The sequence below is a fragment of the Chionomys nivalis genome, assembly GCF_950005125.1.
Source record: "Chionomys nivalis chromosome 23 unlocalized genomic scaffold, mChiNiv1.1 SUPER_23_unloc_1, whole genome shotgun sequence".
In the NCBI taxonomy this organism is placed as follows: domain Eukaryota; kingdom Metazoa; phylum Chordata; class Mammalia; order Rodentia; family Cricetidae; genus Chionomys; species Chionomys nivalis.
The window spans coordinates 540,793-612,881 of NW_026646869.1; the positions used below are offsets into that span (position 1 = coordinate 540,793).

A 72,089-nucleotide genomic window follows, 5' to 3' on the forward strand; every position below is an offset into this window, starting at 1 on the left:
TGAGTAAGTGCCATCTCCTCTCTGTTAAGTCTCCACTCCTGGGACAAATGGCTGGGGTGCCTATTTAACACATCAAAGAGATTCTGCCCCTATCTCTTACAGGGTCCTCCTGTCTTACATACCCCCCACCCCCTACTCTGAACACTGCAGGCCAGGAGGCTGGGCTGCTCTTCCCTAAATAACCCGACCATTCTGGTTACCTTTGGCTCCCTGGCTGATGAACCTGGTTCCCCTCCGTCCCTGTCCTTTCCCACCCCACCCCCATATCCTCACAGGGCTCAGGGTCCTGTCCGCTCAGGACTCCAGGGTGAGTCTGCCTCTGGCTGTGCTCTCCCACAGCCTACAATGAGCCTTCTCCTCCATCTCACCCAGGAGCAGCTGTGTCCTGTCCTCTCCTCTCCATTTCTTTCTGACACTCACTGCCCAACTCTGCCCCTCACGAGAGCTCACCTGTGCAGGGTAACAGCGCCGAGAGTGCCCTGGCCCTCTCCTCAGCTGTGGGCAGCAGCACAGACCAGCCACTCTGCAGCACAGCCTGGGCAGCGGACTGCACGGTGCTCAGAACCCCGGCACTGCTGGCCAGGGTCACCACAGTCTGCTTCAGGCTGTTCAGGAGCACACTGCCCAGACCTAAACCAAGGAATTCCGGGTCAACCTGGTGACTAATGGCAGCATGCAACTATAAAAAGGAAAAAAATAGTATTTAGAACACCCAAAAATAAATTTATTTTTCCAAACTCTAATAAAAGGCTGAATAAAACTTAATATGAAATGTTATTTTATAAACAAAATTAACTCTCGGTGAAAGTTAAATATCCCTTATCCAAAATGCTTAGGTGTTTCAGATTTTGAAATATTTTCACATATGAGGCCCCTTAAGAGAAATTCATTTATGCTTCATATGCACATTATCCATGTAGTCTGGAGGCAACTTTATACATTAATTTATACATTAATATTTTTCACAGGAAGCAGGTGGCACACGCTGAATTTCCCACTCACAGCACCATGCAGCACTGAAAACATTTAAAGCTGTGACTGTTTCAAGTTTTAGATTTGCAGATTAGGAAGGCTGAGTCTTGTCTGTTTTTTAATTACATTTAAAAATTTGAAGTACATCACCTGGGAAATATCATTGTAAGATGGCACAGCTCTTAAAGGCTAGGCTCACAACCAAAAACCACTTCTTACCCAGCTTTGCATACGTAACTGCAGAGTGGAAGATCAGCACAAAGGACGAAATGTAGAAGCGGCAACCACCAAGGCAACCCCAACAATCTGCACCCAACAGAAATGCCTGTGCCTAAGGGTAGTTTAAAACTAGACAGCCAAACTATAGAACATAAGGGAAGTCCTAAGGGTGCCAAAGGTTCTGGTTTCAAAAGACAGGGACCTTCCAATGAACAGAGTGCTCCCCCAAGCTCCTCACAACCGCCCGCTAAACCTGAGCTATCCCTAGAAGTCTGCCAACATGAGCACCTGAACCTGCTACCGCCTGTAAAACCCTACAACACAACAGAGGCAAATACAAAACTGTCTTCTCAGGTCTCTTTGCCAGCTTAAACCAAAGAGAGCCATTGTCAAACACTTGCTGATGGTGACCTCACTAGCAAAATGAACAAGGCATTTTATCTGCAACAAACTAACATGAGGGAAAATCTTTGTCAAACAAAAGCATGCCCCAAGACAGGGTAGCAACTGAGACAAGGAAAGGAAAGCGAGAGGCGTATGTAAAGTCTTCTCCAGTGACTATGCAGCAAATAAGCGCACTTCCCAGCAACCCTATGGACCAGAATTCAGTCCCTAGAACCTACATGGTAGGAGGAGAACAGACTTTCCCCAAGTTACCCTCTGAACTACACATGGATACACAAATAAGTAAGTGTAAATTAAAGTGTTTTATCAAGGTTGGGGCTGGAACCATTGCTCAGCAGTTAAGAGCAGTTAGTTACAAAGGACAGTTTCATTCCCCAGCACCCACATCGCAGGTTCCAGTGACCTGTAATTCCAACTCCAAGGAATCTGATGCCCTCTTCTGGACTACATGAACACCCCCACACACACACACACACACACAAATATACATAAACACAAGTAATAAAAATAAACCTTAAAAAAATAAGGAACAGAAGCTAGAAGACAAAAATATTGTGACTAAAGCAAAGGCTTCAAAACAGAACAAATTCTAGAAATGGAAAAAGCTACAAGAACTAAATTCTTAAGATAGAGTCATGCAGAGCCAGGCAAGCTCCCTTGTTCCCCTTCTGCCCTAAGTAATACTCATACTTTTTTGTTTGTATACACAGCAGCTCAGCTGCACTGGCACTGGGGAAATGTATTTGAGTCTGCATCTTGTAAAAATACTCCAAGTAAATAATGGTTAAATAAATGGGTAATTCAAAAACAGGGTCTATTGAGGTCAGGGAACAATTTCTGAACTGAAGAACTAAGTAAACCACTTAGAACAAGAAGATTAAGAGACGAACAGCAAAAGAGACAAAGACATTTAAAACTAGCAAAGAAGTCATGATGACAGGCAGGACAACAGAAGGAAGTCCAACAATCTATTAGGCATTCTCTAGTGGAGCAGATTAAAAGCAGAGAGCAATTTCAAATGTAATGAAACCTCCCCCTGGACAGAACAGCTGGGCAGCTACCAAAGAGAAACACGTGTTAGCTACAAAGATCAGGTGCAGCGATGGAAGACTTCTCGTCCAAACTGGGACCTCTTTTCAGCAGAACGTTCTCTAGGTGCCAATGAAAATGGAGATGACCTGGGGCCAGGGCCCTGCTCTGTAGCAAAGCACTTGCCTAGGATGTGTGATGCCCTAGGTTCTGTCTGAGATGGGGGTGGGGTGCTTTAACTTAAAAAGCTGAACCTTAATAAATTATCTTCAAAAACTAAAGTAGGCAAACTTTTTTTTTCAGACTTTACATCTCTCATGCCCTAAAGGGCAGAGAAAAAACAAAGCAACAACAACAACAAAAACTTTATGAAGAAGGAATCTGAGGAAAGGAGCTGAACCTAGAAGACAGCATATAAGCAATGATGAGAGAGTCAGCTGGGTGTTGGGGGAAACAAAAGAGTACATTTTGAGTATGGCCTCTTTAATAACGCTATTAGAGGAAAGGTAGAAAATAATTACAGTGTATCACCTACCCTAGCATACTTTGTTACTGTTTTAGAATGCATAAAATCAGACCACTTCCTAAAGTTAGCATTCTCATGCATATACATTCACACACACAAACACATATATACATAATTTAAAAACAAAAAATTTCAAAATCAGACTGTATCCTACAACTGTAATTGAAGATGCCCTCTTTAACCAAGCAGTGGTGGCACACGCCTTTAATCCCAGCACTAGGGAGGCAGAGGCAGACGGATCTCTGTGAGTCTGCGGCCAGCCTGCTCTACAAGAACTAGTTCCAGGACAGATAGGGCTGTTACACAGAGAAATTTGTCTCAAAACACAAAACAAGAAAGAAAATGCCCTCTTTCCAACTGAAACAAAATAAGAGTACTCCTTGGATCTACTATACCAGAAAGGCCAGTGTAGGATCACGCTACAGGAGGAAGAAGGGAGACAGGTAGAGGCAGGGTGATGTCCATAGCCATTCTTCACAGTCAGGGCACTGAGACAGGGAGCCCAGCTCACTGCACGCCATTTTCACAGTAGCTCTGGTCCCTCAGCTGGGATTTACCTCTCTCTCAGCACTCTCCCACAGTGCATTCCTCCACAAGACTCTACCCAGTGGATGTAGTGCATGTAAGACAGTGCATATAACAGCAATGCTCTTACCTGACTTCCAGGAGAAACAAAAGCAGATCAAGTATTTTAAGCCTTATAGACATTTCTCCATCAAAACCGTATTTTAAAATACTTTAAACGTTTCATTACCAGTTTGCCTAACGCGCTGAAACCCACGCTCTCAATACCCAGGAATGTGCTTAAGAATTAATCCCCGAGGCACTGATAATGGGGCAGGAAGGCACCTGAAGTCGCAGAAGATTCAGTGCTGCCACGGCCATGCACTCTTTCTCCTGTGGTGGGGGCCAGTCAGCGGTGCCGTCCATTCCCTCGCTTACTTGACGCAGTAGGAGATCCAGCTGCTCAAAAGTCATTGAGCAGATGTCCACCACAAAGGGGACACGAAGGCCAATGGACCACTCAGAACAAGATGACCACGCAAAGCTCTGTGCAAGAAAAGAATGAACCTAACATGAAATCTCTACGTTCATCGATGGTCTGTTCTACTGGAGAGACTGACCACAAAGCATGATGAAACGCCTGAGTTATAACTTATTTATCCCTCTATGTCCCCAGTTTCATGGCTGTCCAGCTCACATACTATTTCCAAATTCCTCTCCTGTTTCACTGTCCCATCTCATATCTACAATTAAACTGTGAAAAGCTTTTTCCAAACTGTTATCACCACAAGATTTCTCCTCCATACTAACGGATGGGAGCAAGCAGTCAACTCACTTACGCAGGGACCACAGTAGCTCTAAGTAGATGACGTAGGTGTGTATACACAACCTGCCTAAGAGCAAACTGACATAAACCATCAGTATACTGTCCTAACTGACATTTAGAGAACCGCTCACCCAGAAACAGTAAAGTGCATTCAGTCTGGGAGCTAGAGAGATGACTCAGAGGTTAAGAGTACTGGCTGTTCTTCCAGAGGTTCTGAGTTCAATTCCCAGTGACCACAAGGCAGCTTACAACCAACTGCAATGAAATCTGATGCCCTTTGCTGGCATGCAGGCATGCGTGCACACAGAATACTATATACATACATAAATAAATAAATCTTTTAAAAATGTATAGAGTTTGCAAGCAAACACAAAGCACTATTTAGAGGAAAATTTATAGTATCAAATGCTTAGAGACAAAAAAGGGCTAAACCCAATAATCCAGGATTCCATTTTAAATAAAAATGAACAGAGCTTGCCCAAAGCAAGTTGAAGTGAAAGACACTTTAAAAAGATGAAACAGCAAGACACTTAAAAACAAACAAAAAAAAATTAAGAGGTTAATAAATGAACTGAAAAATAATTATTTAAAAAGATCAACAAAATTAAACTTCAAGGTGGTGGCTGACAAACAAAAATCATACAAATTATTAGTAACCAAGTGGCTTGGACTCAAATAGAGAATTAAAAAATACAAAAAAAATAAAATAAAACCAAAAACCTTATAGGACAGCTGTAACAGAACGAAATGATTCCCGAGTGCCAGCACCAGAAAAACCTACCCATAAAACAGAAGCCATGAATGCTTATCTATTAACGAAATTGAATGTCTTGTGAAATTGCATTTATAGTTATATTTCTTAGCTCAGATGAATTCACAGACATTTAAAGGAGAAACAGCACTGTACACCATCTCTTTTAGGAAACACGAGGAACATGCCCCAACCCTTTCCATGATGCCAGCTTTACCCTGACAGAAATTAAGTAAGAAGAAAGTATGTAAGTAAATAACACTGATGACTGTGAACACACACACATAAATAATAAAATATTAGCAAGTAAACCTAGAAACATGAAAATGATCAAACATGAGCAACAGTTATGCCAGTAATGCAGAATTAGTCAAAATCTGAAAACCATTATTTTCCAAAAGGAAAACCACATCAACTTATATAATCTGAGAAGAAAAACAATTTCAACAAATCTCAGCATCCATAGAATACTTTTCAAAAAAGGAACAACCCTTCTACAAGAGCTAGTTCCAGGACAGGCTCCAAAAGCACAGAGAAACCCTGTCTCGAAAAACCAAAAAAAAAAAAAAAAAAAAAAAAAAAGAACAACCCATATCCAATAATGAAGAGCAAGACGTAGAAGGAGGGAGCATACACAATTTCTACAAACAGTGTTACAGAAGAAACCGCTGAAAGACCTACAGTAAAGTAATGAAGTCATATGCGGTTTGGAACAACTGCGGGACAGAGGACGACACACAAAAGCTGATATTTCTACAATCTAGCAGTGAACATTCGGAAAACAAAATTGTACAAAACCCCAACCTAACTATGCAGTGAGTACCTGGGCAGGCCCACAGGCAATTCCAACTATGTGTTTGGTGTCCAGTCCTGGTAGTGCAGTAGGCTCTGGCTTGGTCACACGCAAAGTGTCAAAGTGTTGGCACTGATCATTGCTCCCCCAGCTGTGTACCTCACTGTCTTCTGTCAGAGCAAGGCAATGGGTAGAGCCTGCAGCCACATCGATCACCTTCTTCCCTAGGGAAAAGATGGGCACAGTGACAGTGTCAAGCCTATGACTTTAGTTCTAAGGACAGCTATTCACAGAATGCATTCAGTATTGACTTCGTACAGGTAACACATTCATTTAACATGAGAATCGATTTACTTGATTTGACTAAGCTATTAAGTACATGTCATGTTTCATCAACTATGATTTGTTAAGAACATATCACACAAATACGCTTATACTGCAGTATGAAAAGTCTTTTTTCTGTTCCTTATTCAGCATTTTATTCAAAAAGAGTATGATTTTTTTAAGTTCATATCCCTAGTCTTACTCATATAGGATAAGACACACACACACACACACACCATCAAAAGACATGCCTCTGAAATTAACTAGGAAGATCACAAGATTAAGCCCAATCCCTTATTCATCTGGACTGTTCAAGAATTTCGGGTAGGATGAGAGATAATACTTAGAGTTCCTTTGGCTCCTTTAAGAGATAGGTTTCCTGAGGAAATGTTTCTAAACACACTTGGCCACCAAAACATTCTCATAATTAATGAATTTGTTGACTGACTGATTGCCAGGCAGGAGAGGGAATGCCACAGCACACAAATGGAGGTCAGAGGGTGAGTTTGTGGAGGATGGTTCTCTTCCTCTGCCTTTGTGTGGGTTCCAGGGATCACTAGACTTACACGGCAAGTGCCTTTACTAGCTGCACCACCTCACAAGTCCCACAAACTTAGACATGTAACTATGTTGGTGGGACAATAATGTTTTTAGTTATTAGATTGTTTGTCTCCAATCCCCCTAGATGTGGCAATGCAAAACATACTCTTCACTAAGAAACTTTTCTTAAAAGACTGCTCTTTTCTCAAAGTCACATGATTTAAAAATTTTTCTATTTAATTACTATTAGAAAAGCATTATGCCTTTACTTCTAAGTGACATAATCAACACAAAGTGTGTTTCAACATAATGTCAATAAAATCAGCTAAAAAATATTGTTATCTGGACTAGAGAGATGGCTCAACAATTAACAACACTGGCTGCTCTTCCAAAAGACCTAGTTTCAGTTTCCAGCATCCACAGGGTGGTTCACAACCACCTGAAATTTCACTTCTAGAAATTTCGACACCTTGGAGGGCACTGCATGCACATTATACACATACACACATTCAGGGCAAATGCCCACACACATAAAAAAAAAATTAAACTTTCCAAAAAAAAAATAAAATAACCCTGTTGCCTAATAAGTTCTGAACTACTGTAAGTTAACAGCAACAGTAATTTAAATATTACTATAGTAATGTATTAAATTACTTCTAGCAAATAACTGGCAAAGGATTATTTTCTGTTTTAATGGAGGAAAAGGAAAACAAAAGGCAAACTGAATTCTAGTAGAGCTGCATAGCAGGGTGAATCTGCTATTCTACAACTTATCTTAGAAGCGCACAGAAGACTCCTACCTAGAGACAAGGTATTAAAATGCTGTAAAACAAAACTGATGAGTAAAACGCTGACAAGTCTCACATAAAAATCCTATTTCCAAACCCTCTCAAAAAAGAAACAGAAACAAGAGAAAGGAAAATAAATTAGTGTAGGAATCACTAAACTAGACGCTGAAACAAAATGCAAGCCAAATCCTGCATTTCTGAAAAACGTTTATGGAGGACACGGCAGGCCACTCCCTTAGCAAATTTATAAACTGGTCCTTTAAGAAAGGCTGCCCCCCCCCAAACTAAATAAAAGACAACAGGGCCCACCAGACATACATGTACTGATCTCACCGTTCTCAACTCATCTGTATTTCACCAGTTCCCCCTTAGGACAGGAAGGAGAGCACCTAAATTACACAGGTCAAATATTATAGAAAAGAGAGGTTCTCCCTTTATAAAAAAAGTCCCTCCTAATATACTATCCTGAACAGTGATTTGGCTCCCAAAAATCATAAAACAGTCCCTCATATGATCTAAATGCCATGGTTTTAAAGGCCCCATCTCCAAACATGCCATTCCTAGCAAGAGTGCCTGAGACCATGTAGGGCTCTCCCAAGATGGTCCACGCACGTCTATGCTACAGTGAGCACACACTGCAGAAGGCTCTGGACTCACAACACACGGTTTTGTAGCCACACATGTACAGCTCACTCACCAAGGACAAGTTCAGACCAAACAAGAAGGAATCGAGCCTATTTGTGACCCTGCAGCACAATGAGTCTCAAACTAAATGAATTAAAAATTAATTTGATGAGAATAAGTTTAGGCCATTATTAGAACAGGTAAGCCATTTGGCATTATTTATCTCTCTCAAGATGTCAGTGAGCGTTTCTGATGACAGCCCATTGGCTAGATATCTATAAAGGCTTTAGTGTTACACGCGCAATCACCTTGCAAGCCTTCCAGGAGTTTGGGATAACGTACATGTTCTTCTGTTCCATGCCCAAGCCTCTGATTGTCACCTTTTCCCCACGAATAAACTTGGCCATCTTTTGTCAAAGCAATAGAAAACTGACTTCCACAGCGAACTTTGATGACATCTAAGTCTTGAAGTTTTTCAATCAACTTTGGGGTTTTGCAGCCATCACTTCCTCCTCTCCCCAACTTCCCATAGTCGCCATCTCCCCAAGACCACACTTGGCCTAGAAAATAGAAATACATTTAAGTAAAGACCACAGCACATCACAATGGAAGTTTCAAATGAATGAAAATAATATAAACCATGAACACATAATTCAGTCAATCCTACACAGGTTACTGACCAGATGTAATCTCACTTCTATTTCAGGTTGATGTATTAGCAACTGAAAACTGCAAACGAAGGCTCGAGAGCCGGCACAGTGGTGCACAACACTTGATGCTCCTGCAGAGCACACACGGCCATCCTCAACTCCAGTTCCAGGGGATCAGCCTGGTCTATGGAGCTAGCTCTGGGCCAGCCAGGGCTACACAGAGAAACCCCATCTCAGGAAACCAAAAATAAAAATAATAACAATTTCACAGAATGCAAAGTGTACACCGACTATGAAAGATTGGCTATAATGAAGCAAAACTAGCTAAAAGTTGGGGATATATTCATAATGAGACAATACAGAATGTCAAGTATTCTATTTAGCTGTAATTTTTAGTCAAAAAATAAGATAAAATACCCACTAGGAAAAGTGGGAGCCCCTAGTCAGCCATCTGCTTTCAAAAACCCAAATTCTGGGAAATTCCTGGGCCTCTGAGCCGAAGCCGCAGGCACCCTCACTGTGGTACTTCAGATGAGAAACGTTCCCCATAATCTTGGGCTTGAACCCCTGCTTTCCAAGGCTGCCATTGCTGTCTTGAGAAGGCTTAGGTGGCACAGCCTTACTGGAGGAAGGGCGTGCGCCACTGGGGGCAGATTCCAGTACAGAAAGCTTCACCTACTTCCAGTTTGTTCTCTCTGCTTTGTGCTAACATCCAAGATATGATCTTTGAGGTTCCTGCTCCAGATGCCTTGCTGCCTACTGCTATGCCTCCCAGTCACAATGTGATGTGGGATTTCCCTCTATATGCTGTGATTACCACTGGTTAATAAAGGAACTCATTTGGGCCTATAGCAGAGCTATAAGGGAACAGAACTGGGTGGGGAAAACTAAACTGAATGCTGCGGAAAAAGGGAGGAGGGAGAAAGAAGCCATGGAGCCTCCGCAGGAGAGAGATACACTAAAACTTTGCTGGCAGGCCACAACCTCATGGTGATGCATAGATTAATAGAGATGGGTTAAATTAAGATGTAAGAGTTAGTCAATAAGAAGCTAGAGTTAATGGGCCAAGCAGTGTTTTAAATAATAGTTTCTGTGTGATTATTTCAGTTCTGAGCAGCCAGGACAAACAAGCTGCCTTCCCCCAACAATAATAGACTTTCATCCTCTGGAAATGTAAGTCAAAATAAACTTCCATGCTGGGTGTTGGTGGTGCATGCCTTAAATCACAGCACTCGGGAGGCAGAGGCAAAGGGATCTCTGTGAGTTCAAGGCCAGCATGGTCTACAGAGCAAGTTCTAGGACAGCCATTACTCCACAGAGAAACCCTGTCTCGAAGAACCGAAAAATGTAATAAAATAGAGTAATAAACTTTTCCTACTACAAGTTACCTTGGTTACAGGGTTTTAAGACAGCAACAGAAAGTAACCAATACACTCACCAACCTAAAAGATGATAACAAGGAGGGCAGCCTCAGGAAGGCCATACAACTCCCTAACTCACTCACCCAGGTAACAGCCACCAACATCCCTAAGAAACTGCCCAGGGCAGTACAAGTTCTACATACCATTCTTGGTCACGGCCAGGGTTTGAGCATCCCCACTCCCACACGCAACATCGATGACCTTTAGTCCTTTAAGTCCAGCCACTAGCATTGGAATGGCCTCATCTTCACTGGAGCCTTGAGAGAGATACAACTGTCATTCTCCATCCCTCTCAGCAGAAGCAACCTCCCTCTACCCCATGGCTGTGCTCATGTACAGTAGACATACCATGGCCCAGGCGGCCATAGTTCCCACGGCCCCAGGTGTACAGCTCCCCCTCAGCAGTGATGGCTGCGCTGTAAGTACTCACACATGCTATGTGCACCACATGCTTCCCGGCCTGCTTTCCTGAGAAAGCCGAGATCACCTTGGGCTCCTCCAGGGGCCTGTGGGAAGGAAGGTAAGAAATGACACTGTAGGCATTTCTTAAGAGTTGAAAAAGCAAATAGGTGATCAGAGCATGAGGCTCTTTTGCCTTTCTATCTCAAACACAGAACATCACCACCTCCTAAGCTGGATCCAGCAACAGTATCTGTTGAAGACTCACAGAATGAACTATAGCAGCTCTAATCCTAATGTCTCCAACCACAGTTCATCATCAGCAAAGCAATAAACTGTTGACACACCCAACAACATGGCTATACTGTAAATATGACTGAAAGTGAAGGTCCAGACTCAGGTCTAGAAAAGACAAAACAATCGGAACAGAGAGCAAGGCAAATGTTGGCAGGGGCTAGAGTAGGAAATCAGGGAGTAACTGCAAAGATACCAAGACAAGCCTGGGACCAACAGTAACACCTTCTCTCTTGACTGTGGTGGTGGATACACTGCATGAATTTGTCAAAACTTACCCAAGCCGGGCGATGGTGGCGCACGCCTTTAATCCCAGCACTCGGGAGGCAGAGGCAGGCGGATCTCTGTGAGTTCGAGACCAGCCTGGTTTACAGAGCTAGTTCCAGGACAGGCTCCAAAGCCACAGAGAAACCCTGTCTTGAAAAACCAAAAAAAAAAAAAAACTTACCCAAAAGTCAATCTGGTATGTGTGCATGTATGCATGCATGCATGCATGTGTATTCGTGTGTGTGTGTGTGTGTGTGTGTGTGTGAGAGAGAGAGAGAGAGAGAGAGAGAGAGGAATGTAGACAGAAAGAAGTGAGCTAATCTTACTAATAAAGTAGAATTTTTTGATTTTACAGATTAAAAAGCTTGAGAAAATAAGGATAGCAAAATTTTCAGAATTAAAAATAAAAATCTAATTAACAAAACTTCTCATGTTTATAACCTACATTATGCATCCTATGATAAACAACACTTTTAAAGACATGCTTTGCTCACTCTGTGACTGCATACAAGAATGGGCACGGCTGGGGAAAGCCAATCACTACTGAGTACAGCCCTTTCTTCTTCAGCTCAAGCTGAAACTCTTCCCACAGTTTTCTCTGATTCCTGCCTTTTGCAATGATCATTTTTTTCCTTCCCTGAACTCCTAGACCAAGGGAAGTTATTCATTCTAATCTCAGGTAATCCTAATTTCCTTAGGAAATACATCAATAGTAGTATATTATAAATACCTCCAAGGAAACAGCTGTCCTTGGTACCTCTGTCGTCCCAGGCCAATCCTGCCATACAGTCTGCAAACAACAGCCCTTCCAAACTCCTTTTTCACTAGTTTTGCCTCATTTTTCCTCAATAACTTACACTGTACCTCTGGGATCATTTCTGAACTCTAAAATAACATGCCACACATATCCCTACTTTTCTTGAACACTGACATTCTTCCCAGAGAATATTCTAGGTAGTGATGTTTCCATTTCTGCCCCCACAGTATAAATAAATCAGAGACCTTCCAGTCTCTCCTCCGACTCATAGACAGTCAGGGTTGAGATGTTTCTAACTTGACCTGCTTGCTCCCCCTCATACTCTGACCTCATGAAGCAAGCTTGCCCCAGAGACAGCACAGCTACCGAGTGTAAAGATCTCCCCAACAGGCTCCACCTGTAACAGCACCATACAAGATCTGTGGGAATTGCCAGATCTCTCAATTTTTAGTCCTAAGCATTTACAATATCTATTTTTGTTCTACTTCGATTCCTCCATGGTAACTGAAAGCTTCCGCCCAGTAAGGTGAAATTGGTCTCTAAGAACATGTCATGGTTCTGCAGGTCCTACCAGCGGGAGACATGGCCCAGTGTGAATAACATGGCAATGTGGGGTTTCTTTAATTTAGAAAACAAGATGGAGGGTACAGTTGCTAGTCACTACTAAAGCTGGCAAAGAGAGCACCCTCCATTTGTGGCAATTCCCAAGGAATCAGTCATCAAGAATGGAAACATGCCAGGAAGTGGCCTACGCCTTTGATTTCAGCACTCGGGAGACAGAGGCAGAGGCAAGCAGATCTCTGAGTTCAAGGCCTGCCTGGTCTACACAGTCAGTTCCAGGACGGCCAGAGCTACATAACGAGACCCTGTTCTGAAGTAAAAGAAAAAGAAAAGAAAGAAAATGGACACATCGTGTTATGTCTCCCCCCTTATCCTAGAGGGCAGCGGGAAATCACTCCCGACATTTTCCATTCCATTGTGAATATGGATCCCCAGTGAGCATGGCAGTTTCTAAAACGGCTGTACGTACACAGTGTCTCCATGGCCCAGCCTTCCGCCATCCCCACAGCCCCAGGAGTACACCTCCCCTGTGGCAACCAAAGCCAGATAGTGGTGACCATCAGAATGGGCAGCAATTTTCACAATGTTTCTGGAGGCGAGCCCCTGGACCAGTTGTGGAGCCTAGAAAGGTAAAAATCAGAAAGAACAGGAGTCAATCTTGGTCATGGGCAATGCGAACAGAGCAACTCTCCCCATTCACACTCCACCTGACAGACTGGGACCTCTAGAGCTCCGAGTGGTGAGAATTCTCCACGTGGTCCATGGATGGCAAGTGCTGCTGTGAGAACGGACACACAGCTCAAGGGCTTCCCTTAAACGAGAGCACCCATGTCCAAGGGCACCATCAGAACCTCATCAGAACCCGTTCTTATTCTGTCGGCTGCCTCACACATGAGCACTGGTTTACAAAGCAACTGTGTTAACAATGGAATTACTGGGTGGCATTCTTGATCCCTGTTAACGCCCACCACAACTGGAACCATCTAACACGACTAAGACTATAATGTGCAATGCACAGACACCTGCAACCGGGACCACGGCACCATGTGGCATCTACAGCGGGCCCAGCACTGAAGGAGGCATGCAGCACACCACACTCAGCACCTACCAGCATGTCACTGTTGTAAGCCTGTGTGTACACACGGCCATTTCGGGACAGGATCAAGAAACGCTTTTCCGCACAGGCCACCTGCATTACCCCCAGACTGGCAAGGCCTTCACACTGGATTGGACCAATCACATTGGCATAGTATTTCCATCCCATTAACCCCCAACCTATGACCTCCTGCAATGATCCCTGAAAAAAAAAAAAAAAAAAAGAACACATATAAATGTTTCTTAGAGTAAGAGAATATGCAGGACTAATATTGAGATACTACGAAAGTGAAAAACAAAAAAGTAAATAGACTGATTAAAAACATCAAAATAACTCAGAATATCTCATATTAGCACAGTTAAATGGTAAGCTCCCAGTTTTGTTTATATTTCATTTCAAAAGTACCATTCAAAAGCTGGACTTTCAACATATTTTTCAATGATCAAACTATATCAGGTTATGTTTGTGTCAAAACAGGCAGAAAATCAAAACCCCAGGCATAAAGCTGGAAGCAAATGCCTTTACTGGTAGGGGTGAGAGAATGAAGCTACCTAGGAACAGCCTGAAGAGAAAGGAGCCCACGCTGAGTCACCTCACCATGTACTGCAAAGACACATATGCATGCATACTCAGGATAAACAGGAACACACAACAGAATCAGCTGCCACAATAGCATTTGGATAGCAAAATTCTGTCACTAACTCAGGAGTCCATTTTAAGGGGACTTATTAAGAAAAAGATCCATTGCCAGGCATGGTAGCACATGCATCCCTCACAGCATGTAAGAGACAAGGATAAACATGCTCTGTGAATCCAACGCCAGCCTGGTAAAGATGTCGAGTTCCAGGTCAGCCAGGGCTACATAGTGAGATGCTGTCTCAAAATAACAGTAATAATAACAATAGGAGGAACTGGAGGAAGAGGAAAGAGAATGAAGATGGATAGAGCTCAACATACAACATATTTATAAAACAGTCTTTAAAAATTAAGAAACCGTTTCTATTTACCAATACAGAAAGAATCCAGTCTATCTACTTGGTGAGAAGAAAAGCCAAAGAAAAAAAAATGATGAGGAAGCTAAAGAATCACGTAACATGCAACCACTGACGCGTTCATTCCAGAGAAAGTGAAAAGTTGCAGACCGGATAGCAAAGTGAGATCAAGCAGTGGGATGCTGGGCACATGGAAGTCAGGGGAAGAAACAAAATGCACTGCCACACACCATGCGGACTCGAACATGTGGCTGTGCTTCACAGTATGTTCTGTTGTCTCGGTTTTCGGTTGGTTTGATTTGGGTTTTTTGTTTTTTCAAGACAGGATATCTCTGTATTGCCCTGGCTGTCTTGGAAGTTGCTATGTAGAAGAGGTATGTCTCAAATTCAGAAATCCACCTGCCTCTGCCTCCTGAATGCTGGGATTAAAGGTGTGTACCGCCGCCACCACCACCCAGCTTATCCAACTTTTTGTTATTTTGGTTTTTTTTTTGTTTGTTTGTTTTTTCCTTTTAATGAGCTCTTGTTTGTATTCCAAATAAAAAGCTAAAGAAACTTAGATTGAAAGCCAGGATTACTCTGTATAATCTTGACAAGAATGATGTCATCCTAAATATTTGTTTTCTCCAGGACACAAAAAGTGGAACATTGTGATGGGCAGGCACACACCAAATTCTTGTCACACAGGCTGATCACTACCACCATTACCATTATTTAGACATTTTACATAAAATATGACTGCAATGTTATTACATTATAACCAGCACTATACACTAAGCACTTCGGTGATAGCATATGTGGTCAGAGTGAGCAGGGCCATGGGTTTGATTCCCAGCACTGAAATAAAAGAAGATCTCTGGCACTTCCCTCTCGATGGCAGGAAGCTTGTCGTCATCTCTAGGGCCCCTAATTCGGGCACGAGGCCCTGTGTACTTGTAGGAATGGATAAAATCCTGGATGAGCATGCTATTAGCATGAGCACAGTCATGTCAAGGACACAAATGCCTCAGATTCATGAGAATAAAAATGCCTTCCGAGGTCAGACTCAGGAAAATGGAAAAGCCTCCCCCAACCACAGAATCACTGTTGACAGTTATACTGGCTGGTTTTGTGTGTCAACTTGACACAAGCTAGAGACATCAGAGGAAGGCGCCTCAGTTGAGAAAATGCTTCCTTGAGATCCAATTGCAAGGCATATTTTCTTATTTAGAGAGCAATGATGCTATCCCTGGGCTGGTGGTCCTGGGTTCTATAAGAAGGTAGGCTGAGGAAGCCATGGGAGGCAAACCAGTAAGCAGCACCCTCCATGGCCTCTGCATCAGCTCCTGCCTCAGCAATCCTGGTCTGTTAGAGTTCCTGTCCTGACTCCCTTCAGTGATGAGCAGCGCGCTGATGTGTAAGTGGTCTATATATTGAGTTCCTAGACGTCCAGGGCTACACAGAGAAACTCTGTCTTGGAAAAAAAAGGAAGGAAGGAAGGAAGGGAGGGAGGGAGGGAGGGAGGGAGGGAGGGAGGGAGGGAGGGAGGGAAAGGAAGGAGGGAGGGAGGGAGGGAGGGAAAGAAGTAACCAACGAACAAATCTGGCACATACACAGAATGAAAATCGACAAGAGCTCCTAACCCTACCGCATGCAAAGAACACTAAGCTGGTTATGGCTCAGTGTTTGTGATGGTTAGTGTTAATTATCAACCTGGCAGAATCTGGAATGGCCTGGGAGGAGAGCCTCTTGCCGTGCCTGGAGGGGATTATCTGGGTAAGTGCTGTGGGAAGCCTCACCGTAACTGTGGGCAGTGGACTCTACATGGAAACAGCAAGCTGAGCACTGGTCAGCATTCGCTGCTCTGGCTCACGGGCGGCGACTGCAATGGGACCAGCTGCTCGAGCTCCTGCTGCCGTGCACACTCCAATCGTGAGCTAGAATAACCCACCCTTTCTCCTTTAGGTTGCTTGTGACAGATTTTTTGTTTGTTTCTTTACTCACACAACAAAAAAAGAAAATAAGACAGTGGTAAAGAACTTAAGGTCAAGTCATCTTCATTTCACAAGAAGAAGCCCTGCCCTCGCACATACCTTATGAGAGGTGGGAGAGCTGCACAGAGGAGGCATACCGGGTGTAGCCAGCCGGTCTAAATGGGCCATGACAACAACTGCAGTTTGCCGTAAATCAATGGCAAGTTCATTGTCTTGTGGAAGAGTAAGGTACCTCAGGAAGCTCTCATTGGGGCTCAGAGGGCCAGACAAAAGCTAGATTAAGAGAAAAACATACTCAGAAACAGAGGAAGAAAAATACCACCATCAACCTCTAATCACGCTTTTGGTATTTAGTTATGCATTTCCAATACAGCTTATATTTTAGCCATCAAACTACAATGCTGGTCATACAGCTACACTAAACATTTACACCCTTCTATACCTGGCATATAAAAACACACAGCACTGACTTTACAATCTATGTACTTTTTATACCACACATGTGTAGACACCACATGGACTGTTTATCAAGCCAAACTACCCTATCGGAACACTGCCCTCAAACCCTAACAAGAGGACTGAGAAAACAACTCTGTCCTCAGCACTGAAGACCTGAGTTCAATTCCCAGGACCCATGTAGAAATATCGAACATGGTGCTATGCACGTGTAATCCCTGAGCAAGGAAAGTTAAGAGAGGTTCACTGGCCAGTCTGAACTACCTGGGGAATTCTAGGCAAGTGAGAAACCCTGTCTCAAAAAAAATAGGTGGGTGACTCCTGAGGAACAAAACCCCAAACTGACATCTGGTATCCATACAAAGTGAAGATGGAGACAGACACACACAACCACACAGACACATACATGCTTTTTTAAAGTATTGGGGCACAGAGCAAGCTCGCTGAAACATAACACAGTACTTCAACATGCCTTTGGAAACTAAAAACAAAACACAACAAAACCCTTCATTTTGATATAAATATTGCCCACGTTAGAGAGAGATTTTGCTTAACTTTTCTAGAGCTTTGAGCATGTTAGAAGTATTCTAAGAGTCTTCAATAATCCTCACTCCACCCATTTGAAACACGAAGCTGCCTGGGCTAACATTAAATCTTTGATCCTCCTGCCTCAGCCTCCCAAGTAGCTAGGATCACAGGTCTTTACTACCTGGCCTGGCTGTCTAGTCTACTAAAGCCTTGTTTTATTTACAATTAACATCATATTTCTAATTCTTGCAAAAACAAAGTCTTATTATCACCTAAGATTGTTCACATGTAAATTAGGCCAAAGTGATAACAGAACACCTCACTTTACAGAAAAGATAAAGGCTCAACATGTATTTGTAAAGAACACAGTCCTCCGGTATTTGTTTACATAACACAAAACTGCCTAACACCGCATCTAAAATTCACTTCCCAAAACATTCAAGCAGCTGCTGGGAACACACAGGCATTAAACCAGACACACAGAGATCACCTCAGCTGACTCAGCAGAGAAGCCTGTAAGTCAGCATGGCAGGCAGTAGGCTGAAACCTGAAAGGCCAATGGATCCATGCCAAACCATATTTCTCTTCACAAGTACAAATCTGAAAGCCTTCTTTATATACTACCTTGTGAATACGGTGCATCTGATCTCCTATACCTGCCTCATCTCACCTGCTGCTATCACCAGTAAGCAAACAGACCTGAAAGGCATCTATTCCCATACAACTAGTTCTTCAATACAGACAGAATAAGAAAGGGCCACCTAAACACAAACCCCAGGTGACACTCACGTGCATATCCCCTTCTGCATGTGGCATGTCCTTACTGCAGATGATGCTCTGAAACCTCTGCAGCAGTGGCAGAAGAGGGGCACTGGTGCCTTGGGCAGACCGCTCATTGTCAGTTTCCTGTGCCCCACTGTCCCACAGCTGAAGCAACAACAGGATGGCAGACAACATTTGGCTGAAAAGGAAGGATATTTACTCTCTAAAAAAGTTACTGCTTGTCATACCACATCAAAACTAAACATATAATTAGAATTATAGGAGGACAATGATATGAGAAGATGATAAAATAATATCATGGAAATAATTCTTGGCAGTTAAATCACTGAGTCAATGCCAAGAATTTAGCAAAAGACATTTGCCATCTATTGATATGAAAATAGCTAAGACATTTGAGTAGTGCTTTCTACATGAAACTTCAAGAATCTTAAATCAATAAATGAAGAAAACCTATTTCAGAAAGATGAAAATAAACAGTTGTTTAGGGGAAACATCTTACAAAGGAGTCCTAGATGACTAGATAGATTAGCCTAAAAAGAAATAAAGATAGCAGAGCAGACTAGCAGAATAAACACGGGGCCCTCGCATGAAGGTCTAGCTATAGAACACCACAATTTGCTACATCCACAAATAAGTGGAATTCACATCACAGCAGGTGTCTAGACACACAATCATCTCCTTAGATGCCTTGAGCCTCAGACCACTCACCTAAGGGTACCTCTCTGGACAGCCAACTCCAGCAGGATGGCCAAAGCCAAGTGCTGGTCCTGTAAAGGAACTCCTCCTGGTCCCTTAGTCCCTGGTGTTCCATGAACATCCCTGGAATGACAGCAACAGGAAGGCTAGGCAACATCAGAAAAAGCAGCAAACTTAAAATTACCAGCAGGCTAATGACATTCAATCTCCCATAAAAAAGACAAGCACACACACATACACATACACACACACACACACACACACACACATACATACATGAGGGGAGGAAGGGAGGGAAGTAGGAAGGAAGGAAATGAGGGAGGAAGGGAGGGGGAAACATCTTTATGGGGAGGGTACTTTTTCCAGTATGAGGGATCAAATCTTGAGCTTTGGGCACACTGGGTATTGGGCTCTATCACTGAGCTCTACTTCCCAGACAGTAAAGGTGTTTTTAAAAGCATGATTTTAGATATTTAGTACATTAGAAGACAGACCCTATGTTTCTGAAGCATAAAGTAAGCTGTACCATTACACAAAAATGAGTAGAAAGGTCTTCAATGGGGATGGGCTATGGCTTTGTTAGTAGAGACCTTTCACTAGCATGCACAGGGCCCTGGATTCCAACCCAGAACTGCATAAACTGGACAGGATTATACATTATAGTCCTAGTACTTGAGGGAGGCGGTCAGAAGTTCAAAGTCATCCCTGACTACAGTAGTTTGAGGCCAGCCTGGGCTTCATGAGAACCTGTCTCAAGGGAAGGATAGAGGAATGGAGGGAGGGAGGGATGTGGGGGTTGGGGTGGGCACTTTTTCAATCTGAATAAAATATAGCATCAACTGTCCCATACAAAATTGGAGAATTAATTTTTGAATCCACCAGGGGATCTAAAGGCACTTGTCTATGCATATTTATATTTCACATCAGAGAAATATTTGAACTTTGTGCTCGATAATAAATAACAAATTCCCTGAACCTAAAATTGGAAAGGGGAGACTATAACTGAAACTGGATTTTTAAACTTAATTCCAAGGCTATTTTCAGGGCTTTAGCTTTAAAATCCTACAGCAAAGCCTGCACCAGCACACCTTGGAGAGAGACTCGTGGCTCGTGTGCAAGAGACTAAAGGCATCCCTGTTGATCATAGGAATAAATGGTATTATTTTCTTCACATTAAAAAATGTAACTACAGATTCATATTGAAGCCAGGAGGAGAAACACACACCTATAGTCACAACTACCAAGGAGCTGAGGATCACTTGAATTCAGAGTTCTGGACTACAGCATGTTATGCCAATTGTGTAACACTAAATTCAATATAGCAACCCCTCGGAGCAGGGGACCACCAAGTAGTCTAGGACTCCCAGTTTGTCTAAGGAGGGGTACAGCTGCCCAAAAATGCCCATTCCGATCAAAATCATATACAAAAAATAAAGGAGTATAGCTACATGCTAGAATTTGGATCATAAACATCTGCCCAACACCTGTGTCCTTGCTGGCTAGTCCCAAATCCATGACATTATGGAAAAGTGACAGACCACTTAGTAGGTAGAGTCTAGTCCAAAAGTTAGTCATTGCTGGCACACTCTTGAAGACAAAACTATAACCTGACATTTCCTTTATTTAGTGGCTGCCATGAAAGAACAGGCTCCTCCATGGTGAACTCTGCTGACACTGGTCCAAAGCTACAGGGCCAAGTGATCATAGACTCAAGTCTCTGAAACCAGCAGCCAAAACCCTTCCTCCTTATGTTCGGTTGACGGACGTTCTTGTTACAGCAATAGTAAACTAACAAACAGGTTTACACATTTCTTTTCTGCAGTGAGAAGGACCAAACCAGGTTGTACATGCTCAGCAACTGCTTTCCTACTGAGCTACAGACCCTGCACTAGTCAGAACATTTTGCTTGAGCAGCCATGTACTCATATATTATCTACAAGACTTCCAGGCAAACACAATCTTGAAAACAGTGGCTCTTCATTAACCCCGGGAGGCACACAAGAAGTGCTCAAATTATGATGGGCAAATCAACAAATACGTCCAGAAAACGGCGAATAACAAAAAAAAGGTCTGGCATTTTCCATCACATTCAATGCGACAGCTTCTTGACTCGATTCACAATCATCATAAATTAAATCATCTAAAAAACTGAGAGTGGGCCAGAGAGCTGGCTCAGCAGGTAAAGCACTTTCTGCCAAAACTAACACACACACACATACACATACAAAACAAATAAATAAAATGTGCAAAAACAATTTTGAAGCTGGGTATAGTAGCACATGCCTTTAATTCCAGCAGTCAGGAGGCAGACAGATCTTTGTGATTTAGAGGCCAACCTGGTCTACAAAGCAAGTTCTAGAGAAAACTTGTCTCAAAAAAAAAAAGTTAATGTGAATAGCAAGAACTTGAAAGCATGCTAAAATCGCAGCAGCAAAACCTAGTCAGTAAGAAGAGATGAGAACGAGGCTCAAGCACACCGGAGCTATTCCAGAGAAAAGCAAGGAAAATGCAAACTCACCCAGTCACAACAGATCTGAGGAACCTCGTGGCTCTCTCTACCACCTCCAACCACACAGATGATACTGTGCTCTCACCAAAGAGAGAGGCCTCAGGAAGAGCTTGAAGGGCATCCAGGGACTCTTGCAAGAGCTCACTGCAGAGATCAGCATCCTCACCTGAGCAACACACAAGCATTGCTGACAAGCAGTGTTCTAGTCACTCCCAATGAGCCTCCAACCCCTCAAGTGAAAAGCCAGTCAGGAGATTCTTCACGCGATGGGTCAAACTGTACCACAGCTGCAGAAATCCCAGTCCACCTTTGATATCTCTCACATAAGCAGTATGTGTGAGACAGACTGAGTGTCTCTTACCTGAAATATGGGGTGTATGTGTGTGTGTGTGTGTGTGTCCATGTCCCCAGGTCCATATACATCTCACACACAGAAACTAGAGGTTTCTCATGCAGCATCTTTGGTGTGGCTGCATTCTGGCAGCAACCTATCACATGAGGTTAGTGAGTTTCTCTACTTATGAGATCATGAGTCAAAAGACTTGAAATTTTGGAAGATTTCAGATTGCATATTTTCAGATTACGGGTGCTCAACTGATAACTTCTTACTAAGTCATTAAACAGTGAAGGATGTAAGGTGGGTTTGTAATAAATGAACACTTCTTAAAAACACAGACCTGAAGCTGGGCAGTGGTGGTGCACACCTTTAATCCCAGCACTCAGGAGGCAGAGGCAGAGGCAGGCAGATCTCTGTGAGTTTGAGGCTAACCTGGTCTACAAGAGCTAGTTCCAGGACAGGCTCCAAAGCTACAGAGAAACCTTGTCTCGAAAAACCAAAACAAACAAACAAACCATAGACCTGAAAACTCAAAGACCCCATAGCCTCTGATTTTACAAAGAAGAACTCAAGGTAAAGAGAATGAAGACATCTACAAGATGAAACGACTCTGAAAACCCCCGAGAGGGCCTCAGGGGCCTGGCAGTCTAGTTGGTAGGTGGCCAACAAGGAACTTGCTGGGGCAGAATTGCTCAGGGAACTCAAAACTCCCATCTATGAAGGGAAGAGAATGGCTACACACGTACCTGAACGCCAGGCCCTCCGTAAGAAAGCAAAGGCAAAGGAGAGTGCTGCTCGGGACCCAACTCTGGCGAGTCCTTCTACCCCTCTGCCTGTGGGGCGGGAACTGCAGATAAAAAGTCAGAGAAACATGAAAATAATCAAATAAGAATGTAGGCCAGGGTGTGACCTATGGTCTTCTTTAGCTATCAGGATCCATGGTGGGCTTTAGTTTCAATTTTTAAACTTTGTATAAAATATCCTTTGTAAAGGAAAAGTTTCTCTGTGAGGACATGAACAGCGCAGGGGAGGCTATGCACACTCATCTCTGAGGGCCTGAACAGTGCAGGGGAGGCAGTGCACACTTATCTGTGAGGGTCTGAATAGTGCAGGGAAGCTCTGCGCACAACTGTAAGTGACTATGAAGGATGAAGTGTTATTGCTGCTTTCAGAGGAGGCACTGGATGCCAGGAACATGGGAATAAATTTCTGAATGAGAAATATGTCTATTACATAAGAAACCCTTTAAAGCTGAGTACACATGTTAAATCTGATCAGGAGAGCTTGGAGAACTATTGCTAACATTTTCCCTTGAAGAAAACATGAAGCTCAACTCTACTCAGACAGTTGGGATCTTGGCCCCCAAGAAAGAACCTATAGTTCTAAGCCAGTATAAAAACCACTATCAAAATCATAGCCTCTTTTTAAATTATTGTTACATATGTGTGCATGTGTGCACAAATGTATAAATGCAACCTACTATAAACTCAAAAAAATGTTTTTTAATTTTAGGAATTCCTTCACTTAATGAAAGATGTTCTAATTAACTCATCAATGCTTAAGTCCATAGATCATGCAAACCATTTTCCATATCTAGGGTGATATGACCAACACATAAGTGTGCATAAGGTCTCTTAGCATCAACCACTGACATAGACAGAGCTCTCAGACCAGTGACCATCACTGTGGGCTGCTGTCTGTGTGGTCAGGAAATGAAAAACTACCCGACCTATTCTCAAATGGAAAGAAAACCCAGAGGTCCCTTGGCACAGCTAAGGTGAAAGCTTACTCTAAATGTGCCAACAATGATTTCAACATGATATAATAGGGAGGGGGAGCAGAAGGGAAGAGGTGAGAGGACAGAGAGGGAGAAGAGAGAAGAAAGGAAAGCAGAGACGAGCATACTTCCTGCTGCATGCACAATTACCACGTCACTCTAGGGAGTGGAAGCCATAACTACCACAACGAAAGAAAAAGCTCGGAACCATATCAAACATGAATTACCCTGGCACTCTGTTCTCATGGGGAGAAGAATTTTCACAGTTACATTGCGGAAAAAATACAGTTTTACATGAGCCTTAAATATTCTAGTAGTTATTAGTTAATACCATTGGGCAAATTTGTTGATGCAGTGATAAATACCCACAAATTAAAAACCATGTGTCTAGAAGCATCTTTAGTAATGAAGAAACTGTCTTCAACAAAAGAGGCAGAACTTACAGGGAGATGCCACCAGGGTTCTTCCATGTTAGCATTACCTTTTCTTCTCTGTGGGAGGCACAGAAATGCTGCTGCTTTTCCACTTAACTTTGACATTCTCCTGGAAAACAGTTCTATTCAAGGCAATGAAATAGCGCTCTAAGATCACCAGCCTCTGCTTCAACCTCAAGGCCGAGAGTGTGGTGGTAGCTGATTGGACAGCCAGGGCTTGCTGCTCTTTAACCAGCACAGAAAGACACTCCTTCAACTCATTCACATCTGGAACACAAGATAAGAAAACAGTCAGGCTTGTCAAGGCCTTGGGCACGGTTGGCGATAACACTGAGAAATTAGACAACGGCAGTAGAAACACTTCAGCATACAACACGCCCAAAGCATTAAGACTGTGCACATATCAGCTGGTAGTACTCTATGACCACACACCAAACTCAGGCACAGAGGGGCTAAGTAACTTGACGGAAATCACACAGTGGAGTACAGCATAAGACATGATGGCTTTTGGCTTCCATCATTTACTAGTTCTCTGCAATTACCATGTAAACGTTGCTAATACAAAGCTGAAGGGTTGTAGTGCAACTGCTTAGCATGCAGAAGACCCTGGACTCAAGGCTTAGTCCCACAGAAATGAACAAACAAATCTTCAAAACTATAAAGTCAAACTTCTCAGTAGCCCACTTTCTAAAAAAAAAAAAACTAGCCACACATGATTTGATACATCTGGACAAAGTCTAGGATCTACACACATGATTTTATACATCTGGACAAAATCTAGGGTCTACACATGAGAGAAAACATGTAACATTTATCTTTTTTTTTTGGTTTTTTTTCGAGACAAGGTTTCTCTGTGCTTTTGGAGCCTGTCCTGGAACTAGCTCTTGTAGACCAGGCTGGACTCAAACTCACAGAGATCCGCCTGCCTCTGCCTCCCGAGTGCTGGGATTAAAGGCATACGCCACCACCGCCCGGCAACATTTATCTTTTTGAAAGTCAGTTAATCTGGTGATCTCTCATTGTCCTGAAAATAACATAATATTTTTTGTTGGTCAACATTTTTAATGATTAGTAAATATAAATCAAAACAGTAACGCACCATTTCCCACTCATCAAGGTGGATATTATCAACAGGAAACAACAAATGTGAGCAAGGACTTGGGGAGACCAGAACCTTATGGACTGCGGAAAGAATGGAAACCCAGTGTGGCTCTGGAAAACACTGTACCTGTGTGTGAAAAAGTTAACCACAGTATTCCACACGATCAGTGTACCTGGGAATGCATACGGAACTAAGCAGTGACCTCACGCAGACTGGACAACCATGTCCGTGGCAGCAGATTCATCTACTCAGGGCACAAGGACAATGAATCAGATCTCAAGGCTGACAGAGTGGCACTCACTAGGGGAGACAGCCTTCACACTAGTACAGGCACCTGACAGTTAATATCTTCACTGGTTTTCACTGTACAATTGTTCCTTTTGTACTTTTTCTACAGAGTACTTTCTTTCTGGTTTCATTTGTTTATTTATTGTTTCTGACTCTAGTAGCTAATTGGAAACTCACATAAAATGAGTTTCCTAGATTAAAGTTATTTTAAATAAAGGTTATTATTACCAAAAAAGGGGTGGAGAGAAGCACCCCAACAGTCTACCAACTAGTGCAGAACATAATCAAAGTAGGCACACAAACACAAACAGTGAAATATTATTTAACATTTTAAAAGGTCACAACATGCACCCGGAAAGTAGAGGCAGGCAGATCTCTGACCTCAAAGCTAACCTGATCTACAGAATGAGTTCCAGGACAGCCAGGGCTACACAGAGAAATCCTGTCTTGAAAAACCAGAAAGGCTACATCATAGATAAATTTAAATACATACTAAGCAAAATAAACTAGATAAGAAGAATAAAGACTAAGCCTATTTATATGGAGTACTATTGAAGAATGAAGTGTAGCTGCCTGGAGGGCTAGAGGACAGTTTAATGGATATGGGTAGTAATACTTTTGTACCAGAATATGAACTGTGTGCTTAAAAATTAGTTATAATGGTTATATTTTTATCAGATATATTTTATTCTTATACTTTATATCAGACATATTTTACTGTAATATGGGTTTTAATTTTAGAAAATTCCATTAACAAACAAAAACCTGATCCACTTATGTCAGAAAGTATAATACCTGGCTGCTTGCCCCACACCCAACTCTCCAGGATTGATTTGACTTTATACACGGGTGCAGGCGTCTCTTCCTCCTCCTTCTTCTCTTTGTCAGTAAGATCTTCTTTCTTGGTTCCATTCTGAGTATCAGCACCATCATCTGGAGAATTAAAAATGTTTATGTCCATAATTGTTTTTCAAAATGTAACAGTCAAACTGGGCATGGTGGCTCATGCCTATAAACCCCAGCACATGAGTTCAGGACCATCTCGGGCCACACAGTAAGTTCCAGGCCAGCCTGGGCTACAGAGAGAGGCCCTGACTCAAAACAAGGATAGGAGGAAGGGAGGGAAGGAGAGAAGGAAAGAGATAGGAGGCCGGGGGAGCATCTCTTGCCAATCTCTACAAACGTTCTACCCAAACATGGCAAGTTACAGCATACATCAGTAACTCGATATTTTATTTTTTTAAAAAAACTGCAAATGATTCAGTATAGTTTACTCAATAATGAAAGAATACAATATAAGGGATTTTCAAATTCTTTAAAGCATGAAGTTCTTTCTTTAACATTTTTCAATGTCTTACTAGATTTCAATGTCTTTAGCATTTATCTATTTGGATTTCACACTAACTGCTTTAATGCAGTGGCTCAAAACTGCTGGACGACCACAGGAAGAACTAGGGAGATAACTCTAAAATCATTTTCTAACTGTCCGATGTTCTCCTCCACTGCCAGCTGAGAACCACTGCCATAAAGACCACTACCACTGAGATGACAATGTGAGTTCCATTCCAGAACCACACAAAAGTGGTAACTGTCCTCTGATGTCCACATACCTGCCATGGCACGTGCACACACACACACACACACACACACACACACACACCAATAATAAGTACATTCGAAGGACCATTATCATTGAAATATAATTCAGGAGCATTGAGGCACAAAAGAAAAGCTGAAAATACTACCACCTTAAGCCACTGTAATGCCTCAAACAGTAATACACATGGCTGTGAAGAGAAGATGGGATGAATCTTAGCCCTAAAATGTCAACAAGTCCTGTCATAAAAGGCTCTAACTAAAATAATCACATAAATTACATATATATATAAATATATACTATATCTTAGAGTATATGTTTGTGTTTCACACCAACCAAATCACAAATTTTCTGTTAACTAAACTTTGTTTTTTAAAGTGTCTAGAATTCCTTTGCAAGCCCTCTCAGGTTTTAAGTGGATTTTAGTTGGCCACATGGGCGCCAATTTGTTAAAGGGCGTTTGTACCATATACCCAAGGCGTCTCTGTTCAAACCACTGAGCCTAGGTCCTAGACAGTTGCCAATGATTCAAAAGAGAAGGCCCAAGAGGAGTAAGTTGACCAATTTCAAAGAAAACAAAATTAAGAGTTCTGCAAAATCCTGTGTGCTGAACTTCAAATGCTGTTCTGCTAACGTTTTCTGTACATCAACCCTAACTGCTCCATATCTTAAATACTAAGAGGCCTTATTACTGAAAACAAGTTTTGTAGGCTAGTGTAGCACAGCCCAGAGTGTCTGCCCAGCATGACCACAGTGTTTGCTAGCAAGTTCAAATCCCTAGGCTTGATACAAAAAGAAAATTTTGCTTCGTATTTGTTTCTTTCAGCTTTGGGGCCAGTTAACCTGGGGCCACAGAGAAGCAGAAACAAGACCCTACCTCAAAAGTCAAGATGAAAGGAAAGAATTGATTCCTGCAGTTATTCTCTGAACTCCTCATGTGCGCCTGCTTGCAAATATAAACACACACACACACACACAAACACACACTAATAAAGGAAAACTTTTAAATTAAAAAACTCAAGGTAGGGGGCTGGAGAGATGGCTCAGAGGTTAAGAGCACTGCCTGCTCTTCCAAAGGTCCTGAGTTCAATTCCCAGCAACCACATGATGGCTCACAACCATCTGTAATGGGGTCTGGTGCCCTCTTCTGGCCTTCGCGCATACACACAGACAGAATATTGTATACACAATAAATAAATAAAAAAAAAAAAAAAAAAAAAAAAAACTCAAGGTAACAATATGCAGGAAGCATGTGAGGAAGGCAGATGAGAGACAACGGCGAACAGGCACAGTGCCAAAGACTGTGGGGATGAATTTGCATCCACTCACTGTATATACATTTGGGAGAGTCTGCATGTATATGGAAACTTCCACATAAACACAAGAAACAGAGCTCACTCTAATAGATGATGTAACCAAAAACATAACCTAGTAATAGTTTTCCTCCTACACTTTCCAGTCAGCTGTAACCAATTCATTCCACACGAGAAAAGTCATACATTCTAACAGTACCAATGCCTTTATACTGGGAATGACACTCAACAGACTCTGCAGTGAGCCTCAACCCAGGCTTTTCAGATAGACAATCTGGAGTAAGTGCTGGCATCCATGTCCTTTTACAGTGTTGGTGCTGATTTCAATGGCCAGGCCCAGCAAGAACACATGAGTCATGGTGAATTTTGAGCACTAGAGGCTTCAACAGGATTACTCCTCCCTGACAAAGGTTTAGTCATGAATAATTTGCACCCAATCTCACAATAATCAACATCTATAGTTAGTAGGAAGATCTGTTTCAAAATTTAAAGGAGAAGCTATTCATGACTTCCTACAAGCTATACACTAGTTAATACAAACAAAAACTCCAGACAGCTTGGCATATTAACTAACATCTAGACAAAAATCATCAAAAGGAGAACAAAGTATCAAGATCAAAGTTCAAGTGCTTTTTCTAGCATATTACAGTCTCTGGAAAATGCAATTTACACACACAAATAAATAAGTGCAATTTTTAAAGGGGGAGGGGAAATAGTCCAGCATGTAAAGGCACTTACCACCAAACCAGACGACCTGAGTCCAATCCACAAGACTCACACAGCAGAGAAAACCAACTCCCAAGTTGTCCCGACATGCACACCATAGCACCTGTGCAGACACACAAACATGCGCACAGACACACACACGCACACACAGGCACGGACACATTTTTAAAATATTACTTTAAAATGCAATTACAATGATATTTACAAAATAAAAAAGTATTCATTAAAAGCTCTTACCCTTCCTAGAAGGGAGCTCTCGATTCTGGGTTAACTCTGTCCCAGTGTGCACAATTTCTCCATCTTTAACCATTTCATTCCACAGACCACAGAGTCCATCTCTTGTGAATGCGAGCTGGCAAATACAAAAAGATAAACTTAAAGAGAGATCCATATAAATCTTTTTTATTTTAATTTTTTTGTTTTTGAAAATGTTATGAGTACTCAATCTACTCCAACTCATGTGCCCCTCTCAATTCATGACATCCTCTTCTGCAATTATTGCTATCTACATATATCATATATTGCACATATCTATACACACATATATAAAATATACACTACTTACTAAGTCAATTTAATGTTGCTCATGTGTTTAGAACTGACCTTGGGAGCAGATAACCTATCAGGGGTTTCAGCACTGAAGAAAACTGATTCTCTCAGCAGGCATTGATTACCCATAGCTCTTGATGTGGGGTGGGGCCTTGTGAAATCTCCCCATCCACACTGTCATATCCACTGGTGCTAACACTGTGTAGAGACTTGTTTAGATAACACCACTGCTGCATTGTTATGGATACAACATCCCTTCTGTATCTAGGAGACACCATCTCATAGGAGGCCCCTGGTCCTCTGGCTCTTACAACCTTTCCACCCCCTCTTCCATGATGTTCCTTTAGCCTTGGGTGAGGGTGTTATGTTGTGTCAATCACGGTTATTTCTCTCTGTAGTCTGACCAGATGTGAATTTCTGTAATTGCCTCTGTCTGCTACCAAAGAAACTTCCGTGATAAGGGGTGAGAACTACACTTACCTGTAGATACAAGGATAGCATTTGGAATACAGTTAAAAATTAGATCAGTTTACTCCAGGCACAGGTAGTTGAGTAGGTTTACAGTACTGGGCACGAATGGCCTACTAAGCTGGTTGCAAATACAATTAGGCAGCTGGTAGCTACTCCAAAATCAAAGTTCAACTGTTGCACCACAGGGGATATCTTAGTGGGCCTGTGATAGCTGTGTTTTGTAGGTCTCATGGCTGGGCAGGACTACTGATTCCTTTTGTCCCTTGGAAGCTTACAATATATCTTCAGATACAATAAGAGTAAGTCCTCACAGAGGGGCTTTCAAGTCAGTTCTAGATCAATTTCTTCAAGTTCTGTGTGCAAAATGTATAGTGTCTTCAGCAACAGGGTCTTAAAGAATTATATATAGAGGGAGAAAAAACCCTGGTTCCCCTTATTTTATTCAATTATTCAATAATAAAACAATGGACTATTTACTTTATTTAAAACCAAGTAACATGTCAAAGATCACAGAACAAAAACAGGACGGTGAAAGAGCACATTATGTCACTGTACACCATGTTGACTTTCATTAGTGGATCTGGGTTTTTGTTTGGTTTTTTTAAACAGGCTCTTACTAGGCATCCTAGTCCAGCCTCCAGCTCTAATCTTCCTTGTGTGATTACAGGAATGTGTCACAATGGCAGGTTTTATGTACAGGAATGGGTAACCACTGAGCCATCCCTCCAGCCCCACTGAGGTACTATTTTAAATAATAATTTCTATGTCTGTGTTTTTAAGTATTTCCACACTATTTCCCACTAGCAGTTTCAACGTTTCTGGTGTCACAGTAAGGCCTTTGGTCCATTTCACTGGTTTTCACACAGGATAAAAGGCAGAGGACAAGTTTCAGCCTTCTGCCCGTAGAGTCACAGCTTTCAGTATCCTTCTGGAAACCTGACGGCTCTAGCTATGTGTCTACCTGTGTGGCTCCTTGCTGCACTCTAACAGCCAGGCTTTGTGGCATTATCATGGTGTCTGTCTTACTATCACTATATAGTATAACTTGAACTAAGTATTGAAACTTCCAGAATTGCTCTTTTCCCTCAAGACTGCTTTGGATAATCACTATACTAAATTTCATGTAACATGCAAAAGGGGAGTAGGGGCATACATGCATACACATGCTCTGAAGAGATAAATCAAAAATAAGACATAGTGATTATGTATGAGGAGACACTTATGGAACATGGAGGAAGCAAAGAATATAAAAAGCAGTGAGTGTTCCTTCCAAGTGTGAAACATAAACTGTTTCAGGAGAATTGGCTCAGCACTTAGGAACACTGGCTGCTCTTCCAGAGGACCTGGGTTGGATTCCCAGCACCCACATGGTGGTTCACAGGCTTGCTGGGAATGCATAAATATACTTGCAGCCAAAACACCCATACAGATAAAATAAACATTTATTTTTAATTCAAGTTACAATATACAAAAACAAAACCTGTAACTGGAAACACGCAAAATAACCCAGGTTTATTTTTTTAAAAAATACCTTTTGAGCCAAACAAAAACAACAACAAACATGCTAACATGGAAGGAAAAGCCCACAGGACATCAACTCTGTACAAGAGCTACAGGCAACTAAGGAGTGCTGAGGGTGGAACACAGTCTTCCTCAGGCAGAGCACACCAATTAGTTATCCAGTACCAAGTGGTCAGCCCTGAAAACAACACAGAAGTAACATTATATAGACTGAGCAGGCTAAATTTAGGAATGTGTGTGAGTGTGTGCACACACATGGTTACAGGCAAAGAGGCCAGGTACTGAGGCTCAGGTGGTGTGCTATGTTACAGGAGTTACATCCAACCTTCATGCTCGGATCTCAAGGGAACCCAGGAGCCTTTCAAGCCTCCATGTATAAAGGGGGAGAAAGAGGAAGAAACTATGAAAACATAAAGTAAAAGAGTCAGAGCCAAGAGCCAATCAACCACGACAAGGAAAGTTCAGATCAGTGTTCAGATCGGGTGTGAGAAGTAAAGAAAGACAGACAATAAAAACAGGAATGGGAATTGGTTCACTTTTAACTGTAGAGATTTACGCAAATGCTACGGTTTAGGTAAGTGTCCCGCAAAGTTCAGTTGCAGCTTGGTCCTCAGAGGGCTACTACTACAGAAAAGGACTAGAGTGTTTGTTCACACTCAACTGACCTAGGCTGAAGTCATCTGAGAGGAAGGAACCCAATTGAGAAAATGCCTCCATAAGATCAGGATGCAGGCCGGCAAGCCTTTATTGATGATTGACGGGGAAGACCCATTAAAGGTGATGACACCCCTTGGCTGGTGGTCCTGGGTTCTCTGAGAAAGCAACTAAGCAAGCCACGGGAAGCAGCTCTCCTCCACGGCCTCTGCATCAGCTCCTGCCTCCAGGTCTGCCCTGTCTGAATTAATGTCCTGACTTCCTTCATTGATGAACGGCAACATGAAAGTGTAAGCCAAATACCCTTCCCTCCCCAGTCTGCTTTTCCAGGTGCTTCATCACAGCAAAAGGAACCCTGACTACGACAGTGATCCTACTGGGTCATCTGGTTAGTGACTCAGGAAACTGTGGAACCTAAACTATGTGTCTTCCTTCTGCTTCTTGGCTGATATGATGATCAAATTTGCTATACACGCTACCCTATGATGTACAGAAAAAAGAATCAAGTCAATCAGCCATGAAGTGGAATCTTCAAAGCTCCTAGTCAAAATGAACCTTTTCTCAATGAATAAATTACTCACCATCAACGGCTCTCCCTACTAATATGCCATGAATATAAACCTAGATCTCAGCAGAGTGTTCCAGGAGAGAAGGCTAAATCTGGAAATCTCAGATAGATACAGGAAATGCCAACATCCCAATAGAGACAGTGGGCACTATGTTCAGCCCCAACTGCACTTTAGGACGGCCACAGACTGGCTATCAGTCTATCACCTATCAGTGCTCTAGAATACAGTCTAGATTGCTGAGACACTGGCATTCAAAAGTGAATTTGTAAAAATGTGGGCTAGGAGAACACTTGCTTAGTATTTAAGAGGCCCTAGGTTCAATCCCCAACACTGCATAAATCAGGTATGGTGATGCATGCCTGCAGTTCCAGCGCTCAGAAGGTACGACCAGGAAATCAGAAGTTCAAGATCAACCTCAGCTACACAGAAAGCTGACGGCTAGCTTCAAAAACAGAAAACAGCAAAAAAAAGATGAAACATTTCAACAGTTAAAGACTAAGCCAGAGCAGATGCTACATTCACAAGGAAGAAAGGAAGGAAAGAAAAGAGGGAGAGAGGAAGGAAGGGAGGAAGGGAAAGATGGAGGGAGGAAGGGAAGGAAAGAAGGAAGGGAGGGAGGGAATAAATCCATTCTTTAATCACCGGGGTGGTGTAGGACCGTTATGTTACTTTTCTGTTGCTGTGACCCAAAAGTGACTTACAGAAGAGCTTATTTTGCCTTGGGAAAGAAGGTCTATAATGGGGCTGGAGAGATGGTTCAGCAGTTAAAGAGCGCTGACTGCTCTTCCAGAGGTCCTGAATTTGATTCCCAGCACCCACATGGTGACTCACAACTCCAGTTCCAGGGAACTTACACCCTCAAATAGACATACATTCAGGCAAACCACCAATGCACATAAAATAAAAATAAATAATTTTTTTTAAAAAAAAGAGGAAGTCTATAATGGCAGAAGCATGAGAGCAGGCCATGGGAGCAGGAAGCTGAGCAGGAAGACAGAGCTGAAGTAGGATGAGGCTGAACGTCACAAAGCCCACCCACAGCGCAGCACTTCTCCAGCAAAGCTTCATCTCACACAGTGCAACCAACTGCGGACCAAGTAAGTGTTCAAATACGTACGCCTATGAAGGGCGTCGCTCATTCAGACCACCACCACAATTATGCAGCAGTTTTTCAGAACTGAAATCTTCCACCCAGAAAGGAAGAGGGGCAGCTCAGAAAACTGAGAAGTAATTAACTTACAAGTCTCAGAAGGTCCTTGAAACTACCGAGATTTACAAGGACCCTCCTCGAGACTATAGACATAGTGCACAGACACCAAGAGAGGGGATGGGCACATCTATCAGGCTCCAGGGTGAGTGTCCATGAGTCCCCACTGGGGAGATGGGCCTACAGCAATGCAGCAGCCTTTGAGTCAGCCCCAATCTATAAAGCCAGAGCTCCCATGTTGGACTTTGGCAGGAAGTTATTTTGTTCTGTCATCAGTTCCCTGTGTGTGATCGAGATGTGTTGGCATCGCCCCAGGAGAGCAAGGGACAGAAGCTGCGTACATGGCAAGTCATCTTTTCTTGGAAGTCATGGGCTGGACGTCTTGAGGAACACAATGTGAAGGAACCGATAGCCAACAGATAGACATGAAGCATGGCCTCAAGCAGCACAACCCAAGTGCAACAGAGAGCATCCCCCAGCCAAGCATCACTAGTCTTAGGAAGGGCCCAGCCGCAATGGTTCAGACAAATTATCTAAGAGTAAAGGCTATATGGACCAACCTAACTAAGTACTAAGACAGAGCTTGGAATCAAAACTGATCTGAGGCAAATGACATATATGCCTAAGCAAAACTCATTCAGATTTTTTATTTTCATACACATACATATTGTACATTGACCATACCCCCATTCTCCCCAACCTTTATTTATCCCTTTTTTAAAAAATCTAAGCTAAAATTAAATCCACAGCCAGGTACTATTATGGATGCCTGTTCTCCCAGACATTCAGAAGGCTGAGGCAGTTGGATCAAAAATTTATAAAGTCAACTTAGGAAACATAAAATTAATCTCAAAAATAAAGATGTAAAACAAAATCTAGCATAAAATAGTATATTTATAATGCTCAATATTTAATCACATTTTAGCAAAAATACACCAACCTATAGCCAGAGTAACTGATCGATGCAAATGACAGAATCATTCAAGAGGTTGGTATCGGTGACTGATTCAGCAGAAAAAAAGCATTAAAGGTTCTATAGAAAGAACCCGAGTAGGCTAGATGATGATGATGCCACACGCCTTTAATCCCAGCATTCGGGAGGCAGAAATAGGCAGATCTCTGTGAGTTCGAGGCCAGCCTGGCCTATAGAATGCATTCCAGGACAGGTTTCAAAGTCACAGAGAAACCCTGTCTCAGAAGAAAGACCCGATAGAGTGATGTAAAATACGGCAGTGTGAACTTTATCTGTATGATGCTCTCCCAGTCTTTGCTCCTATCCCCTAAACACACAGGAGTCCAGGCAGAGCTTCCCATGACCACACCAGGCCACTATTTCTATGCAGATCTATAGTCATGTGACATCAAAGAACTTCCTTTTTCTACTCATTCCTCAGGAGCCAGGAGAAACCTTCTTGAGGTACTCACTAAAGTCCAGGCCGATCTCACGTGAGGCAAGCACTCCACCCTACCACTGAGATCTCCACCTCCAGTCTTCCTAGCCTTTCCTTTTCTCCCCACAGCACTTGGATATTTCTGAGGTAGTGCCTTACTGAGGTGCCCAGGGAAAGGACTTGAACTTACAACCCTGCTACCTCAGCTTCCCAAGAAGCCGGGGCTATAAGCCTGTCCCACCAGTTTATGTCCTTTTTCCCTGAGTTTGGTTCCCTACACCTATGTCAGATAGTGCACAACTGCCTGTAACTCCAGCCTGGGGATCAAATGCACTCTGGGAGAACCCATACACTCCTGGCATAAGCTCACTAGGACACATACATAAAAATAAAAATATTTTTTAATTTAAAAATGACTAACAAGATTTACAAAGTGCATATAATCAAAAGCATCAATAAAAAGCCACACTATCTATAAAAGTTATTATAGCAAATCACTATCAACTACTTTACACTGCATAAAACTGAAGAATTTGGAGGTAGTTAATAGGAACTCACTGCAGGAGAGAGGAGCACAAGTTTGCATCTAGGTCCTGCAGAGAGAAAGGATGCACTCCTGTGTGGATGTGTGCAGTGTGAAGTCTAGGTCCTGTGTGAGAGAGAGGATGCACTCCTGTGTGGATGTGTGCAGTGTGAAGTCTAGATCCTGTGTGTGAGAGGATGCACTCCCCTGCAGATGTGCGCAGTGTGACATCTATGTCCAGCAGAGAGAAAGGATGCACTCCTGTGTGGATGTGTGCAGTGTGAAGTCTAGGTCCTGTGTGAGAGAGAGGATGCACTCCTGTGTGGATGTGTGTAGTGTGAAGTCTAGGTCCTGTGTGTGAGAGGATGCATTCCCCTGCAGATGTGCGCAGTGTGACATCTAGGTCCTGCAGAGAGAGAGGATGCACTCCTCTGTGGAGGCTGTGAATGTCAAGTCTTGGTCCTGCAGAGAGAGAGGATGCACTCCTCTGTGGATGTGTGAGGTGTGAAGTCTAGGAGCCAGATAGTGAAGCCCTGCCTTTTGCATGTGTTCCTTAAACTGGAACAGCAGAGCCAAGTTTGTATTTGAAGATTCTTTTTAATAACAGCATAGGAACACCCAAGTCAGTAACTCTGCACAATGCTTTAAACCCAACAAAATGTCATACACAAAAACAGCAAACCCTAACTTTCATTATGGAAGTCTATTAACAATACTATTCTATTGAGGCGATTATACTTAGATACAGGGAAAGAGAATCCCAAAGACATCAGATTCCCTACATTCACCACACTCTTTCATGTCAGCATATCAGCAACCAGCCAGTTAGTCACAACCTAGGAACAGCACTCATCAGATGCCCATGTGCATACACCTTTGGATCTACTGACATGTCTAAGCATAATATGTCAGTATTTATAGTCAACCTTCAATTCTTAAGTGCACTTTTGAGCTTAATCATTTTGAATTGATGACTATGTGCCAAATACAGATAAATAAGTGATCCAGAATTTAACTACAGGTTAACACAAAAACTCTAAAGGCATTATGCTAAGTTAACAAAGCTGACCTCAGAAAAACCACGCACCATACGATAATCTAAAGATAACTTGATAGACCAGATTGATTCTCAGTGCTGGAGTTCAGATTGTGAGGAAGTGACACAGAGGGGTAGCACCAAGAACACCACTCGGGTGGTGACAGCTCCATGAACTGACACTAAGGCAGAAGGGCACAGAACTGTGCATATGAACAGGAAGGATGCAAACTACTGATTTTGATAGTATACCACACTGAAACAAAATATAACACTGGGAGCATCTGGTTAAAGGGAACACACTGATCTTACTATGTTGTTGGCAACTTTCTGAGTCTATCACTATTTTCAAAATGAAAAGGTTAAAAAAAGTGCTTCAGGCATGTCCAATTTCATGTGCCATTTCAAAGAATCCTTAAATAGAAAATGTAAGTAGCTTATGTAAGAAAGAGCAACAAATTTCTATCTGGTCTCATGCTCAAAGACATAACCTTAGTCTTCCATCAAGAGTGACAAAAGAAAAAAGTTTTAAGAAACAAAAGTCTGAAAGTATAACGTACTACTATGTCCTGTAAGTAATTTTCTTTTTGGCTCACTGAAAAACTACAACCAGCTCAGATAAACAGGAATAAGGTCATACATTTCACCCTTTTATTATATTGCCTTTTCGAGAGTAATGAACACTAAATGCCCCAATAAATCTACATAAAACTTAGGAGTGCTAAACATTCAAGTGTGGAGAGTTTCTTGGCATGTATATGCATGCATGGGTGGACTGGTGTGTGCAAATGCACATACAAATATGTCTGGAGGCCAGAAGCTGAGATCAGCGATCCCTGTTTCCTGACACAGAAAGCCTCCCTTGAACCCAGCGCCTGTCATTCTGCTAGTCCAGTTACTGAGCTTGTCTTGGGAACTCTGGCCTTGGCCTTTCAGCACTGAGATGACAAAAGGGTCATCACAGCCACCGTGTGTGGTGGAAATCAGAGCTGGGTCCTCACAATTGCCCAGTAAGCTCTTCTCTGACTTTTCTGAGCCACTTCCCCAGCCCACAATGCTATAAGTGTGTGTGTGTGTGTGTGTGTGTGTGTGTGTGTGTGTGTGTGTGTGTGTGTGTGTGTGAAAGCCAGGTGGGTTCTTGGCCTACAATGGACACTTATATTAAAAACTACTGGTTGTAATATCCAAAATAACGTATCTATGCCAAGATTCTATGTTTATTATACACATGTTAAATTTTTCATACTTCAAAAACATTTCCTTTCTAAAGTTATTAACATTTCTTGGGTGGGTATTTCAAATAAAATAAGCTTATAAAAATGAACTGGCTAAAATTTACACATATAAATACATATGTATATCTTTCACAAATACTATTTATTAACTGTATGTCAATACAAAAGCCTAAGAGGAAATAAGGAAATTCCCAGTCCGGGAAGACAACACATACTCCACCTCCCTCACAAAAGGCAAAGTTGGCCAGCGTAAGATGAATATGTGCAATGTGGGTTTGCCAGGATCCCAAAAAGGGACACTGGGTCTAAGCCTTAGAGAAGAACAATTATTATTGTTCTTATTCCTTATATTTCTTTTCTTCAAAACAGAGTTTCTTTGTGTAGCTCTGGCTGTCCTGGAGCTCTGTAGACCAGGCTAACCTCAAACGCAAAGATCCACTTGTCTCTGCCCTGCCCCCACCAAGTATTAGGATTAAAGGTGTGTGCCACCACTGCTCAGTCTGCATCCCTCATATTTAGTAAGCAATGATAGAGAAAGTGCACAAGCCATTTACATATCTGTATCACCAAACACATTTCCCTCTGACATGTAACCAAAACCTAGTCACTTGTTCTTGGGAGATATGGGAAGACTTTAAAAAAAAATTTTTTTTAATGTCTAAGAAGGGTCAAATACTAGTATGCCACTGAATAAATAAAGTGATATGTACCCTAAGAATGACTAGTGCTTCATTTTATATATATTTGACTCTTCAGAGACAATCAGTGCATTATTAAGCTAATTTTGAATCAAAATACTAAACTCACATTTGGCAGTTATTCGGTTTGATTACTAAGGCGGGAAACACAACCCCATTAGGTAAAGGGAGTAGATTCTCTGTTTTTGTTTGATGTGGGTTTTTTGGGTATGGTTTCAGGTTTTGGTTTTTCTGCATTGATAACAATCTAAACCAGGGCTTTGAACACACTATGAATCCACTCTACCACGGAGCTATAAACCCCCAGCCCTTAAAACATTTTCTTGACCTCAACAACTGTCTCAAAGTATACCAATCACAAAAAGCAAATTTGTCTTGGGGTGGGGAGTTGGTTGAGCAAGAAAAAGCAATTGTTAAGAAGCCTGACAACCTGAGTTTAGGTCTGTAGAACTCATATAAAAAGCCAAGCTCAGCAGAGCATGTGTGTAATCTCAGTATCCAATACTACAGGAAGACAGGAGGCAGAGAGAATTTCTGTGGAAGCACATGGGCCAGCTGGCCTGGACCACACAGAGCAGCAAATGAGAGTGACCCTGCCTCAAACAACATGGACGTTCAGAACCGACAGAGGTTGTCCTCTAACCTCTACACATGTGGGTGGCACATGTGTACCCTTGCACATGAGCACAATGACACCTGTCATATACACACAGGAGAAATTAAAATTTAAAAGTTTTTTAAAGTTTGTCTGACTCTCAATATTTCATAATAAGAAATCACTTTTCTCACCTATCTAACCTGTTTATAAAAGACAAATGAAAGCAGACACAAATAGTTAAACAAAAAAGAGGTATTTAAACAACAAAGGGTAAGTAACAAACCACTTAAGTCTCCTTAGTTCAATCCTATCTATCTTCACACCATGAATAACACACCTGTCATCTGCAACAGTCATGTACAACAGTCCTCAACACACCTGTCATCTGCAACAGTCATGTACAACAGTCCTCAACACACCTGTCATCTACAACAGTCATGTACAACAGTCCTCAACACACCTGTCATCTGCAACAGTCATGTACAACAGTCCTCAACACACCTGTCATCTACAACAGTCATGTACAACAGTCCTCAACACACCTGTCATCTGCAACAGTCATGTACAACAGTCCTCAACACACCTGTCATCTACAACAGTCATGTACAACAGTCCTCAACACACCTGTCATCTGCAACAGTCATGTACAACAGTCCTCAACACACCTGTCATCTACAACAGTCATGTACAACAGTCCTCAACACACCTGTCATCTGCAACAGTCATGTACAACAGTCCTCAACACACCTGTCATCTGCAACAGTCATGTACAACAGTCCTCAATACACCTGTCATCTACAACAGTCCTCAACACACCTGTCATCTACAACAGTCCTCAACACACCTGTCATCTACAACAGTCATGTACAACAGTCCTCAACACACCTGTCATCTACAACAGTCACCTACAATAGTCCTCAACACCTCTTATCTACTGACACTCAGTGTTTGAAGGGACTAGGAAATCAAAAAGAGGCAATAAACTTGATTACAAAACTCCATGATCAAAGGCTGCTCACACTACCTTACAGTCACGAATGCTACATAATCAACTCTAAGCAAGACTGTTAAGTTGTCTGACAAATATTTAATGTGGTTAGCCCCCGAAGAGGAAAGGACACAGACAACAGACACAACTCAGACACTTTTTCATGTCTGTGGTAACGGAGGTCCAAAAGTACCCCTCTACACTATGTATAAACAGCAAGTAGCTCATAATCAGCCTCAAAATTCTTATTGTGATCATTTATCTCATAATCTCCTGACACCTGTAATTCCTTTTCTAAACATTACAGACACAGGCCAGCATTCTGCTTCTCATATTCCTGGTGCAAAAATCTGAACATTCCTCTTCATTACAGCTGTAATCTATGTAAAACCAATAGCTCAACCAAACTTTCGTCTCTCCAGAAGCAGAAACACAAAATCGCAGAAAATGATAACTTACTACACATCACTTCACTGCTTCCCCACACAGCTAACAATCTTCTCAAAAGTATCGGGAAGAAACAAACACTGGTGGGCAAGGTGGCACATGCCTTTAATCCCAGCACGCAGGAGGCAGGGGCCAGCCAGCCACGGTGAGGTGCATAGAAAGACCCTGTCTAAAAATGAGAGGAAAAACAAACTGACAGCAGCCACGTCTTGACTAAGAGTGTTGGCAAGAGCTGGGATGGCATTCAGCTGGTCAAGCTCCTGCCTGACTGCACCACAGAAACCCAACAAGGTGGCACATGCCTGAAATGCTACCAGTCCAGAGGTGGAGGCAAAAGGATTGGATTTCAGGTCATCCTCACCTACATGGAGAGTTCAAGGCCAGCCTGGGAATATGAAACCCTATCTTAAAAAAGAAAAAAAAAGACTCCCGATAAAAATTGAAAAATTGCATAACTAGCTCTCAAGTTTCTTGCACTTACAAATGACTTTAATTAAAACACAACCACATAGCATCTACCTCAACAGTCATAATAAACGTTACATCGTAAGTTATAAGAAATAACTCTCCTCAGACCAGATCCATCTATCTCAACAGTCATAATAAACGTTACATCGTAAGTTTTAAGAAATAACTCTCCTCAGACCAGATCCATCTACCTCAACAGTCATAATAAACGTTACATCGTAAGTTATAAGAAATAACCCTCCTCAGACCAGATCCATCTACCTCAACAGTCATAATAAACGTTACATTGTAAGTTATAAGAAATAACTCTCCTCAGACCAGATCCATCTACCTCAACAGTCATAATGAACGTTACACTGTAAGTTATGAGAAATAACCCTCCTCAGACCAGATCCATCTACCTCAACAGTCATAATGAACGTTACACTGTAAGTTATGAGAAACAACCCTCCTCAGACAACATCTAGTTGCTAGCCACTCACATGTTCTACTTAACCAGAAACTTTATAGAGACGGGGACACACAAAGAACACCACAACACGCCAACCCCACCTGGATATCTGTCTTCAACCATTTGGAATCAAGTCGAGACTGGGCGGCCAAACAGAAGGACTCAGAAGGCATGTTTCCTCCCGGTGGTCGGGCCTGCAAGTCAAACAGAAACGTTGGAGACCCATAGCTTATGAAACGGTTACTCACACCGTTCTGCAGTTTAACGCGGCAGAGACAGAGAAGGTAAAAAGGGGGAAAGGAGAGCTGGGGGGCGGGGGACAAGAGCTCGAGAGGGAAAGCTGGACCAAGAACCGGAGGAGGAAGCCCTTCCATTGGAGGTGGAGTCGCCAGCCCTGGAGTGGTCACAGGCGACCACCGCACAATGTCACCCACTCCTTAAATCCCAAAGGGGCGCGCACACACACGCCAGGAAAACTCACTATGGCCACGACCGATGACACCACGGTGCATCAGCCGCTTTACCTACAGCAGTCCGGGGTGTGGGGAATAAACAAAAGTCCCGTCTGCAGAGAGATCTACAACCATCGCCTGACCACTCAAGGCAGAGCCGGGCCGGTCGCGGCCCCCCAAAGCGCACAGGCCCTGACGTCCGCGCCAACGCCCGCCTTCCGCCCGCCGCGCTCCCGGGCCCCACTCGCCCGGACCTCCCAGACCTGGCGCCGCCCGTCGTCGGCGGCTTCGCCCTGCTCCGGCCCGCGCTCGGCCAGACGCGGCGCCGCCCGCTCCGCCAGCCGGCTGCGGGAACCCTCCCTGCGGGAACCGGCCGGCGCTAGCGAGCCAGCGGTCCGGTCTGCGGCCCGAAGCGCAGGCTGACGCACGACGGCGCCCGCCCAATAGCGCGAGGCTACGGGACGGCCGCGGCCAATGGGCTCGCGGCGGAGCCCGGCCCGCCCCTCCCCTCCACTTCCGCTTTCTTCGCTGAGCGACAGCCAACCGCCGACGCCGGGAGGCGGGGCTCCTGAACGAGCACACTGGCTCGCACCCGCCCCTTTCTCCTACGGACCCGAAAGGAGTTGGCCGTCTCCATAGCGACGACACCCGAGAGGCTCTGTGGGCTGCACTTCGGAATTCGAGCCTCTGGGCAGGGGACAAAATTTAAGAAAAAGCCATTGGGCCAATATGTGGGAGGAGGGGGAGGGAAATAGGAAACGGGGAGGAGGCGGAAATTTTAATTAAAAAAGAAATAAATAAAATTTAAAAATAAATAAATAAATAGTTGCTCTTCCTAAAAAAAAAAAAAAAAAAAAAAGAAGAATTTCTTTGCAAACAATGTAAACCTATTCCCATGTGCTATTAAAAAAAAAAAAGAAATGCTCTTGACTTCTGAGAAATGGAGTCTCACCTGGGGCTGGAGGCTAGGCTAGACTAGGCTGGGTTTCTGTGCAGAGAGGCAAGGGTTCTTTTTAAGTATACAATATTCTGTCTGTGTGAATGCCTGCAGGCCAGAAGACGGCACCAGACCCCATTACAGATGGTTGTGAGCCACCATGTGGTTGCTGGGAATTGAATTCAGGACCGTTGGAAGAGCAGGCAATGCTCTTAACCTCTGAGCCATCTCTCCAGCCTGAGGCAAGGGTTCTTGCATGCTACAGCCCTACAGAGGGAAAAAGTGTACCTGAGCCTCCCCCATCAGGCACGATATACTGCTCTGCTCCCCGCCTGGCTGACACAGGCCTGAGGCCCAGCCTCATCAGCTGTGACCTCCTTTTATGCCTCTTGTGTCAATTCCAAGGTCGTTGTTCCCCACAAAGACAAAGGAAACCTGGCCATCTCTCTCTGCCTCTGCCCACACACCCACGACTGTCCACTGGGCATGCACCTGCCATGTACTCTATCCTGGATGCTGGGGACAGAGGGAGGCCCAGGAAGCGACAAAGCCCACAGTATGGAAAGGCTGGCATCCCAGCTGAGGGTCCAGAGGTCAGGGGAAGGCTTCTTGAGCAGTAAAAAGGCCGAGAACAAAGACCCCGAGGCAAGAGCATGCCCAGGTTCTCAGTCTTGCGCTGTTGTTATTTAGGGCTGAGAATTCCTCATTGTGGACTGTCCTGGGCCTTGTAGGGTGTTTAGCAGAACTAAGCACTGAGGAACTCGAGCCTGTGGTGGCTGACAGCAGGGGATGGACAGGAGCAGGCAGGGCAGAGGCAGAGGCCTGAGCAAGGCTACAACAGCCAAGCAATCACATCATGTTCTCTCTGTGTGTGCATGTGCGTGTGTGCGTGGATAGGCATACAGTAGTACACATGGGCACACGCATGCGCTTACATCTGTGTACTGCCTGTGCATGTGACTCTGTACACCAATGTTTGTGGCATGTCTGTGAGCGCTTGTGTGGCAGGCACAGTGTACACGTGACGTGCTCAGGTGTGAGAGGGAAGGCGGTTCAGATACTCAGACAAGGATCGGGGAGGAACGGCCCTGTGTATCCTCTTAATGGTCTCCCCAGGCCTGACAGCAGGATGGGGCTGGTGTGTTTGGGGTTCCCTGCTTCTGTACACACCCAAGCTGACCTTTCAGAGCTGTATTTCCCCTGGGTTGTCAGGATCAACCTCACCGTGCCCCAGGGCTGTCTGCTGGCTGTTGTGGGCCCAGTGGGGGCTGGGAAGTCCTCCCTGCTGTCTGCCCTGCTCGGGGAGCTGTTGAAGGTAGAAGGGTCTATGAGCATTGAGGTAAGACCACCCTGTTCCTCCCTGCCCTGGCCACTGAGATGTATCCTCAGAGATCCCTCATATCTTCTCTCACAGTCCAGGTCCCTGTCAGCCACTGTCAGCCTCCTGCCCTCTGAGCACCCAATCCCCTACTCTCATATGAGCTACCAACTGCGAAGCGTGTTTCAGGGTTCCGTGGCCTACGTGCCCCAGGAGGCCTGGGTCCAGAATACCTCAGTGGTGGAGAATGTGTGCTTCAGGCAGGAGCTGGACCTGCCCTGGTTGCAGAAAGTTCTGGAAGCCTGTGCTCTGGAGTCTGATGTGGCCAGCTTCCCTGCAGGAGTCCACAGCCCAATAGGGGAGCAGGTGAAGAGCCCCTGGGTCCAAATACCTCCCTGACCTGGGGATAGTATGATGAGGGACAATAGGGACAGAAAGGGTGTTGTGAAGGAGGCCCCAGCTCAAAGCCAAACACATAGCAGCTGCTCCGTTATTAAGGAGAAATTGGTTTTAAAAATTAAAACAGAGACAAAAGGAGAGCAGAATGCCCTGCTGAGTAATGTTAGCCAGATTGTTTCCCCTTTCTTTGCCTCACCAAAGTCTCTAAGCTGAGATGGTCCCCACACAGGACACAGGCATCTGAAGCTATTGAACACACAGAATCAGAAAACTATGTGCTAAGTGCCGGCCCCCTATTTGTTTTTGTAAATAAAGTTTTATTGGGACACAGTCATCTATTCACTGCCTATGATCTATGACTACTTCAGAGCTAGGAAATTGGGACAGACATCAAATGGCCCTCAAACTTTTCAAAAGTTATTCTCTGTCCCATCCTAGAAAATGTGGAGTAGCCCCTGGGTTAGGGAACTGGAAATCACTGCTGGAATCAAGCTTTGCAGATTCTGAGCAACTGCTTCACCTCTGAGCTATAGCCTCTTGTTTTGTTTTGTTTTATTTTATTATTATTTTTTTTTTTTGGTTTTTTTCGAGACAGGGTTTCTCTGTTGTTTTGGAGCCTGTCCTGGAACTAACTCTTGTAGACCAGGCTGGTCTCGAACTCACAGAGATCTGCCTGCCTCTGCCTCCCAAGTGCTGGGATTAAAGGCATGCACCACCACCACCCAGCTAGCCTCTTGTTTTGGTTTGAGACAGCCCCAGCCTCTTGAGTGCTGAGACGATGGGCATGAGCCACCACAGCTGGCTCGGGCCCCTACTTTCCATCCTTTCTCCCTTCAGAGCCCAGCAGACAGAGGGTCGTGCCAAGAGTTCAAGTCCCCCCCTCCCTCTTTCAGAACTCTCAGGGCTTCCCATTGCCTTCTGTCAGAGCCAAAGTTTTGAGCAGCCCCAGAAAGCCCCGGTGTGACCCCATTTCTCCCTCTACCTCATCTCCCGTCATACTTCCTGCTCTCTCCAGCTACAGGGACCCCCCCCCCCCATGCTCACCCGATCTCCCAAGCACACTCTTCCTGCAGGGCCCCAGCTGGAAAGCTGTCCCCATAGAACACACAGGGCTCACATCCTGCATCACCTTTGAGGCAAGCCTGCTCTTGTCCCCTTTCCCATCACGTGTTCATTGGATGAAAGGGTCAGGAGAGTGGGACGCTCGCTGCGAGATCCCCTCAGCCAAGGGCAGTCAGTAAATGAATGAAAATAAGTTAGTTAGACAAGGGGGCGAGTGGCGTCCTCAGGGAACATGTCAGCAGTTGAGGAAAGGGAAGAAATACTGGGCAGAGAGGGAGGAGACACAGTGCAAAAAAAACCAGCATCTCCAGAAGGGACACTGGGAAGGGGAGAACAGGCTCAGGCCAGCAAGGGTTCTGGCCCAGTGTTTAGAGACAAGCAAGACCCAAGAGCAGTTGCCTTGAGCTGTCCCCGAATGAGCAGGCCTGTCCCTCACCGATGTCGTGCTGGGTTTTTTGTTTGTTTGTTTTGTTTTGTTTTTTGAGACAGGGTTTCTCTGTGTAGCCCTGGCTGTCCTGGAACTCACTCTGTAGACCAGGCTGGCTTTGAACTCACAGAGATCCGCCTGCCTCTGCCTCCCTGGCCACCCAGTCATTCTGATGTCACCAGCAGATGTGTATATGAGTCCCTGTCTCATGTTCCCAGGGCATGAATCTTTCTGGGGGTCAGAAGCAGCGACTGAGCTTGGCTCGGGCTGTGTAAGAAAGCCTGCTGTGTACCTTCTGGATGATCCCCTGGCGGCCCTGGATGCCCATGTCAGCCAGCGTGTCTTCAAACAGGTCATTGGACCCAGTGGACTCCTCCAGGGTTCGGTAAGTGTGTGTCAGAGAGAAGCTGAGGAAGTCCTGTGAGTTCTGTCCTAACCAGCCCTTCTCCAGTCCAGTTTTCTTCTTTGTATCTGTCAGCTTTTCCTGCAACAACACTGTGTAACAAACAGCTTCCCAAATCTCAGTGGCTTACCCTTACTTCTTTCTTAGGGGGTTTGTGGTTAAACTATTTATAATGTTTCAGTTTTATGACGATCTCAAAGTGGTACATATTTAACTTTAAAAAAAAATTAAAGGGTTTTGATCTTTTCCTGGGTAGCAATTCTTTCTCCTAGTGCTAGTTGGTGTTCATGAACTGTGGCTCCTTCTGCTGTGTAATCTTGAGGAGGAAAAAGCAAGCTCTGAGGAGCACTTCATGGCTGAGTTCTAGTGCTTGGTGTATTAAGTGTACTGTATTCCCATACCAGGGTTGCCACTCGGTGGTAGTTTTACATGTGCAAGGCCTTGAACACCATCCCCAGTACCTCCTGAACAGCCATGGTGAATGCCTATAATCCTACCAGAGACGTGGAGGCAGGATAATCATAAACTCAGGGTTATCCTTAGTGTCTCGGCCAGCTTTAACTGGTTTTTGACTTAGCACAGCCCAGTCCACTGGGAGGAAAGCCTTGACTGGGGAATTTCCTAGATCAGATTGGCCTATGGGCATGTCTGTTAATTGATGTAAGAGGGCCCAGCCCACTCCGCAGTCCCACCCCACTATCCCTGGGCCAGGGGACCTGGGTTGTGCAGTGAAGCCAGGTGCACCTTGTTCTCTGAGGGGAGCCATCCAGTAAGCAGCATCCCAGTGGGTCCTGCTGTACTTCCTGGGCTGTGAGGAAGTTCCCTGAGTGGAGGTGACACCACAGGGAAGAGCAAGAAGGCCTGCCTTCGGGATCCTGCCTGCAGCTCTGTCCTGACTTCCCTCAATGATGGACTGTGACCTGGAAGTGTAAGCCAAATAAATCCTTTTCTCCCTAAAGTGTTTTGGTCACAGTGAAGTTAGAACACTTGGGTACAGAGTGAGTAGAGGCCAGCCTGGTATACGTGACACCTGTCTCAAAAGACATTTTAAAAAGTATTTTCACTCGTTCTGTTTTGATCTTAAGGTGGGTTTCTCAGATCGCCCCATCCCATCAGAATGGGAAGCTCTCAGGTTCACTTTAAGCCCAGGTCTTCTTGATCTGAGACACCCACTATTCTCTTTGGACATGGTATTCTCCAGAACATGGGCAGGTACACAGGAAGGGCCACCTGTTCCCCCTTTCTGACTCGGGGACACTCCAGCTCATGTAACTTCTGTCCCTGCTCTGCCCAGACTCGGATCCTTGTGACGCACATGCTACACGTCCTGCCCCAGGCTGACCAGATCCTGGTGCTGGTCAATGGGGCCATCGCAGAGATGGGCTCTTACCAGGACCTTCTGAACAGAAACAGAGCCCTAGTGGGACTTCTGGATGGAGCCAGACAGCACGCAGGAGGAGGAGAAGGTATTGACTGGGCAGCACTGCATCTCTGTGCCTGGCTCTGGCTGCCCTCTGGAGGTTACCAGGGTCCCATTGATGGGGGTGGAGCGCCCTGACCACACTCATCCTGAGGACCTCTCTGCTGCTGCTCTGGGCCTGCAGACAGACCACCCCTCCCCCACAAAGAGTCAAGGACACTGCCTGGGGCTCACAGTGTCTCTGCCACACTTTTGGTTCTCTGTGTATTTATGTGTGTAGGCACACGTGTGCACCAGTGTGCATGCATATGTCGTTGGAGGCCTGAGGTCACTCTTAGCCGTCATTCTCAGGAGTTGTCACCTGGCTTTTAGAGCCAGGGTACCTAATTGCAACCCAGGTGCACTGACTCAGCTAGACTGGCTGCCAGTGAGCTCCAGGGATCCTCTGTCCCTGGAGCTGGGGTTACAGGCATGGTACTAGCATGCCTGGCTTTTTGTGTGGGTTCTGGGGGGCGGGGAGCTCAGGTCTTCATACCTGTGACACAAGCTTTACCAATGTAGCCTCTCCTCAGCCCCTAAGTGACAACATTTCATTTGATCTCATAAGGGCCCTCTAAAGTGGGGGAACCAGTACTGTCCTTGTACACAGCACTGAGGCCTGTGTCTATAGTCAGAGTAGAATTCAGGGAGTCCCACCCAGTGTCTATGCTAAACAAGTTATGAAGAGCATCTGGTCCCAGGGTCCCTCTGTATTCAAGAGGGTAAATAACAAACTTCCAGAGGAACATCGGCCATGAACATCGTCTTAGGTTTCTCTTGCTGTGAAGATACACGATGACCAAGGCGACTCTTGTAAAGGGAAATCATTTAATTGAGGAGGTTTACATTTTTAGAGGTTTGGTCCATTGTCATCATGGTGAGACATGGTGGTGTGCAGGCAGACACAGTGGGGGAGAAGTTGCTGTGAGGGCTCCATCTTTACTTGGAGGCAACAGGAAGTGGTGCCTCACTGGGCGTGACCTGAGCATATAAGAGACCTCAAAGTCCCCCTCCACAGTGACACGCTTCCTCCAACAAGACCACACCTACTCCATCCAACAAGGCCACACCTCCTAACAGTGCCACTCCCTGGGGGCCATTTTCTTTCAAACCACCACACACACAGTGAGAAACCCTTCACTCATTACAGCTCAGTGAGTCAGCACGGTGCCTGTCTCCATCTCACAGATGGGGAAACCGAGGCCTGCAAGTTAAGAAACTGGCCCACAGTTTCGTGTGTGACTTGTTAGTATCAGTGCTGGGCCATGAAGCCAAGCTACTAGGAGCCAGAGAACACGCTTTTGAATTCATTGGCTGTTGCTGTCCCCCATGTCTCAAGCCTTGCTTTAATGTTACCCCTAGTCTAGGGCACTGCCTCTTCTAGAAACATCTGCTCAGCATTGGCCCTCCATGATAGGTTGGGGAAATGGCTCGGTTGGCTAAGTGTTTGCCTTGCAAGCAGGGGGACCTGAGTTCAGTCTTCTGCATCCCTGTAAAGTGTTCGGCATGGTAGCCCATAGTCTCAGCTTTGGCGAGACGGAGACAGGAGGATCTATAGGACTTGCTGCCCCATCAGCCTAGCCTGAGTAGTGAGGTCTAGGCCAGTGAGAGACTGTTTTACAAAACATGGTAGACAACATTCCCGTCCTCTAACCTCTGCATGCATGCACACACAAATACACATGCATGCACACATACATACCCACATACACACACCTATACATACATACAAATACACATGCATGCACACATACATACCCTCATACACACACCTACACATATATACAAATACACATGCATGCACACATACATACCCACGTACACACACCTACACATACATACCCACATACACACACCTACACATGCATACAAATACACATGCATGCACACATACATACCCTCATACACACACCTACACATACATACAAATACAAAAAACTGTCTTAATTTCTTCTGTTGCTGTGATAAGACCCCAGGACCAGGCAATTTAGAGAAGAAAAGAGTTTATTTGGGGCTTAGAGTTCAAAGGGTTGGAGTCCATGACCATCATGACAGAGAGCATGCCGGCAGGCAGGCGGGCATGGTAGCTAAAAGCTCACATCTTGAGACACAAATCACAAAACAGACAGACTAAAAAAGACTCAGACTTTGAAAATTCTCAAAGTCTGCCCCCAGCGACACATCTCCTCCAAGGCCACACTCCCCAATCCTTTCCAAATAGTTCTAACAACTGGTGGCCACATCTTCAAATGTGTGAGTCTCTGGGGTTCATTCTCATTCAAACCACCACAACACTTAACTGTTGACTCACTGTGTCATCGTGAGCTTGGCGATGGGACCCTGTGCACAGAACTTGCACATTTGTATTTGTATTGGACAGCTTTTGCTGTGACAGTGCTGTGTAACAAATATTACCCCACATTTCAGTGGTTCGTAACAGCGGCTACTTCTTGTTCACAGATCTGGGGCTAAGCTATTATATTTCTGCTTATATTTCTGGTCCAACCTGGATAACATCAGATGGGAGGTTATTCCTGGGGAATTTGGCACCTGAGATATCATTTGAGTTAGCGAGGAAAGAACAGGCTAGACACAATAAACTGCCTGAGCAAGTGTGATAAGGATGCAGGGGCAGCGTGTTATTTTCCCAGCTCCATAGCGTGTGCTCAGTATCTTCTGAATGAATGACTGGATGAATGAATGAATGAGGATAAATGAACGATGCTTTTGCATGACCCCAGGGAAAGGTCGAGAGCAGAGGAAGGTTGCCAGAGCAGCAGCAGCAACCACGCTAGGAAGTGTTTTCCAGAGAGGCTAGGGCATGGCAGCAGTGAGTGTCCCAGCCAATATCTGGATTCCCTGGTATGCCCTTCACTGATATCCCTGACCCTTGCAGGTACACATGCTGAGGCCACCAGTGATGACCTTGGAGGTTTTCTTGGAAGTGGGAGGCCCAAGAGCAGACCAGAAAGGTGGGTTCTCTGGTGCCGAGCAAGAGAGGCCCAGGCTGAGGACAAACCGGATGCTATGGCTGCTGTACATCAGGCAGAGGGGCAGCCAAATTCACGGTTGGGGCTGCCTTTGAATACCCCATGGGCTCAGTGATGGATAAGTCACCCACCCCAAACAATCTGCCAGTTAACAAGGCACTAAGCTCCTCATGGCCAGTTCTAAGACAAGTCCTTCAAGCGGGTGATGCCAGTCAGTAGAGCAGGGCAGGCTGGCTCCCGGGAAAACTTCTCGACATGGCTGGAAATGACAGGGCTGGGCTGCACTCTTCCCATTCTGTAGGGTAGGCTGGGCTGGAGTCTGGCGGAGCACACAGATGGGGGTCACCAAGAGGGAGCCTCCCTTCCTACCAGTCCTCTGTGTCCAGGGCACCTGTGACTCACTGTGAAGCTGGACTTTGACAACAGGCCACCATGTACCAGGCAGTGTGGGTTTCTGTAGCAGCAGGTGGGCGAGTGTACAAGGGAGGCTGAGGGTCTTTGGACCTTGTGGATACTGAAGGTGGGGACAGATCCTCTGACATCATGACAGCTGGCACCCTGAGAGTGACCCTTAGTGGCAGTGTGATGCACAGGAAGCTGAGTAAGATGAGGTGGAAGGGCAGATGTGGATGTGGGATGGGTGGAGAGATGGATGTTTAATAGGGAGGAAGGGAGGAGGGAGATGTTCAGGCATGAACTGACAGATGTGTGCATGGGGAGAGTGAAGAAAGGATAAAAGCAGATGGGGGATGAATGAAGGAAGGAACAGAAGAAAAGATTAAAAGAGGCATGGATGAGGCCAGGCGTGGTGGTGCACACCTTTAATCCCAGCACTCAGGAGGCAGAGGCAGGTGGATCTCTGTGAGTTCGAGGCCAGCCTGGTCTACAAGAGCTAGTTCCGGGACAGGCACCAAAGCTACAGAGAAACCCTGTCTCGAAAAAGCAGAAGGAAAAAGAGAAGAGGCATGGATTAATGGGAGGGTGACCGGTTGGCTACCTGGATGAACGGACAGATGGAAGAATGATGGGTGGGTGGGGGAGGGCAGGAAAGAGGCCTGGCTGGATGGAGAGGAAAAAGGAAGGGTGGGCTGATTCATGGGAAACAGTAAATGACTGGTAATGCTAGGGAAACAAGACACGGGTACTAAATGATGGGCAGCCCCATTTTTAGCTAGGGAAACAGAAGCACAGAACAGCTAAATCTGTCCACACTTCCAGATGACAGAAATACAAATATCTTCAGCATCAGAATGCAAAAAAAGTGAATCCAGACAAGCTGGACTGTTGAGTCTAAGGGTCAACAGCAGGGGAAACTGGAGCAAAGCTTAGGCCAAAGTGAAACTTTGGGAGACAAAGTTTCCTGTTTAGAAATGGCATCAGGGGACTTGTCTGACTCTAGAGTGATGGAGCTGGGTACCATGTAGGAGGGAAGTATGGTGCCTAGATCATGTATCCATCCATGCATCCACCCATGCATCCTCCCATCCCTTTTATATCCACCCACCCATGTGTCCATCCATCCTTCTTTTCATCCATCCACCCACACATCCGTGAACGCACACCTTCCCCCAGCCCCTCCTGAGGAGAGCTAGAAAGAATACTGCAGAGCTCACTGGCTACCCCGTGAAGGGACTCATGGTCCCCTATGGGAAGATACACTAACGTGTCCTGATCTCCTCTGGATGACAGGCTCAGGCCCATCGAGTCAGCCGCTATGAAGGACAGAACCACTTCAGAGGCACAGACAGAGCCTTCTCTGGATGACCCTAAGGGGACAGGATTGACAACAGAAGAGGACAGCGTGCAGTATGGCCGGGTAACCACCAGTGTCCTTGCTTCAGTCTGCACACTGGGACGGCACTCACCCTTCCCAAACACCTACTATGGGCCAAATGGGATTCTAACCTTCCTCTCTCTTAATCCTTACAATCTCCCATCTCGCCCTACGCCTTCCCCTAAAAGTCAGACGGTAATGGCCTCTTTTGTCTTCCTTCTTTCCTTCCTTCCTTCCTTCCTTCCTTCCTTCCTTCCTTCCTTCCTTCCTTCCGTCCTTCCTTCCTACCCCTCCCTCCCTTTCTTCCTTCTGTCCTCCCTCCCTCCCTCCCTCCCTCCCTCCCTCCTTTCCTTCCTTTACTCTGTAGACCAAGCTGGCCTCGAACTCACAGAGATCCACCTGCCTCTGCCTCCCGAATACTGGGCTTAAAGGCGTGTGCCACCACCTCCAGGCAGTAATAGCCTCATTTTAAAGATGAAGGATCCAGCGTGTATAGGAGCTGGTCCTTGTCTCTATGACAACACTCCAGTCTAGGGAAGCCCAAATCTGAAAGACATACTATCATTTCTCTTCTCCCAAACCACCTTACCTTTTTCCACAGCCCATCCTTAACCCATGTGTGCATCCCTCACCTGTCCTTCCTTCACCACCCAGATCAGCCGGTAGCTACGGCTCACATGGATCTACAGCAGAAGGGTCCTGAGGCAGGAGTCTGTAGAAAGATGCCCAGTGAGGCTTTGCTAACGATGCCTTTGGGAACTTGACTTGACCGAGGCCCAACTCATTCTCTCCTCCTCTGTGTGTCTCACAGGTGAAGACCACCACGTACCTGAGCTACCTGAAGGCGGTGGGCACACCCCTGTGCACCTACACCCTGTTTCTCTTCTTCTGCCAGCAAGTGGCGTCCTTCTGCCAGGGCTACTGGCTGAGCCTCTGGGCTGATGACCCGGTCGTGGACGGACGGCAGAAGCATGCAGCCCTGCGTGGCTGGGTCTTTGGACTCCTGGGCTGTCTCCAAGGTACCCTATGTCAGTGAGCAAAGCTCTGCTCCCACTCCACCCCCTCCTGTCCTTGGATGTCTGCTCAGGACATTCTAGGAGCAACCATCCCAGGTCCTTGATGTAGCCTGAGGACAGCTCTTCCCTACCGAGAAGGTATCTCTGAAGTTAGCCAGCTAATGGCCTCAATCACCCGCCCCAAACCTCCAGACAGCCACATTCATCACAACTGAACCCAGGCTACAACCCCTCCCCAGGGCACTCTCTTTGGCCTCTTTCACTGCCCCATTTTCTCCTCTTTCTTTTTCATTCTTTCTTTCTTTTCCTTCCTCCCTTCCTCCCTCTTTCCTTCCCTCCCTCCTCCCTCTCTCCTTCCTTCCCTCCCTCCCTCCTTCCTCCTTTCCTCCCTCCTTCCCTCCTTCCTTTCCTTCCTCCCTCCTTCCTTCTTCCCTTCCTTTCTCCTTCCCTCTATCCCTCCCTCTTTCCTTCTTCCTCCCTCCTTCCTTCCTTTCTTCTCAGGAACTTTTAAAAAACACTTGTTTGTTTATTATTCTCAGTGTGTGCACGGACACGTGAACACCACAGCACACGTGTGGTCACACCTGTAGGAGTGGGTTTTCTCCTTCTCCCACACAGATCCCAGAGTTGGTATGCCCAGGCATCAGCCTTGGCAGCGGGTCCTTCTGCTGAGCCTTCTCGCCAGCCCAGCTCAATTTATTGTTCATTTCAAGGCAGTCTTTCCTCAGAGCCCAGGCTGACCGCAAACTCAAGATCCCCGACTTCCCTCCCAAATGCTGGGACTGCAGGTGTGCACCTGCACGCTCAACTCCTTCTATTAAAATAGCAATAACTCCTGAAGTGATCGCAGGCTCACCTCTGCCAGAAGGCAAGGTGCAAAGGGCTCCCATGTGCCCTTTGCCGTGGACACCGGGCTGCGAAGTGATACTGCCATATTGCATCAGGATCTTGACTTGTTGTGCAGTGGCACTATTTCGTTATTTCTGTAGCAGTCCTCACAACCCCACACTCGGGGTACTGGGCATTCATGTCCCTGCAAGGATCATCTATGGTGCCCTTGTTGAACCTCATCCTCCCTATTCCAGACTCCCCTGTCCTTAGCCCGACTCCCCGACATTTCAAACATGGCCACAGTAAAAAGAAACATGCAGGTCTGGCCCCATCATGAAAGCTGAATTTGTCAGAAATAGTGACACACTCCTGTACCCCGGCTACTTGTGAGGCTGAAGATAGCATAGTTACACATTTAAGGCCACCCTGGCCTTAAATGAGAAGTCATTGTTTTTTACCGCAGAGTAGTACTCTAATGTATATATATTCCACACTTTCTTCATCCATTCTTCTATTGAAGGGCATCTAGGTTGTTTCCAGGATCTGGCTATTACAAACAATGCTTCTATGAACATAGTTGAACAAATGCTTTTGTCATATGATAGGGCATCTCTTGGGTATATTCCCAAGAGTGGTATTACTGGATCTTGCGGAAGGTTGATCCCAAATTTCCTGAGAAATTGCCACACTGATTTCCAAAGTGGTTGTGCAAGTTTGCATTCCCACCAACAATGGATGAGAGTGCCCCTTACTCCACAACCTCTCCAGCAAAGACTGTCATTGGTGTTTTTGATTTTAGCCATTCTGACAGGTATAAGATGGTATCTCAAAGTTGTTTTAATTTGCATTTCTCTTATAGCTAAGGAGATTGAGCATGACCTTAAGTGTCTTTTGGCCATTTGAATTTCTTCTGTTGAGAATTCTCTGTTCAGTTCAGTGCCCCATTTTTTAATTGGGTTAATTAGCATTTTAAAGTCTAGTTTCTTGAGTTCTTTATCTATTTTGGAGATCAGACCTTTGTCTGTTGCAGGGTTGGTGAAGATCTTCTCCCAGTCAGTGGGTTGCCTTTTTGTCTTAGTGACAGTGTCCTTTGCTTTACAGAAGCTTCTCAGTTTCAGGAGGTCCCATTTATTCAATGTTGCCCTTAATGTCTGTGCTGCTGGGGACATACGTAAGAAGTGATCTCCTGTGCCCATATGTTGTAGAGTACTTCCCACTTTTTCCTCTATCAGGTTCACGGTGTTGAGACTGATATTGAGGTCCTTAATCCATTTGGACTTGAGTTTTGTGCATGGCGATAGATATGGATATATTTTCATTATTCTACAGGTTCACAACCAGTTCTGCAAGCACCATTTGTTGAAGATGGTTTCTTTCTTCCATTGAATACTTTTAGCTCCTTTATCACAAATCAGGTGTTCATAGGTTTGTGGGTTAAAATCAGGGTCTTCTACTCGATTCCATTGATCAACTTCTCTGTTTTTATGCCAATACCAAGCTGTTTTCAATACTGAAGTTCTGTAATAGAGTTTGAAGTCAGGGATGGTAATGCCTCCAGAGTTCCTTTATTGTATAAGATTGTTTTGGCTATCCTGGGTTTTTGGTTTTTCCATATAAAGTTGATTAATTTCCTCTCAAGATCTGTGAAGAATTTTGATGGGATTTTGATGGGGATTGCATTGAATCTATAAATTGCCCTTGGTAGAATTGCCATTTTTACTATGTTGATCCTCCCAATCCAAGAGAAAGGGATATCTTTCTATTTTCTGGTATCCTCCTCAATTTCTTTCTTCAAAGACTTAAAGTTCTCGTCAAACAGATCCTTTACTTCCTTGGTTAGAGTTACCTCCAAGATATTTTATGCTATTTGTGACTATCGTGAAGTTTGATGCTTGTGTGATTTCCCTCTAAGCTTCCTTATACTTTGTGTATAGAAGGGCAACTGATATTTTGGAATTGATCTTGTATCCTGCCACACTACTAAAGGTGTTTATCAGCTGTAGAAGTTCTTTGCTGGAGTTTTTGGGGTTGCTTATGTACACTATCATACCGTCTGCAAATAATGAAAGTTTAACTTCTTCCTTTCCAATTTGAATACCTTTGATCCTTTTATGTTGTCTTATTGCTATCGCTAGAACTTCAAGCACTATTGAAGAGGTATGGAGAGAGTGGACAGCCCTGTCATGTTCCTGATTTTAGTGGGATGGCTTTGAGTTTCCCTCCGTTTAATTTGATGTTAGCTGTCATCTTGCTATGAAAAGCTTTTATTATAGTTAGGTACGACCCTTGTAACTCTAATCTCTCTAAGACCTTTATCATGAAGGGATGTTGAATTTTGTCAAATGCTTTTTCAGCATCTAATGAAATGATCATTTTTTTCTTTCAGTTTATTTATATGATGGATTACATATCAAGATTTATGTATGTTAAACCAGCCCTGCATCCCTGGGGTGAAGCCTACTTGATAATAATGGGTAATTTTTCTTTCCTTTTTTTAATTTTTTTAATTAATTTATTTATTTATTAAAGATTTCTGCCTTCTCCCCACCACCACTTCCCATTTCCCTCCCCCTCCCCCATCATGTCCCCCTCCCTCATCATCCCTAAGAGTAATCCGGGTTCCCTGCCCTGTGGGAAGTCCAAGGACCACCCAGCTCCATCCAAGTCTAGTAAGGTGAGCATCCAAACTGCCTAGGCTACCACAAAGCCAGTATGTGCTGTAGGATCAAAAACCCATTGCCATTGTTCTTGACTTCTCAGTAGTCCTTATTGTCTATTATGTTCAGCAAGTCCGGTTTTATCCCATGCTTTTTCAGACCCAGGCCAGCTGGCCTTGGTGAGTTCCTGATAGAACATATCCATTGTCTCAGTGTGTGGGTGCACCGCTCACGGTCCTGAGTTCCTTGCTCGTGCTCTGTCTCCTGCTCTTGATTTGGACCTTGAGATTTCAGTCCGGTGCTCCAATGTGGGTCTTTGTCTCTGTCTCCTTTCATCGCCTAAATGTTTTTCTTTGGGTTTACCTTCTTAATTAGCTTCTCTAGGATCATGCATAATAGGCTTTTTCTAATGTGTTCTTGGATTCGGTTTGCCAGTATTTTATTGAGGATTTTCGCATCGATGTTCATGAGTGAGATTGTCCTGTAGTTCTCTTTCTTGGTTGGGTCTTTGTGTGGTTTTGGTATCAGAGTAACTGCAGCTCATAAAAGGAATTTGGCAATGACTTCTCTGTTTCTGTATTGTGAAACACATTAAGGAATATAGGTATTAGGTCTTCTTGGAAGTTCTGGTAGAATTCTGCATTGAAGCCTTCTGGACCTGGGCTTTTTTTGGTAGAGAGGTTTTTATAACAACTTCTAATTCTTCGTGACTAATAGGTCTATTTAGATTGTTCACCTGGTCCTGATTTAACTTTGGTATATGGGGGGCTGGAGTGGTGGCTCAGTGGTTAAGAGCATTGACTGTTCTTCCGGAGGACCTGAGTTCTATTCCCAGCAACCACATGGTGGCTCACAACCATCTGTAATGAGATCTGGTGCCCTCTTCTGGCACCAGAGAGAGAGAGAGGTGAGACAGAGAGAGGAGAGACAGAAGCTGCCTCTCTGATAGGGAGCTGGAAAATCCAACCTACACAATCTTAACCCAACTTTATACCTTTGAACTCACAAAGATAACCAGAAGGTTGTGATAACCCTAAAGATGCACTATTGTCAAACATACCTTAGTGCTGACCACAAGCTCTCCAATTGCTTTTAAGACCCATATGTGAAAAGGAATACCATACATTGTAGGGGTAAACTACCTAACTACTCAGTCCTAGAGAAATTATGGTTATTATAGGAGAATGTACAGCCACTAAACCAGAATAACCTGTAACAACTATAAACAAGAATCTATACTCACTGATAAGTATAGTCATCATCCTTCATCAATGAATTTCCCTTTGCAACAGATGGAGACTACTACACAAAACCACAATCAATCAAACCACAGGGTTGTGTAGTTCACACTCCCACACCCCAGATAAAGTTGAGTAGGAGGAGGTGGAAAGATTGTAAGGGACAGAGAGTCAGGGAGTTTGCTGTGAGACGGTGCCTCCCAGTAGCATATAACAGAAGCATTTAACATAATGTCTCACCAACATGTATGTACTAATGAAAATCCAAGGACTCAAGTCTAAATAAAAACACCTCAACCAAAGAATGTTGAGGGTAGGAGAAATAGCCTTCCTCATGAGGAGCACACACTTGCTATTGGTGACCCCAAACTAATGGTCAAACCTAAAAACATGCTTACAAGAAAGATTATATAGATCCTCCGCCCCCCGACTGCCGCGCGCTCCCTCCCTCGCGTCTCCTCCGGGCCCCTCTCTCCTCCGTTCCTCCGCGCTCCCTCCTTCTCCCTCTTCCTCCCTGCTCCCATCCCCCTCTCCCGAGCGCCCTCCCTCCGCCGTCCGCTTTCCTGTGCGAGTCGCCGGACGCGCCGCCCAGCCCGTCCGCCTGTCCGCCCGCCCGCAGCCCGGCGCCGGGCCGGGGCCTCGGGCCAGGACGCGTTTGTGGGCGGCTGGCCTCGGGGTGGGCTAGGGGCGCGCGGCACGAGCGGCGGGAGGGTCGGGGGTCGCGGGCCTCGCTGGGGCCGCGAGTGCGGGCAGAGGCGGGCGGCGCGGCGGGGGCGGGCGGCGCGTTCCGGGCGGGCGGGGAGTGCGAGAAGCCGATCGGGGCTGCGCGGGGAGAGAGGCCTGGGGGCCACCCTCCGGGGGCGCCGGGGCCGCCGCCGCCGCCGCCGCGGCAGCAGCGACTGAAGCCGCGCAGCGAGGAGGGGCGGGGAGTGGCCGCCGCCGTCCCCGGGAGGCGCCGGAGCCCGACTGCACTCGCAGCCAGCCAGCCGTCCCGAGCCGCTCACAGGTCACCTCTGACCCTGTTTTCCTAATCCCAGACCTAGTTACTTCGTGAAGGGGGCACTGAGGCTCGGCAGTGTTTCACAGAGAAAACCCTGCGAGTACCACGTGCCTACAACTGCTTCCAGCTTCCCAGACCACAGCTGTGGGGAGCTTGGGGTACAGCATACGAGATTCTGTATTAAGCTGCCCAGGCAGAGGAGAATGGGGTCTCCACAGCCTGAAGAATGAAGACACGACAGAATAAAGACTCAATGTCAATGAGGAGTGGACGGAAGAAAGAGGCCCCTGGGCCCCGGGAAGAGCTGAGATCAAGGGGCCGGGCCTCCCCTGGAGGGGTCAGCACGTCCGGCAGTGATGGCAAAGCTGAGAAGTCCAGGCAGACTGCCAAGAAGGTGCGAGTAGAGGAGACCTCTACCCCAAAGGCCAGCAAGCAGGGCCGCAGTGAGGAGATCTCAGAGAGCGAAAGCGAGGAGACCAGTGCACCCAAAAAGACCAAAACTGAGCAGGAGCTCCCTCGACCACAGTCTCCCTCGGATCTGGACAGCTTGGATGGGCGCAGCATTAATGACGATGGCAGCAGTGACCCTAGGGACATAGATCAGGATAACCGAAGCACATCTCCCAGCATCTACAGCCCTGGAAGTGTGGAGAATGACTCCGATTCATCTTCCGGCCTGTCTCAGGGCCCGGCCCGCCCCTACCACCCACCTCCACTCTTTCCTCCTTCCCCTCCACCACCAGACAGCACTCCCCGACAGCCAGAGCCCGGCTTTGAACCCCATCCTTCTGTGACACCTACAGGATATCATGCTCCAATGGAGCCACCCACATCTCGATTATTCCAGGGCCCGCCTCCTGGAGCCCCTCCCCCACACCCACAGCTCTACCCTGGGAATGCTGGTGGAGGTGTTTTATCTGGGCCCCCCATGGGTCCCAAAGGGGGAGCAGCTGCCTCTTCAGTGGGTACCCCTAGTGGAGGCAAGCAGCATCCCCCACCCACCACCCCAATTCCAATATCAAGCTCCGGGGCCAGTGGTCCCCCTCCAACAAAGCCACCTAATGCGCCAGTGGGTGGTGGGAACTTACCTTCTGCTCCACCATCAGCTACTTTCCCCCACGTGACCCCAAACCTGCCTCCTCCACCTGCCCTAAGACCCCTCAACAATGCCTCAGCCTCTCCTCCTGGCATGGGGGCTCAGCCAATCCCTGGGCATCTGCCCTCTCCCCATGCCATGGGTCAGGGTATGAGTGGACTTCCTCCTGGCCCAGAGAAGGGTCCAACTCTGGCTCCCTCACCCCACCCTTTACCCCCAGCTTCTTCCTCCTCTGCCCCTGGGCCCCCAATGCGGTATCCATATTCATCCTCCAGTAGCTCTGCAGCAGCTTCTTCTAGTTCTTCCTCCTCCTCGGCCTCCCAGTACCCAGCTTCCCAAGCTCTGCCCAGTTATCCCCATTCCTTCCCTCAGCCCACAAGTATGTCTGTCTCTAATCAGCCACCCAAGTATACCCAGCCTTCCCTCCCATCCCAGGCTGTGTGGAGTCAGGGTCCTCCACCTCCTCCTCCCTATGGCCGCCTCTTGGCCAACAACAACACCCATCCAGGCCCTTACCCTCCTGCTGGAGGCCAATCCACAGCCCACCCACCAGCCCCTACACATCACCATCACCAGCAGCAGCAGCCACAGCCACAGCAACAACATCATCCTGGAAACTCCGGGCCCCCTCCACCCGGGGCATATCCTCACCCCCTAGAGAGCAGCAGCTCCCACCATGCACACCCTTACAACATGTCTCCCTCCCTGGGGTCTTTGAGGCCCTACCCACCGGGGCCAGCACACTTGCCTCCTCCTCATGGCCAGGTGTCCTATAGTCAAGCAGGTCCCAATGGCCCCCCAGTTTCCTCCTCTTCCAACGCTTCCGGCTCTTCCTCTCAAGCCTCCTACTCCTGCTCGCACCCCTCCTCATCCCAGGGTTCCCAAGGGGCATCCTACCCCTTCCCACCCGTTCCTCCAGTCACTACTTCCTCAGCTACACTTTCTACTGTCATCGCTACCGTGGCTTCCTCGCCTGCAGGCTACAAGACGGCCTCACCACCCGGGCCCCCTCAGTACAGCAAGAGAGCCCCATCCCCTGGGTCCTATAAGACCGCCACTCCACCTGGATACAAACCGGGGTCACCACCCTCCTTTAGAACAGGGACCCCGCCTGGCTTTCGAGGCACCTCTCCGCCAGCAGGCCCAGGGACCTTCAAGCCAGGCTCACCCACTGTGGGGCCAGGGCCCCTGCCACCTGCGGGGCCTTCGAGTTTGTCATCTCTGCCTCCACCACCCGCGGCCCCAGCGACAGGGCCGCCCCTGACTGCCACGCAGATCAAACAGGAGCCAGCTGAAGAGTATGAAGCCCCCGAGAGTCCGGTGCCCCCGGCCCGAAGCCCCTCGCCCCCTCCCAAGGTGGTGGACGTGCCCAGCCACGCCAGTCAGTCAGCCAGGTTCAATAAGCACCTGGACCGTGGCTTCAACTCGTGCGCGCGCAGCGACCTGTACTTCGTGCCGCTGGAGGGATCCAAGCTGGCCAAGAAGCGCGCGGACCTGGTGGAGAAAGTGCGGCGCGAGGCCGAGCAGCGCGCACGCGAAGAAAAGGAGCGCGAGCGCGAACGGGAGCGCGAGAAGGAGCGCGAGCGCGAGAAAGAGCGCGAGCTGGAGCGCAGTGTGAAGCTGGCCCAGGAGGGCCGTGCTCCAGTGGAGTGCCCATCTCTGGGTCCAGTGCCCCATCGGCCTCCCTTTGAGCCTGGCAGCGCTGTGGCTACAGTGCCCCCTTACCTGGGTCCTGATACTCCAGCCCTGCGCACTCTCAGTGAATACGCCCGACCTCATGTCATGTCTCCTGGCAATCGCAACCACCCATTCTATGTGCCCTTGGGGGCAGTGGACCCGGGGCTTCTGGGTTACAATGTCCCAGCCCTGTACAGCAGCGACCCAGCTGCCCGCGAAAGGGAGCGGGAAGCCCGTGAACGCGACCTCCGTGACCGGCTCAAGCCTGGCTTTGAGGTGAAGCCTAGTGAGCTGGAACCCCTACATGGGATCCCCGGGCCAGGCCTGGATCCCTTCCCCCGACATGGGGGCCTGGCTCTACAGCCTGGGCCACCTGGCCTGCATCCCTTCCCGTTTCATCCGAGCCTGGGGCCTCTAGAGCGAGAACGGCTAGCGCTGGCAGCTGGGCCAGCCCTGCGTCCTGACATGTCTTACGCTGAGCGGCTGGCAGCTGAAAGGCAGCATGCAGAAAGGGTGGCAGCCCTGGGCAATGACCCTCTGGCCCGACTGCAGATGCTCAACGTGACTCCCCATCACCACCAGCACTCCCACATCCACTCCCACCTTCACCTGCACCAGCAGGATGCCATTCATGCAGCCTCCGCCTCGGTGCACCCTCTCATTGACCCCCTGGCCTCAGGGTCTCACCTTACCCGGATCCCCTACCCAGCTGGGACCCTCCCTAATCCCCTTCTTCCTCACCCTCTGCACGAGAACGAAGTTCTTCGTCACCAGCTCTTTGCTGCTCCTTACCGGGACCTGCCAGCTTCCCTTTCTGCTCCCATGTCAGCAGCTCATCAGCTGCAGGCCATGCACGCCCAGTCAGCTGAGCTGCAGCGCTTGGCACTGGAACAGCAGCAGTGGCTGCACGCCCATCACCCATTGCACAGTGTACCACTGCCCGCCCAGGAGGACTACTACAGTCACCTGAAGAAGGAGAGCGACAAGCCGCTGTAGAACCTGCGATCCAGAGAGCGCCCACTGCTCTTTCACCCAGACCTTGGAGGACTACTCCACCCTTTTGCCGCACCCCCACCCCCCCAGAGCCGAGGAGAGGATGCTGCCCACTGGCAGAGCTTCTGCAGCTGGGCAGAGGGAGGGAGGGAAGAAGGGACAGACAAGGTTAAGGCCCAGGGTTGTGTGCAGAGGTGGGAAGTGGCAAGGGTGGGGACAGAAAGTGCACAGTATCTTGGACCAGGTCCCTCTTCCTTATCCCCTGCTTTTCTTCTCCTCCATGCCCAATCCTTGGTGCCACTGCTCCTCCCCTAACCCATTGGTGTGATTATTTCATCTGTTAGATGTGGCTGTTTTGCGTAGCATTGTCTGCTGCCCCTGCCCCATCCCCCTGTGTGCACCCCCCTCGGCGATGTGTGCCCCTTGCCCGTCCCACATTAATAATTTATATATATAAATATCTATATGATGCTCTTTAAAAAACATCCTGACCAAAACCAACCAAACAAAAACATCCTCACACTTCAAAAAAAAAAAAAAAAAAGAAAGATTATATAGTCTGAGTAGGTTGTGTTTGTGTACATAGAAATACATATATGTATATAAATGTGTGTAAAAGTGAGCAAAGAGGCCATGGTTTGAAAGAGAACCAGGCAGAGTACACGGGAAGGACTGAGATGAATAAAGGGAAAAGGTATATGATGTAAGTATAATCTCAAGAAATAATTTTCTAAAAAATCACAAGGCTAGACAGTTCTGAAATCTATGAACCAGGAAACCCTAATGAAATGGGTAAAATTCTAGATCAGAGATCAAAATTCTGGGTAAGAGAAATTAAATCAAAAATAGGTTCAAAACGTAAACAGACCTTTAGAAAAAAATGAGAACCAACTGACATAAGCCTTCCTTTAAATTCCATTTTATAGAAAATAGGGCACATCTTCTTCCTTCCTAAGCAGCTTAGAGGTGTTGTAATCCAGAAGTTTTATTTATTTTAATTGTAAAAAATATGGTGTCTCCCTTTACAATCTGACTGGTAGCATGGACATTATCTGTGGTAATAGAGTTGGTTGCTCATTCCTGGACTCTTAAAATGGTTAAGTCCTAAACATTAGATTGCAAAATCACTCACCCAGAAAAAAATAAATACTACAACTTGAAAGATATGAAAACCTACTACATCCTTTAAAACATCTGCAGAACAGCAGCGTGGGGCTTATGGAGATTAGCAGGGCTGTAGATTGAATAACTAATCTCTACCTCCAAGGATCTTGGCCACCACAGAACATATACTTTCCCTGAGAAGTGCACCATGATTGTAAAATAACTCTGTGTCCAAACAGAAATAAATCAAGAAAGTGCCCTCATCTGCAGGGTTCAGGATCCTGCATGGCCCCCAGTAGTGAGCACCACTCCTCTGGCATGCCGTGGCAACAATGGACACATAAGAAGGGAAACCGGTTACTGATACCAGGCTGCCTGTCCCACTAGAGCCCTCCACAAGGAACCAGAGACAAGGACGGCACAGGGTGCTGCAGCAGGACTTGTGCTTTATTGTGGGAGATATGAGGAACATGGGTGGGCAGCAGAAGCTGGGCTTTGTTCTTGGTCCTGACCACACAGCCCTTGACCTCCATACATAAATAGGGGCAGACTCTGCACAGGTGGCCCCTCCAGCCCCGGAACAGGAACCCACTGTGTAAGGGGCCTCATGTCCAGACTGGCACTGAATCCGTCCCAGTGGTGCTGGTCATGCACGTCTCCATGCTGGCCAGGCAGCTTCCAGGCAGGCTGATGAGGCTTCTGTCATCCTCGTACTCATCCCCATCCTGCTCTGAGGAGTCCACGAGGCTGCTCAGCTTGTTCCCAGGTTGCCCTCTTTGGAGGAGGTCTGCTTTGGCAGCTCCCCTGTCCAGGTACACTTTGTACATGGAGTCCCCATGTAGGTAATCAGGCTGTGCTCACTGTGAACACAGTCATCTTGTCCACAGCCAGCAGCAGAAACCTGATGAAGTTGAGCAGGGATTGAAAGAAAGTCCCCTCGATGGACGGGACCTTCTGTGCGCACCTTGTAAAGATCCCGTGGGCACCTTTCTTGTTTTTCAAACAGAGAAACAGTTGTACACAGCCTGGGCCATGAACTCACCCACCCGCTTCAGAAGCCTTGTGCAATAGAGTACCTGTCTGTCATGTTGGTACAGCCCTTGCCCTCAGTGGAGGGCAGGAAGTAATACTGAGACTTACAGTAGTATTGCAGACCCCACAGCGTGAGGGGCTGGTGGAAGCTGGGATGGCCCAGTTTCCCAGATCCTCCACTGGACCACTTCAGCTCTGGCCACCAACACTGCTTGCTCTTGAGAATTTAGATCCATCAAACTGAACACTGTAGCTGGCTCTACAATTCTCTAACAGTTCATCAGCTATATACACTATTACCTTCTCCAGGGATTCGAGGACCGGCATGGTCATGTCAGCCTGGACTGCTCTGCTGGTCATGACCGAAGAAGAGAAATACTCCTGAGTACCTGAGATCTCAGGATTCTGAATGCTTGTTTTAGACATGTATCTGAAGAAGAGCATCAGGTACATCTTGTGTGCCTTGTGGTAGTCGCCCTTCTCGATGCTTGCACACAGTTTGCCTCCATGTGGTGGGGGCATCTTTCTGGGTGACCAAAATCAATACCATGAGCCTCTGCACTGTTCAGAACTGGTGCTGTGGCAGGCGATGTTGGTGGAGCCTCCTTGCTCCCTTCCCTGTGGCTGCTACATGCACTCTACCAGAACTGATTTGTTTTTTGGCAGAAGCTACTATTGATGGCTACTTCCCCATCTGCCTGTATCACTGTGGGAAACACTATTTTCCTAGATAATACAGCAGTGCTGAGCCTCACCCTTCATCTATAGTTCAGAGATGTGCAAATTTACATTTTTTGAGGCTTCTCTGGATCCAGAGAATGTAATGGAGATTCTAAGCCTCAGTGACTTGTTTGAGTCTTTGCAGTAGAACAGGAAAACTCTGGGAGGTCTCCCCTCCATCTGCTGGACAAGTAAATGTTATTGCCAATGCCGTTTACACTCCTCAGGGCGCAGGTGAGTCTGGCTGTTGATCCAAGAGGCACAGAGGAGGAGGGTGTTTCTGTCAATGTAGTCTGAGAAAAGGAACCTGCCAAAGCAGAAACCACAGTGAACAGCAGAGTTGAGGTACAGCATTTTGGGGATCTGAACCAGAAGGGATTGACTGAGTTTAGGAGTTCTCCCCAGGACTCTTGGACCTGTCCGTACCTGTACATTGAGATGGAAAAATGAAGATGAGGGGAGTCCAAGCAATGGCAGGCTCAGCACACCTTCTTCTCAGACCAGGGTCTTCTGTCTGGGCTGTCTCATTATCTCATCATCTGGACCCCATAGAGGAAGATGTGCTAGTCAAGCAAATGAGTTCTCACTAACTCCTCCTAGTTCAGTGTGGGTTCCTGAAAGAGCAAGCCAGGTGAAGTGAATTACTTTCTCCATGGAATATAAAGTAGATGGTAAAACACCCAGGCCTGTGTGCAAAGACCTCTTTGAGATCCACAGGAGAGCGAGCAGCTGCTGATTCCTCACAAACTGGAGGACTCAGTCAGTCATGGCCCGCTGTCTGTTAGGGTTATCGCATGTGGGCACCTGTCCTGCAGAAACTCCAGAGACTCAGCACACTCCTGTAAGTCGCAGAGCAGCCATCTCTTCCACAGGTGTTCACTGTATCAGTGCTGCTGTGGGTTTCAGACTTATGAAAGGAAAACTACAGGGAGCATGGCGATGTGTCTTAGCAAAGCCATCGCTGATGCATTTCCTGATGAATGTGGACAGGGACAGCACACGGGCAATCAACACAGGAGAGCTTGGGACCCACCCAGGAACTGAGGATGACAAACCCTGAACAGAGACAAATGAGTCTGATAATATGAACAATTCTGTTGCCTTTAATGGATCAAGGATGATTAGATCTGTCTTTATTTTAGAGGAGGAGGCACTTGTTCAAAATGCTGTGGGTGAAAAGGGGTTCATACAGTGAAGTAGGCCTTGATAAATGTCACAGGAGATGACACAGCATGGCCTAGAATGCAGATCAAATACCAACATAGGGTCTGCAGGTAGCAGGCAGAGTGCAGAACCAGGCAATATGTCAAGATGTCATGTATGGCTTTCAGGCAAATGTGTTAATGTGTTCAAGAGATATTTAACCAAAATGCTGCCTGTTGTTTCTTCTGACATTAGACACCCTACTTTGATAGATGTAATGGGCTGAACTTGCACAGAAGGGGCCTTGAAGAATGCATTGCCAGAGGCTGATACAGTCCAACAGCTGAGAACCAGGGAAAGGCTGAAATGGGACAGATCTTGAAGGTGCAGCAGTGATGCAGTAAGCAGGCGTTGCCAAAAGAGGAGATGGTGCAGGGTACAAGATGCGTCGTAGACCGTGACTTAGGAAAGAAAGCAGGTTCAAGGACCCACTTAGGGGTTAGTGATATATTAACCACATGACACAAGATAATGTGGAAACAGGAGTGTATTCAGGCATAGAGCTTTCCAGAATCATTTTCCATTAGTAAAATGTACCAAGCACAGGCTGATATTTCTATATTTAAGAGAAAAATGCCAACTCCATGGGATTCCCTTTAAACAATAGGTTCAATGGAAAGTACTTGGATTAGTAAACCAATCATAACCTTGATGTCTGTTTTATTGGCATTTTATGATCACTTAGAATCATTGAATGTGAACGAATAGAAGATACTGTAAGCAGAAGCTGTGTACAAAGGCAGCAGTGTAGACAAATACTGTTGCAGATGTGGAGATGGATCGAGGCCCAGGAGTTTGAGTATCCTGCACTGTTTCTCTTGTCTCTGTCATCTTGAGAAACTCACCTGTGCCAGACTTGAATGTAATATCCAGGTCCACCACCGGGCCACAACCCAAAGGTGTGTGCGGTGCCTATATTACCTGATGCATAGTTAGATTCACAGAAAGAGCTGGAGTCTGTTAAAAGTGGTCTTGAGAACACAAAGAAAGAGACCACCACTCCCACTAAAGCATCTTACTGATGCAACTTCTAATGAGGAGAATAGATGCTCACAGAAGTGGCAGAGCAAGCATACCTGGAGAGTAAGCTGTACTTTTTATCCCTGTTAACACTATTATCCATGACCAAAGGAAGGAAAGTAGTTGTTTGGATGAGCTGAGGTCCAACTTCACAGTGTATGCACAGTAGAGCTAGTCTGAAAAGGAATTATGAACAGTGAAGAAGGCAAAGAGAAGAGGAGGTCACTGGATGTATAGATATTCTGTTTTCTTTTTTAAAAAAGGAAAGGAAATTGGTTCCATCTGTCTGGAAGAACATGTCTAACACTTGAAGAGAAGTGGGCATTTAGAATGGGACATTGGGAATGGAGGAAGAAAGTCTAAAAGGCTCAGGAGTGTTCAGGGTTGAAGGAAAAACAGCATTTGTTTTATAGTATTTGACAAGAAAAATGATCATTTAATATTTCTTACAGGACTGGTTATTATTGACTCATAGGGGTATCCAAGGAGATATGAGGAACAGATATTTGACTTTTTTACCTCATTGTACCCTAGAGACAATGGAACTGATTTCCATGATCAAGGTGCAGGCAATGTTAGCCAAGAAGCAGAGGGCAGGATGGACTGGGAAAGGATCCTTGCAGTAATAGAGACGAACAGATGGTAGATGAGATGCTGTGGTAAAGTGTAGTAGTGATCTGTGCTTCAGATGCAGATACAGCCAGGGTGACAGCAGAGCTCTTATGCCTGTCCCTGCCCTGCAGTGAGAAAGAAGCAGTTCAAGACCAAAGTTCTCCTCAGGGAGTCCAGGTTGTCCTAGGCCTCCTTTCCCGCCCCTGCAGAGAAGTGGCTCTTCCTTTGGGAATGTTTCCACTGAGGCTGCCAAGACCCTTGTGAGTCCTGCTGCTAAAGCTCAGCTTCCATGGGAGCCTGAGGAGTAGCTAGGTAGGATTTCAGTTTTGGGGAGTCATAGCAGTAATCACCAGCTCTGGCTGACTCCTTTCACCCTGGGCTCTGACAGGACAGAAGGACAGCACTGCTGAGTCTCCTCAGTGAGCACAGGGTGAGCTCTAACAGGATCATTAGTCACCACAGAACACAGGCCTCAGAATCCAGCTGGATTCTACTAGATCATATCCTTTGATCTTCTGAAAAGATTGCCACATCCAGAAGACATCTTTAACACTCTTACAAAAATAAAAGGAAATAACACATTGTTAACTTTCCCACAGAGAATGCCATCAGATTATTTCATTGGTATGTGATTTACCACAAAGATATATATATTTGGGGTTCCTCAAAGAATTCATTATTCAGGGAACATATTCCAGTAACTATCAAATGAATTTACTGCACTACAGTCTCAACTTTTCGCCTATACAATAGTCTGCCCCATACACGATCAGACACTCATTTATGAGATTCCTGCACTCACTTCCAGTGTCTGTATGTTTCGCTAGTCGATGTACAAATTTCAAATCCATCATTCTTCTCCTACACCACTGCATCCAATTCCCACCACTTTATCTCAGCCAGCAACACCAGAGACACTATGTCCCTAGACACACTTGCAAGTAGGTGAACTTCAATCTCATTCTCATCCTCCAATCCCAGTTCCCCAGTCTTATTCCCAGCTTTATAGCAGGCCACCTGTTCTGGACTCTCCTTTTTCTGTCCCCATTCCTGGAGTAAACAAATCCTCTCTCTCAGCCTTCTCTTCATCCCATTCCTTTGTCTTGGTCTCCTTCACTGGAGACAGTCTGTCACTGCAGCCCATGCTGACCATGGAAGCAAATAGGCAATATTTCCTCTCCTTTCCGTCCTCCATTTTCAAACACTCAGTCTCATCCCTAAGACTGTACAAGACCACGTGCTGGACAGGGATGTGATTTCACCTCTTAATCCAACTCCCTAAGGACTTTAGAGATCCAGATGGCTGACCAAACTTTTCTCCCTCCTTATGTATCTGCTGAGACACTTGCCAATCTAGCTCATCCTACTCTTTCCTGCAATCTCCCAATACTAGAAACACTGCCCACCTGCAACCACCAGTGGCCACACCTGGGAGAGACTCAGAGCACTCTCTAAAGGCTACCCACAGCCACCACACCCCCTCCAGAAATCCTGTGAGGGCAACAGAAACTAAGGAATGAAAAACCTACCCAACAGACAGGCAAGACCAGATATCAACTACTGGAAGTGAAATTTTTCTAAGCCCAGATGGCTGGATGTCAGCATGAGGACAGAATCAAAACAGCCCAACAGTGTGTCTCCATTAGAGCTCATCAGTAGGACTTCAGTAGTTCCCAAGCAAGGCAAACAGCTGACACACAGAACAAGGACTTCAAAATAGCTATTATGAGAATGGTCAAGGACCTTAGGAGGACATGAATGAAATCTTTGGAACACAAACAATGGATTTGAATGAAGAAGACAGGTCAAGGGTACACATGAAAAAAAAAAGATTCAATAAAGACAAGTGGAACCAAGGGAGAACTGGAAACAGTGTAAGGGACTGGAGCAAGAATCCTAGAGGTAAGACTTACTGACAGAATGTAAGAGATAGAAGCAAAAATCGCAGACATTGAAGACAAGATAGAAGAAAATTGTTTTCCCAGTCAATAACAATGTTAAATCTAATAAAATTTCCACCACAAAGCACCAGAAAAATTGGGATATTATGTAAAGGCCAAGTCCATGATTAAGGGGAATAGAAGGCGAAGAAAGCAAAGTCAAAGAAACAGAAACTATTTCCAATAAAATCATAGAAGAAAACTTCCCTAACCTAAAGATTGAGCTTCCTATTAAGGTAAAAGAAGCATACAGAACTCCAAATAGACTAGATCATTAAACAAATCATACTTGGCACAATATAATCAAATCAATAAAACAAAGAATGTTCAAGGGTATAATAAAAATAATCAAGTAACATATAATGGCAGGAATTATTAGAATAAAATGATGACTGACTGTACTAACACTGACTATTATTATGACTGGGGTGAACAGGGCACCATATAGGACTCGGTCAAGATTTCATCTACATGATGTAGCCAATGAAGTGGATTCCGGACAATTGATAAACTGTCACAAAGAACCATACTCCCATTCACCAGGACAGGACCATTGGCCTCTGCAGAGGAGAGCACACAATTGGGATGGTTGGTGTACATCAAGACCATGATACAGAAACTCATCATCTACCACAAGGAGATGCACATTGGACACGAATTCACTAC

The 72,089-nt window shown here is 45.6% G+C and overlaps 2 protein-coding genes and 1 pseudogene across 2 annotated transcripts; 1 reads left to right on the top strand and 2 right to left on the bottom strand.

Annotated features, from left to right (window-relative positions):
- Positions 1–470: 470 nt before the first annotated feature.
- On the bottom strand, positions 471–44,787 carry LOC130868884 (E3 ubiquitin-protein ligase HERC2-like). Its single transcript, XM_057760887.1, has 19 exons — positions 44,677–44,787; positions 42,779–43,120; positions 42,165–42,257; positions 29,495–29,609; positions 26,417–26,554; positions 24,279–24,498; positions 22,767–22,867; positions 21,693–21,849; positions 19,187–19,297; positions 18,485–18,656; positions 16,811–16,984; positions 13,759–13,947; positions 13,120–13,271; positions 10,721–10,878; positions 10,516–10,629; positions 8,610–8,861; positions 6,056–6,249; positions 4,001–4,201; positions 471–630 (listed from the first exon to the last, which is right to left on the bottom strand). Exons 1-19 carry the CDS (start codon positions 44,785–44,787, stop codon positions 610–612), a joined length of 3,015 nt encoding a protein of 1,004 aa, XP_057616870.1. The 3' UTR covers positions 471–609.
- Positions 44,788–59,895: 15,108 nt separating this feature from the next.
- LOC130869004 (atrophin-1-like) lies at positions 59,896–64,150 on the top strand. The gene has a single exon (XM_057761103.1). It carries the CDS (start codon positions 60,253–60,255, stop codon positions 63,793–63,795), a length of 3,543 nt encoding a protein of 1,180 aa, XP_057617086.1. The 5' UTR covers positions 59,896–60,252; the 3' UTR covers positions 63,796–64,150.
- A 1,182-nt stretch (positions 64,151–65,332) lies between these two features.
- Positions 65,333–72,089, bottom strand: part of LOC130868903 (Golgi to ER traffic protein 4 homolog) — a 7,275-nt pseudogene continuing 518 nt past the window's right edge.

Coding starts and splice junctions, on each gene's coding strand:
- LOC130868884 (XM_057760887.1), bottom strand. CDS start 44,787: ATGCTCATAGACCCTTCTACCTTCAACAGCTCCCCGAGCAGGGCAGAC. Junction 16,985..18,484: donor ATGCAGAAGGGGATATGCAC/GTGAGTGTCACC, acceptor CTCTTAATCTAG/CTTTTGTCTGGCCCTCTGAG. Junction 13,948..16,810: donor GCTCTCCCACCTCTCATAAG/GTATGTGCGAGG, acceptor TTTTTTTTTCAG/GGATCATTGCAGGAGGTCAT.
- LOC130869004 (XM_057761103.1), top strand. CDS start 60,253: ATGAAGACACGACAGAATAAAGACTCAATGTCAATGAGGAGTGGACGG.